The following is a 72,089-nucleotide window of genomic DNA, read 5'->3' on the forward strand; positions in this document are numbered from 1 at the left end:
TAAAAACCTACAGAAGAAAATAATAAACTACGTTAGACTAGATAAATATAAGGTGACAAGAAAAACTTATTATGGGGAATAAAAATTTCATCAGTTACCAATCCCCGACAACGGCGCTAAAAACTTGATCATTTGTAAATGTATATGCTAAGGCAAGCAATTATGTGCAAGTATACACAATCGAATCAAGTAATATAAGGTAAGTGAGTTATCGTCTCTTTAGAGATTGGTCTACGATTTTAACCTTATACACAATCGAATCAAGTAATATAGGGTAAGTGAGTTATCATCTCTTTACGGATTGGTCTACGATTTTAACCTTCACCACAACTAGAACTAGTTGTCACAAGCTAATTACTATTATCTTGTCAATCTAAACTAATATGAAGAAAATAAGAAAATACTATAATGTATGATTTCAGAAAAGTTTGGTCGAGACAAAATAAATATGTAGACTATAAAACAAAACAAAACAAAAACAAATGTTGATTTAAGTATAATTCAAACAACCTCACATATTCAGACTTAGCACAGAGCACTTATGTTAATCTTTTGCATTGACAACAATTATTCTAAGTCTATAATGAATTATTATGACTTGCTTAAGCTGACCGACAGGATTACTAAGTATTCTTAGATGGTTGCTATGGCAATACTACTCAACGTTAACTACAACCCTTGGTTTGCCAGACTGTTGTTGTAGCAATACCTCTCAGCATAAGCTATAGTCGTTGTCTATCCTACTCTAGAATCTATCCTTTTTAGTCGATTAAAATCGACTCCTTATCTCTAAGGTAGACAAGTTAGAACATCACCATCCCAGATCCATTCCATTGTTCAAGTAGATCTATCTTCATTCTCTCGAATCTAAGAATCACTATCTAGACAAAAGGCGACCTCTCGATGCTCTTACATTGCCAAGACATGTTTTACCAAAACCCCAGGTAATCTCTCGATGCTCTTACAGTGTCAAGGTCAAATATTCAAACAATGAACAAAACAGTCATGAGCAAAATCATAATTCATCATTCATAAAGCATAAAATAATTATCTAGGCAAAATAAAGATTAACACCAAGTAAGACAGTCATGGTGCTATCAAAAAGTCATCCAAGTATCATCGTTTAATACAACCCCAAACATATAAAGAATTTAAGAACAAAGGAAGAACGACTCCCAAAACTAGGGGCTCTGTCGTGACAATTCTTATCAGCATTGCACCTACCTTTGTGGTCATTCTCTCTCGAGACCTAACCACCTCTCTGCTATAGTCTAGCTATAGAGGACACCAAGGATGGTCGGGTGGTAAACGGTGGGAAAGTACTGTAGTTGGTCACTCACACCTTCAGCAAAGCTCTTTTCTCTTCTTCCTTGTCTATCTTCTTTGGCGGTTACACTTGAATATTTATAGAGAGGAATCTCCTAGGGTTTCGCATGATTGGAGATTCCTTAAATAAGCGTTATTATTCGTCCAAACTAAAAAAGGAAAGGCAGCTGGCGGCTGTTAAAATATTTAGGGCTTGCTTGCACATGAAGGAGGTCATCCAGCTGGCATGTGACATAGGTGATTTTGTCATATCCACTTCAGACTTTGCAGATAAACCTTGCCTTGGTAAGATGAATATGCTCCTCACGTTCTTCTCTGTTCCATTGGCCCTTGCAATTTACGTTGTCGCTACTGAAATGTTCTTCCTCTGTAAGTTTTCTGCACATACACAATCCACACAAACCCTTTCTCCTCAGCAGCATCAGTTAAACCAAATAAATCTTGTCGAAGCAAAACTTATCCACCACAAGAAAATATAACCTAAATGCAACTAAAATGATGTGCATACTTTGTTTAGACGAGCAATAACTTAAGTGAAAAGACTAAAAATTGAGTCTTTTTATGGAGTTATCACTCTTTATATAAGACCGGGCAACAGTTCGTAGGGTGGTCCAACATTGTGCATATTCCATAAACCCTCACTGCTCCAATTTTTCCTAAAATAATAAAATTAATTATAACAGTTAATTTGTCGATTTTACTTTCAAGAGAAATAGTACTTATCTCGTGAACTCGTCTATTGGGTTCACCAGATAAGCTAAACTGTTGTGAGTTGATAGCCATTGTAGAAATAATTTCTCTTGCCCCATTCAAAGTCATGTTGACGAGAGCTTCTCCACTAGAAGCATCGACCATGTTCATCTATAATGGAAGTAACCCTTCGTAGAAGTACTGGAGAATCATTTGTTTAGTTAACCCGTGTTGCAGACAAGTTGCACAAATCTTTTTAAATTTTTAGCAGTAATCATAAAGCGACTCTCTTCCTCTTTGTCAAATTCCCAAGATGCTTCTTTTTAATTTGCTTGCCTTCGCTACTGGAAAAACCTGTAAAGAAAACTGCAAGTTAAGTCAGCCCATATATTGACAAAATTTAGAGGTAAGTAAAATAATCAATCTTTAGCTAAACTGGACAAAGAAAAATAAAATTCTCTGAATTTAAATTGGTCTTTGAAAACTCTTTGTGGTTTCATTCTTAAGCAAACCATATGCAATTATATAAGATGCTTGTGTGGGATTTCACTATGAAGCTCATAGAAAGTAGGAAGAAGGTGAATAAGCCTCGTTTTAAGCTGGATCAGAGTTTTACCTTGAGGGAAAATGAGACAACTCCCAGATTGTATGATCGTCCATCAATTCTGGAGTGAAATTAGCATTTAAAGTAGTGTTTGGTATCAATTCTTCGTTGGTATTGGCGTTGAATGATGTTTTGGGATCAGGATCTGATTGTTGTTGTTGTTGTCATCTTCTTTTCTCTCAAATTGTTTTTCTGTGAATTCTTCTACCATTGTTTTAATATCAATAAATATTCCTTAATATCAAATAAAAGAAATAAAAATAGCATAGTGTGTTTGGGTTCTGCTTGGTAATAAATAAAAAACAAACTAATCAGTAACTTTTTCTGAATATAAAATAAAAGAAATAAAAATAGCATAGTATATAGAAGAAGGGTCAATATGCATAGACTTTGGAGCTACTGATATGGAAGGCTTTTAATTCTGGTCTAGGCGAAATTATAAGTCAAAAGGGAGGATTTGACTGAAAGAGTAAATCTAGGAAATTTAAGGTAAAAATGTATAAGAAATTCAATTTAAGAAAGCAACCTCAAGCCTCAGTTTTCTTCAATTTTAATTGATTCTTGAATAAGATTTTTACTTAGGATTAATGTCGGTTACAGTCTACAATGACCAAACCTTTTAACTTATTTTTCTCTTCTGTAAACCAATGATCTAAAATCAATCTTTGGATCTCAGTCCTTATGTGCACTAACTATGACTATCGTCACCAGCGCCAACTCAGTTTAAGATTTGGAAAACCCTTACTCGGACTATGTTATCTCAATGAGATCGAATTCTATCTCAATTTCCCTTAGCAGATCGCCGCTAAGTGTGTTCCCAGGAAGTCAAACTTGCTACCAACTGATTCTTCTTACAACTTTAAATTAAAACAACAATCAAGCCAACGAAGCTCTTTTTGAAATGAAATCGTTTTGATTTTAAAGAAGAGGTCGATTACCAATCCAAGTTTGTAGAAAATTGAGAATATAACCCAAAGGTATTAATTAGGTGTTTTTCAATTCTCACAATCGGAATTGATTCTTCGGTTTATCCTTTAGCTTATCGAAAAATTACCTAAGCACAATATAAATCATACTTAGCATATTTTAAAGAAAGAAAATAAACTTAAAAGTAAAAAATGAAATAAAAAAATAAGAAAACTTTTATAAAACTAGAAAGTAAAGAACATAGCTAAAAATCGAGATATGTTTCATGCTTACCACGAGGGGTATTTATAGTTCTCTAAAACCCTAAAATTAAAGAAGAAATGAAAAAAGATAATTCTTGGAAAATATTCAAACTAAACCCTAAAAACAAAAGATAATTCCTAATTCAAATTTAAAATGCAGCTGAGTCATCCGCCTTTCTAGAAATGCTAATTGGATCATCTTCTAGAAGTTGATGATTGGACACCACATTGATGGCATGTCAGACATTTTCAAGCCCCGAGTCATGCCCACTATTCCATACTTGACTCTAGATAAAATAAAACTGTAGATTTTTGCCTTTTTAGTGTTGTTTCTGGAAATCAATGTCCTGCATAGAAAACAAACGAAAATGCCCATATCAACAACATTACTTAATCAATAAGGAGTAATTAGAGATGAAATGATAACTAAATAAATCACTCATCAGGAAAATAGATCATAATGAGAAAAAGTTTTCCAAGGAGGAATAAGAGTTTATAATGAGGAAAAGGTTTGTAAGAAGATAGAAGAGTTTATAATGAGAAAGGTTTTTCAACTTGAATTGGCCTTTATGAAGGAGCAAAGACTTCATAATGAGAAGAATCATTTAAATTCTTCATCAAGGAAGAGACATATCAACTTTTTTTATGATTTCATAATGAGAAGAACTCATCTGAAGAGAGAAACTCATTCGAAGAGATAGAAGAAGTTTATAATTAGAAAAACTTGTTCAATCTCAAAATGTCCTTAATGAAGGAATAAAGAGTTCATATAGAAGACCACATCTAATCTTTTTAGAGATGAGGAAGCAACCAAGAAGGGAGAAAAAAATCATATATGAAAACTTGTTCAACCTAAAAATGGGCTTTATGGAAGAATATAAAGTTAATATAGGAGAGCCCATCAAATATTTCTAGATAAGAGGAATAGATCAAGAAGGGAGATGAGTTCATACAAGATAACTCATTCAAAATTCAAATTGACCTTTATAGAAAGAGGAAAAGCTCATAATGAAAAGAACTTGTATAATCTTTCCAGAGAGGAAGAAGAATAACCTTTTAAATGAAGAATGAAATTTTATAATAAGAACATGTTCCATCTTTTTTAAGAAAGGAAAACCGATCAACATTACGAAGGAGTGAAAAGTTCCTAATGAGAAAATCGTGTAACTCCAAGATTGGATGTTGAATGAAAATTTGTCTTTTTCTTCTTTGTCCTATTCTCGTTACACAACAACGAACACAGAAGGACAATTGTAAATAACTATTTTCGTTCGAGATTGAGCTTCTTTGTTTATTTAATTTTACCTTTTATTAGATTTATTTATTACCAATATTATTATTTTTAATTATTATTATCATCCTTAAGTGGTTCATTATAAATATTATGTTTAATATTTTAATTCTTCTTAATTATTATTATTAAATATATATATATATATATATATATTATAAGAGGAAGGAATAATAGAGTTTTATTAATGAATGTATATAGAGTTTTATTAATGAATGTATATTTTTATTTATAGGACCATAATAAAAATATATTATTCCTATTTTACTCATAGTACTTTCAAAATTTTCAATTTGCTCACTCAACTTTATAGATTGAGTTTTTTTGGTCACTCTATCGTTACATTACTAATTGTTCCTTGATGTGGAATAATTTAATATTTAACATGCCACGTCGGTAGAAACTAATTAATATTTTATAAATCTTATTTTTTTAATACTTTTTACCTTTTCACTCTCGGCTACTTTGATCATCTATCTTTAATCGGCACCTCCACTGTGGTCCTTAAGCTCCAGCTTAGATTCAGGTGTGGTTTTTAATAAAGTTTAAAAGTTTAGTGGCTAAAGTAGAAAGTTGGAAAAGTTTAAAGACCAAAAGGGTAATTTTTAAAAGTTAGGTATTTTGAATCCATAAGTGATTATTTCAACTCCAAGAATGACTTTTTCATGGGAATCAAAGTTTTGATCCAAAATATGTGTAAAAAGCTATAAAGCAGTAAAGTCCAAAAGAAAATCGGATAATCGAATCGAACTGAAATTTTATGAAAATTTGAAGGATGATAGATAAAGGTTGGAAATATTATTTTCAAATTTTATAATAGTGAAGTTTAATCTGGATTAGTGGAATTGAAGCTGATTTTACACATTTAGCTAAAATTGGAAAATTTAGTGACTAAATTGTAGTTTTTGAAAATTTGCAAGGGCAAGTGGAAAGTGGGTTTTTATTTCTTAATATTGGACTTTGGAATATTAAAATGGATTATAATTCAATAGAAAGTTGAAATTATCATATTTCATTAAGGGTAAAATGATAATTTCACATTAAATGAATTTTAAATTCAATTATATTAGATTAAGCCAAGTGTATTAAGTTTTAATTGAAGAAAAATCAGAAATTTTCAGTTTATTCCAGTCCCAAAACATGCACCATCATAGCTACAAGGTAAGAATTTTATTTTTATTTTTTTTAAGCTTATTCGATTGATTTTTGGATTAAGCTATTAGATAGAGAATACCCTTGAAATTCTCTATCATTTACTATAAATATTACATGGAGATCATGCTTATATGATGAGTTTGAAAACTAGGGTTTATATAGGATTTGTCGATTTTAAGGATTTGATGAAAGATTTTTATGTTTTTGATGTTGGAGATTAATTTTAAAGCTTGTATGATGATTAAAACTACTTGAAATTGGGTGAAATTCCATTTGGCCATGACATAGGGTTTTGAGAAAATTGTGATTTGGTTAAATTATATTAGGGCTTTGATTGTAGAAGCCTTGAAATGTTGTTTAGAGGTGGAATACATGCTTGAATCAAGTGAAAATCAAGAACCCTAACCAATATGATATTTGGCCCTAAGGAATTAATTGGGGAATATTTTGAAAACATTCCCTAGGCTTAGAAATGATGTTTGAAAGGTTCAACAAGCTTTAGAAAGTTATTTGGGCCATTTTATAATTTTATGAAAGTTAGGGGAACCTATTTTGGCAATTATGGAAAATTATGGGGTTTATGTGCAAATGCTAGAAAGATGATGTACTATGCTGGAATTCAAAGTTAGAATATTGAATTTTATGTTAGAATGTGAAATTTGACTATTTTGGAAAGTTGGCAAGTTTGAGTACTAAATGGCAAATATTGAGAACGTTAGTGACTTAAGTGGTAATAGTGGAGTTGTTGAGGTATTGAGCTGGAAATTAGATGCTGAAAATTTAATTAAGTTGTTTGAAACTGAAGCTAAAGGAAAATGACTATTTGGAATAAAATAGAAAGTTGATATGAATTCTAAAAGAATTAATAAATGGTAATTAAAATGGAAAGTTGAAAAATGTTATGTGAAGTTTGGGTGAATTTGGATAAAAAGGGATTTATTGGTCAATTTGAAGTATTAAGGTCAATATTGATGATGTGATATGAAATTCGCATCGAATGAGCATTGAAAGGTGTTTAGGAATTTATGTTCAATTGTGTGTCTATGTCAGTAAGATTCTAACATATGGTTTGAAATGTATATGTTATGTAAATGGTGTTCATTTAGATTATGATTGAAATCAAGATCAAACAATGTTAAAGCTAAGGATAAGTTTAAGGATGTAATATGAAGTTCTAGGAAGGTTTACAAGCTAAGGACACAAGGTGAGTTCATCTTTAATTCATATTTGTGTTATCGAGTGAACATTGACTTGCGATGGGCCAGTGACGGAATTATCATGGTAAGAAGTAACTTCTAACTATTATGTGAATTGTGATTCATACATATATGTTCAGTTAATATGCTAATAGAATTAGTGAATAAGTTGAAAATATAAGTTAGTGAAATCTGTCCAGATTTGTGTTATGAATAGTAAGTTTAGAAAATCATCATAAATTATAAGAGGATGATTTTTACACCATTGGATTTGTATGTCAGTATAGTTTTGTTTAAAACAAATGGATACAAATTTCGATTGATATAAAAAAATATAAATTTTTAATTGAGGATAGTTTAGAAAGTAGGGCAGCTGATTCTGCTCAAAATAGCTTATGTAGGTCAACTTCGAAAATTCATTATAAATTGTATAAGATGAACTAAAAAAAGGCCTTATATAGTTAGATTTGTATTTGAGTATAGTTTCTACTGGTATAAACGGAATAATTTTTAAGTGTATAGATTAATACATACTAATATTTCTTTGCAAGTAGTGCATACTACCAACATATAAAACTTGTAATAAATTATGTTTTCATGCTATTCATATGTTATCGATTATTATAAATGCTCGAAATAAGTCAAATTTATTACAATTGGTATGATAGTTATGATATTTATTGCATGATGAATATGATGTTTATATGTTAAAGAAAGATAATTGACGATGATTATGATATATAAATGTTATGTGGAAATGAAATGTTTAGGGTATGAATTGCCCATTATGTTATGATATGAAGAGTTGGATATGTTGATATATTGATATCTTTGATAATTGAATAATATATAGTAATTAATGGAAAAACTTATTGTATGTTGCATTGAGAGTCGTAGGTACATTTGGTATGCTATTAAGTTGAGTACTTTCCAGTTAAGTTATGGTACATTCGTGTATATTATGATCTGCACCGTTGGTGCTCATGTTATTATTGCACTTGGAGTGCATTATATGTTTCAGTTAAGATTGACATTGTGATGTGCCCTGTGCGCACCTTATGCTCTACTCGCGTACCTTGTATTCTCATAAATATGTATTGGGCTATGAATTTAAAAATAAGCTATGAATTTAAAAATAAGCTATGAGTTTGAAAATAAGTTATTAATCTGGAAATAAGTTCTCATTCAGAAAATAAATTTTGAAATGTGAAATTATTTATTATGAACATGGAATATGAAAATGAATATGTGAAAGAATATGAAAGTGAAATATGAAAATAAAATAAGAAAGTTCTGAAAAGTATTTTAATGAAATAGAGTATGACATGATTGTTATGTTTATCATTGATTATCATGCTTTCGACAAAATCATGAGATGACGATTTTCAAGTCTCTGATGAGGAAAGACGGCTTTAATAAATCGGTTTGGATATTTATTGATTTTATTTGAATTTAAGTTTAATGTTTTGAATTGTTATGATATTTTAAGTTAAGTTTTATATAAAGAAAAATAATGTTATGATGTTGTTAAGTTGTTTAATATTTTATGCTACCTTAGTTTGTTTATCATGCCTCACTAAGTGAATATTTAGCGTGTGATGATTTTCACACGTAGATAAAGAAGGGCAAGTGAAGTAAGGAGTCGAGTTGGTATCAATCAACAAAGAACAACTACAAATATCAATAATAGCATCCTACTATTTTAAATTTTCTAGATGACATCTATACGAATACGAAATGTCTAAGATATACTATTAGGGTTATAAATATAAATCAAAGTTTTATATTTTAGATAAAAAAATTATATTTTATGAGAACAAAGAAATATTTTAAAATTAGGCAATTTTTAACAGTATTATGTACTATTGAACTATTAAAAATCTACCTAAAATTAAACTTGATTTATATGATAATTATTATTTTATGATTTTACACAATTAATGTAATAATTATAAAGTTAATAATGAAATGTTTTATAATAGAACAAAATTTATAAATACATTTATAATCAGTGAATATTTATAAAGTTAATGTGATATATTTAACTCGTATTTTGAGACAAATAATGAGAGTGTTACATTATCCTAAGGCACCGGTCACCACGCCTTTAATCTCTCCACCATTAGTTCTCAACGTGAACTAGAAAGCAAGAAAAGAACCCATAAATTTCGTCATCGTCGTCTGAGGGGGAACCCTTTTAATCTCTATGACCATCCATAATCTACAACCGCCGTCTCAAATTTCTAGGGTTATAAAATATAAAATATTAACCCAGAGTCTTATAAACAAACAATTAAATGTAAATCCTTAACATTCAATGAAAACCAATGAAAAATCAATAAAAAGTCAAGAACCTAAAGCAATGGAATTTCACAAGCTTATTAGCATTTGTATGAATCAAATAACATGACAAAAATAAGAAGAAAGAAATAAGGAATATGGGTGTAGTAAATCAAACAAACAAGCCATAGAAATGTTAAACTGGAGGCCATTTTCAGATGTTTTATCCATTCTATTATCTTCTATGAAAAGACATCATCAAATTTGGATAGAAAATAAAAATAGAAAAAGCTTAGAATTTCTCTCTCATTTCGTTTTGTTTCTAGATCATTTCTTTTTCTCTCCTAATTTTCTACGATCGTTTCCATCGCCGCCGTTAGTCTTGGTCGCTTGTTGGAGAAGGAGAGTCGCTGCCAAAGACCCAAAAATATGTCCTTTAGAGGCTACTGAAAGATCAAAAGAATGAAATGATTTTGGTGAAAAAAAATGGCTATCGTTGTCGACCAACATTGGTCGGTGTGGTGGCCGATCATAATGAATAGTGGCCATATTTTAGAAAGAGTGAAAGAATATGAAAGGGAGAAAAAAGAAAGAGATAATGAAAATGAAAAAAAGAAAACATTAAATATGATTTTATGAGTTTTAGAACTAAGAGGATGTTTGTTTACTTCAGAATGATTAAACACTAAATGATTCAGAGGCTCTGTATGAATTAGCTCTGAATGTGACATGTTATTTAATAATGGCTCTAAATCATTTAGAATGTACTTCTGTGCTGAATCAATCAGCACTGTTTTGCTGAATTAGTTAGCACTGAATCATTTAGAGGTGCGAAACAAACGCGTTGTATTCTGAATGGTTCAGCATTCAACGCTAAATGGTTCCATTAAGAGGCAAACAAACAGCCCCTAAGTTATTTTTGATCGTGAAATTAATTTTTTTTAAAACGAAGTCGTTTTGTATATTAATGTCATGTCATAATGTTATTAATTATTTAATGATGCAGTAATTAAATTAAGAGCAATTCTAAAGTTAAATGAATAAATTAAAAATTTTAAAAACACGATAAACAAAATAAGAATCAAATGAAAGTTTAGATATTAAATTTGTAATTTACCCTAAAAATAATCATAACATTACAGTACAACAAGCCCAAGGAAAATAACCCAACAACATGGAGGCGCACGTGCTCAGGTCCAAGAGAACCAAGGTTTGCAATGACCCTTCTATGTTGTCAAATCTCAACCATCAGATCAAGAAGAATTTAACGACGCAGATGCAACCAGACTCCAAACTTTTACCAACTGTCTCGTCTAAAACAGTTCGGGCCAGTTGGCCCGAGCGTCCATATCATGCGCGGACGATTGGATTTCATCACGCGTCGATCAACAACCATCTTGAAAAGATTTGCTTTTTGAGTTTTTGAAAAGAATTCGAAGAATCGATTCTCAGGGATTCAAATCCCTTTTCGATCCATTGTAATGAAAAAGAGATCTGTTGTTCAGGACAGTTAATGAAATTGATTTACCATCGGATTTGGCAAGCAAAGAAAACCAAGAGCCAAAGGAACTGCCCACCAGATATTCTGCGTACCATACTGCAAAAGATGATGCTCTAGTGAACGAATTGACATCTCAAGACCCACTTCTTTAGCCATTGTTAGCAGGGCAATTTCAAGCACAGCTGAACCCTTGTGGATTTCACCCTTTTCAAGATGTTGAGCACAATGACCGAGAAGGTTTTGGACTTGCATATGAAAGGTTAAGCTAATGTTCATGTCAACTCGAATCTGAAGAGCATGTTAATGAATGAAGATTTTTCCTTTAGAACTTTCTCAGATCCAGCGTAGGCACAAGAAAATAGTGTCGTGTCACAATATTTTTTTTGTTTTTCATTAGGATAAACTACATAAATGACCACTAATATTTGAGTAAATTTCTATTTTCTTCATTGAAACTTTAAAACTAACAAATTGATCATTAATATTATTGATTTATAATAAATTAATCACTGGATGTTGACCACCATTAAAATTGGTGATGGAGAGCTTACCTGGTTGTTAACCACTTACCTGGAAATATCAACCGCCACACTGGAAACTCAATCTCGATTGACCTTGACCCGGTCACCTCTAAGTAAAGTGAAAATCTCTAATTCTAAACTCAACTTTGTAAACTTGCCACGGTTATGCCTCCTTCTAAGCACTTCAACATCCATTGAAGCTTCAACGTTACCTTGAACCTCCACTAAGAACCACCTCAGTTACTCCACCTTCATGCAGGAATATCCTCCAACAGCGTACCTATGAAAACATCAATGACATCAACAGGAGTTCATACCTCATCGACTCCAAATTTTTTGGGAAACAAATAATATAATAGGTAAACTATGCTAATAGTCCTCTTTGTTTTCTTCTTCAAAAAAAAACAATACAAGGTTTTTGCATTTGTAAACACAATCACGATGAAGGTGCATGCAAGATATTTAAGAAAATAAAAGAAAATTCATGAAATGCAGGCCTCAAATGTTTATGAGGAACAATAATTTCGATGATTTAAACTTTGAAGTTATGATGTTCAATAAGTATTTCTGTTACAGTATACCTAATTAAAGGGAAAAACTTTATCCAACTAACTAAAAGCAAGGTTCAAACTTTAGTACAAATACATAAATGTTCAACTAAAAGCTCTTCATTTGAATTTTGTAAAAAAACATTAAATTAAAGTGTAGGAAGCCAAAAGAAAAAGCTTTGCACCTTCTTAGCTTGACAAAGTGAACATAATTTAAAGAAACCAAGAATCAAAGTCGGAAAGTTGTGAATTTTCAAGGTTTCATAAACTTCTCGAACAAAAGAACGGGGACAACTATGAACCACCCATGGAGACATCACCATGTCCGCTAAGATTGCAATGGTAAGTTAAATAATAGCCCATGTAAATAAGCGGTCAACAGAAGATCTTTGAACCCTCATCTGCAACGGCCTTCGCAGCTGCTTATAACTGGATTTCCTGACTCTCTCATTGTTGCCCTCATCCTCATTTCAACGTTGTTTGGATTAGCGTTGGCTGGAGCCAGAGGTTCTTTTTCAATGGTCCTGTCAAGTTCTGTTGGATTCTGTTGTCTTTTCTCAGCAACCATATTAACAGAGTCCTGTTGATTAGCCTAAGGTTCTCTATCACTGTTGGTAGGGTGTTCTTCCAAGGCTTGTGAAGACCTGTTGGTTTCAGTAATCTCTCTCACATGCGCGTCGATGCATGTGAATCTTTTTTAAAAAATTTAAGGGTAAAGTATATAAATTCACTAAACTTTCCAGATGTCTTTTCAATGGTCCTGTCAAGTTCTGTTGGATTCAGATGTCTTTTCTCAGCAACCATATTAATAGAGTCCTGTTGATTAGCCTAAGGTTCTCTATCACTGTTGGTAGGCTGTTCTTCCGAGGCCTGTGAAGACCTGTTGGTTTCAGTGATCTCTCTCACATGCGCGTCGATGCATGTGAATCTTTTTTAAAAAATTTAAGGGTAAAGTATATAAATTCACTAAACTTTTCAGATACTTGCATTTAGGTCTCCTAACTTTTAAAAATTTCAATACAGTCACCAAACATTTAGTTCATTTGCAATATGGTCCTGACGTAACAGCTGTTTGACTTCCATTAGGGTAAATTATATAAATGGTTACTGAACTTTTCAGGCGCTTGCATTCAGGTCGCCCAACTTTTAAAACTTGCAACACAGTCATCAATTACATTCTAAACCCTAAATCACAAAATACTTCAATTAAATTGTAAACCTCGAATTCCAAAAATACTTCTATTACATGACCAACCCCAAATTCATAATTCATTCTCAAAATCTACCATAACAAACTAAACTTGAAGCAATAACCCTAAACCCTCAAAACATAACCTTAAATGCTAAATTTCCCCACCAATTAACCCAACATAATCAATAATATTTAGTTCATTTTGGGTCCATAACAATAAGTGATTATGTTGGGTTTAGGATTTAAAAGTTAGATTTAACCAACTATAAGTGAAAAATACTCAATTCGATTCGAAAAAATTTGACTTGAATTAATTCAAAAAATTTGATACAATTGACTTTCAGTTCTAATTTCATAAAAACAACTTAAAAAAATTTTAAGTTAAAATCAAGTTGTAAAATACAAATCGAATATCTCAAATGTTTTAGTAATTAGCGGATTAATTTTTAAGTTTGAGTCAAGTCCCTTAACTATGTATGATATATGTATATCACATATGGAAAAAATACGAAAAAATATATGTATTGTATATGGTTAAAAAAACTATTTAAATTAGAATCAAATAATATTATAGTATTATAAATATTTATAATTAAATTTAAACAGAAACTCGAAAATTCAATTCAATTCGACTTGATTTAAATTTTATAAACTCAAATCGAAAAAAAAATTAGTCAACTATTTTATAAACTGAACTGAATTAGAATCAAATAATATTATAATATGATAAATATTTATAATTAAATTTAAACAGAAACCCAAAAATTCAATTTAATTCGACTTGATTTAAATTTTATAAATTCAAATCGAAAAATTTTCAAGTCAACTATTTTATAAACTGAATTGATTATTTAGGTCCAACATAACCTAAACCCTAAACCCAACATAATCACTTATTATTCACTTATAGTTGGTTAATTTTTTTGAAATGGTTATGTTTTGAGGGTTTAGGGTTACTACTTCAAGTTCATTTTGTTATGGCAGATTTTAAGAATGGATTGTGAATTTGAGTTTGGGTATGTAATTAAAGTATTTTGAATTTGAGGTTTAGAATGTAATTGAAGCATTTTAGATTTTAGGGTTTAGAATGTAATTGATGACTGTGTTGTAAGTTTTAAAAGTTGGGGGACCTAAATTCAAGCGCCTGAAAAGTTCAGTGACCATTTATATAATTTACCCTAACGACATTGAAACGACCGTTATGTCGGGGACCATATTGCAAACGAACTAAATGTTTGGTGATTGTATTGCAAGTTTTAAAAGTTGGGGGACCTAAATGCAAGCATTTAAAAAGTTCAGTGACTATTTATATACTTTGCCCTTTTAATTGCCGAGTCACAAACTAATTGAAGTTCACGGTGGAGAAACGAAACCAGACGGATCGATAACTTTAGGGATCATTTTGCTTGATTTTTAAATTGATGACTAAAGTCGGCAAACTAAAAACAAAGGATTATTTGCATAGTTTACCCTACTATAATCTACCATATAGCCATTAGAAAACTAACCTTGAGAAACCCGGTTAAACAATTCCCAGATATGATCTGAGCGATGCTGATTGAAGTGAATAAACGTGAGGAAACGTGAAGATACAGCGAAAACCGGGATGTGCTGGAGATCGGGATCATGATCCAGGCTGTTGCAGGCAATGTGGTGAGCATTGCGAGTCCATTTCTACCAGGCGGTGTTGATCTCAGTTAAGCAATTCCCAGATATGATCTGGGCGGCCTTGTTGTAGCCACGGCTGGACATTACCTGGTAATGGTCGGAATCGTCGCCGCGCTTTGCATCCAAAGCAAGACCAACAACATGTTTGAATCCTGATGTGCCAACACGCTATGGCATCTCAAAACACCAGTCTCTTGTAATCCTTGGCGACCGCGTGCTCAGTAGCATTGCTCGATACTTTCATCAGTTTCTCAACAACCCTTTGTAACAACACCGAATCCTAACATATTTCCGATCTCTCTTTTCTTCATGTCGATAACACTTCCAGTAGCTTCAGTGACTTCTCATTTATCGAAATGATGGTGTTTGGTTGGGATAAAAGGTTCTTTAGTTCTGGGGTTGTTTAGTGTTGGATTGTTCTTCAGTGACTTTTCCGTTATCGCTCTTTTTAAGCTATTTTGAGCTTGGATTCTTCATCGACCGCTACAGACTCCAGTAATCGAACCACTTGAATTTGTGAATCTGAATTCCCTCTTTGTAAAACCAGAAGAATCGTCGACAAGCAATTTGTTTCCAATAATGGCTTCTTATCAGAAATGTCACTTGACATCAAATCCAAAACCTTAACAACTTTTTCGACTATTTTGATGTCAAAAAACTAGTCAATTCTCACGTGGATTCATGGTTTTCCTCTTATTCTTTTGCGAACTGAAGGATCTTTGTTAACGATGAAAAGCAATTGCTTGTTGTCAAGATGTTTGACCTGATTTTGATAAGGATCTTCTTTAGTGTTGCCATGTAAGCTGTTAACGGCCAGGTAAGTTTTCGTCACCCATTTTAACAAAGGTTAACGTGGCATGATTGATTTTATTATAAATTGATAACTTAGTGAACAATTCGATAGTTTTTAAATTTTAGTGAGATAAATAAAAATTTATTCATACATTAGTGACAATTTATATAGTTTATCTTTTAAATTGAACGTTTTGGATACCTCTGTTGCCTCCTTCGCTTTCCTGTTAAGTGTGAAAGTGTTTACAAACAAGTTAAAGTTTGGGTGGATTTTTTTTACTAATTTAGGGTAAGTAGAAGGTAGTATTTGTTCAAATATAATTTCTTAATCTTTTGGTATTAAAAACTCACATTATTGACATTTATGGTGCTCGAACTCGGATCCTAAAAGAATAACTATAATTCATTTATCACGGAATCCACTTAATTCGTGTATGTTCAAGTAGATCTTTAAGCATGTGTTTAGGGTTTGTTAACAATTATGGAAAGGGTATGTTTAAGTGTGGATTTAGGTTTTGTTAACAATTAAGGAAGGTGGCGGAGTGTTCGAATGAAATGAAAATTAGAAAGTATTTTTTGTGTAAATTAGATATAAAATTATTATTTAAGGACATGTTTAAAATTTAATAGTGATTTAGGGGTAAAACTAAATATTAATATTTTATTAACGCTATCACATCATTAATTTAACAGGGATAACGGTAGAGTGACCATTTTATTACAAACCGATAATGTTAGTGACCAATTTATTACTTTTGAAACATCAATAGGAAAAACAAAAACTTACTTAAAAACATTATTTACCATTTGCATAATTTATTCAATTTTTAATGACATGTAATTAACATAATATCATTAGTTAGAAACTAGGCAATTATATATTAAAAATCCCAAATAAATAATTATTTAAAGAAATAGGGTCCTCCATAAATTATTTGGAAGAATAACCTTCAAATCATACACATCGGACAACCTCGCTGCCTGCAAACCACGTGTTAAATCCTCTCATCCTCCAACACGCGAGATACATCCGACGTAGGCGCACTTTCCAGGTAAGCCAATAAAACAATTTGATAAAATGATATCACGCATTGCGAAACACGAGGTAGCCTTTATGATTCAAAATGTCGCGAGATTTATGGGGGACCTTGCGGCCTACAAAGTGCGAGGACAATAGATTCTCTAACCTCCCTTCAGTGTCCATAGCCTTGTTTGGATACTATTTTCAAGTGGGAAACTGGTTTTTTTTTAATTTTAATTATAAGCACGTAGTGTTGCAATTTATATTTAAGGTGACTATATTATCAACATATATAAGACATTTTAAGCAGGGTAAAATGACGTTGAAAATGGTTAGAAATCATGGTTTTGTGAAGGAAAAAGAAAAAAAAATGGTTTGATAGACATATTGGAGTGTTATTTCTTGCTTGTAAATATGAGTAATATGTGTTGCTAATTAAAAAATAATGCAAAAAAACTCATTTAATTGATACATGTGCCTGAGCGATTGGGACATTTGTTCTTTGTGTGTCCGAGATTCCTACATATAGAGCATAATTTTTGTTGTTCGGTTCCTTTTTTGTAACACCCATAGCCCATATATAAATCGATAAACAAGCCACATATGTCACATTAATATGACTAACATTTACTAAGCATAAAGACTTAAAGGCTCGTTTTAAGTTTAAACCTTCTCTACTTCAATTTAAAAACATTAACCTTATTCGTATAAAATCGTAAAATAAATTTAATAATTGAAAACAAGTCCAATTTCAATTAGTAGGTAGGCAGTTCAGAACTGATCATAACTATATATATATATCACTGCCTAAATACTCCTTAATTTAAAAAACCATTTAAAACCAGTCATAATAATATTCATTCATAAATACTTTATAACTAAAATTAACCAAAAATCAAAACAATTTTAAATTATTATTACATATTCCTTTTTAAAATAAATCTGATAAAGCAACCCAATGAATATAATATACATATTTCTGCCTCACTTCACGTCCTCTACTTTATTTGAACTTACGCATGAAAATCATCAAATGCTAAGTAAAACTTAGTGAGGCAAAAATATAACTAAAACATAAAATCCATAAAATATAAGCAATAAACTATCATTTAAATAAAAGCATTAAAACTTCAAACCGAGCTTTCCAAGCCGTATTTTTCCTCATCAGAAACCCGAAAATTAAGCTCTCATAATTTTATCAAAATCATAATAATCAACATCAACAATAGTATACTTTGCATATGCGACACATTTATGAACTTTCATATTTTTCATTTTTATATTTTTTTCCTTTCAGTCACTTTCCTTATTTTATTTTCATAGCCCCATGTATATTTATGAGAATGGAAGATACATGAGTAAGATGAGTGAGCACAATAATCACTTTAGTGCTATCATCATAATCAGAATATATAAGCACACACAGTGCTATCATATCAGAATCGTAATGTGCACACAAAGTGCAATCAGATCAGAATTTATTTATATATATATATATATATATACTAGTGCACCCATTGGTACACCACAGTATATCAGAATCAGAACATATAAGCACGCACACGGCTATTATATCAAAATCGTAATGTGCACACAAAATGCAATCACATCATAATATTTATACTAGTGTACCTTCAGGTAACACCACAGTATATCAGAATCACTCTACCTCATGTACCCACGACTCTCAATGCAACATACAATGGGCTTTACTTTGATTCATAACCATTTAATAAATATCATGCCAACCCAGAATTATTTTCAAATCATAACCGTTGAATATAACATAAGCTTTGACTTATCGAAACTCGTATTCAATTAAAATAATTAAATAATTAAATTTCAATCAAATTAATACTTTATATAAAAAATCAAAACATAAACCTCATCAAACTTTAAGCTTAATTTCTTGCTTCCAATTCACTTCTTCACGAATTTATCACAATTTCATATTTCGATAGTTTACGCTATCTTCAAAGAAATATTATTATACATTAATATACATATTTAAAAAATATTCTATTTATACCAATGAAAACTAGACTCGAATAAAAATATAACCATATAAACCACTTTTTCTATTTCAATTCGTACGAGTTATAGCAAATTTTCAAAGTTGACTGACAGAAGTTGTCTTGGACAGAATCTGATGTCCTATTTTTTGACCTATCACTTATTAAAAATTATTATCTTTTTGTGTACTTCTTGAAATTAGTTTTCGTTTGTTCTAAATGAAACTAACCTGATATACAAATACAATGGTATAATATTCATCTCCCAATCATTTTTTTAGAATTTTTGATGATTTTCTAAATTTACTGTTTAGAATAAAATTTCTAAGCAGATTTCACCAACTAGTGTCCTTAACTTATTCACTAATTCTATTAGCTTACTAAATGAACATATATGCTTAAATTAACTTCATATAACACTAGGAGTCACTTCTTAACATAACTCCAACATTGCTCATCGCAAGCCAATATTTATTCGAAACAAAAATAGGAATTAAATGCACTCAACTGGTGTCCTTAGTTTGTAAACCTTCCTTAGAAATTCACATTCCATCCTTAAGCTTCTCCTTAGCTTTAATATTGTTTGATCTTGATTCCAACACACAGTCTAAATGAACATCATTACCAAATATATACAAATGCAAACCACATGTTAGAATCTTACTAACATAGGCAGACATAGAAAATAGACTCCCCAAAAGTCTTTCAATGCTCATTCGATAATAATTCCATGTCACAACATAAATGTTGACCTTAACACTTCCAATTGACCATTCAAAATCTATTTAATCCAAATTTAAAAAACATTTTCACTGAAGCTTCCAACTTTTCCATTTTTGTGATTTTATCCTCAACTTTTACAAACTTTCCAAAATAATCAAATTTCACACTCTAACATCAAATTCAACACTCAAACATTAATTTCCATCATATTACATCAACTATTTTATAATTACATATCAACCTATAACTTTTATATAATAGTCGAATAGGTCCCCCAACTTTTCAAAAATTACCAAATGGTCACCAAATTTTTACAAGGCTTGTGGAATACTTCTTACATCATTCCCGCCCCTACATAATTTTTCTTCCTTGTTCAATCTTAGGTTGAATACTTTAAAAGTTCAAGACTAGGGTTTTCATGATTTTACTCGATTTTGATTCGATTCAAGCATAAATTCAACATCGATTCAACCTTATACAATCTCTACAATCAAAGCCCTAACTTAATCTCATCAAAATATATTTTTCCCCTAAAGCTAGGGTTTGGCCTAAACTGTATATGTTCATATAACCATGTACAAGTGATTTTAATCATCAATCATGTTTGGAAATGATTCTACAATCTCAAAAACATCAAAATCCTTCATCAATTACGTAAAACATAATGTGAACATAAACCCTAGAGTTTGGGATATTTTAACACAAACCAAATTAGCAAGCAATGATGGTACCAAATCCAAATCCAAATTAGCGTTTTTCGAATAGAACAATTTTCTATTTCATGGCATGATCCAAATCCAAAGGAAATTGCTCAAAAATTAAAAATAAAAATTTATCTTACCTTGGTATGAAGGAGCACGAAATTTTGGCTGAAAATGGCTTGGTTGCATGAAATTTTGGTTAATTTCATGTTAATTTAGCCTTTATTTAAGCTTAAATGAATAAAATATTCATTTAATAAGAAATATCCATTTTACCCTTAATGAAACTTGATATTTACCTTAATACCAATAAAAATAAACCTTATCATAAATAAAAATTCAAAAATACACCAATTAGCTTACCCTTTCCAATTTTGCCCATGCCATTTTCCAAAAATTTTAATCTTGTCATTTTCATCCAACAGTCCAAATTGAACATGCAAATTAATTCTCAAATCCAATGGATCATATTATTTTACATCATTTTAACATGTGTAAATAATATTTATAAGCTTAATTTAATGTCCTTTAAATTTTCGTGAAATTTTTATTCGATCCGATTTATCAAATTTTTACCAAACTTTAACACTTTTAAATTTTTAACACAAATTTTGGATATAGAATATAATTTCAATAAAACCCCACTCTCAGGAGTAAACTATCTATTTATGGAATAAAAATTTCTTTTTGGTAAAATTACCACTTAGGTCCTTGAATTTTTCCAACATTACACTTTGGCCACTAAACTTTCAAAATTTACGTTTTGGCCACTAACCAAAATTTTGGGGTATTACATTCTTGATGTTCGACCAAATCCTTATAAAAAAAAATCCAGCTTGACCGTGGGCGATTGGTTTTTTTCGTCATAGTGCATAATATGGTTGTATTATAAACTCATCATCAGCTTCATCTGGATCCCATTCATTTCTGATAGGACATAACTCATATTCATAACCTTGAATATAGTTTCAAGTAAGTAAACTCGATCAATGAATCTCATGTAGGGTATCCAAACAGAAGAAGAAGCATCAATAGTGTGCGTACACGGGTATTTGAAAGTTTGGAAGAATCCACACTTGCATATTTTTTCTCGTAAATTAATTACATATGCATCGTGTTGTATGTCTTCCAATGGCCTTGCAAATTCTGAAACACAGAATAATGACATTTTGCGAGAGAAGCATATGGCACTCATCGCGTTAGAATGTTGCTAGAATATTTGCTATTTTCTCAGGAGGTCTGGGTGGATTTGGTGGCCACCTACCATCCAGTCAACTGCTTGCCTTCCCAAGGTTACGAAAAGAGCTGCCAGTCGATAATATGTTGCTTTGACAACGGACGTGATAGGCAAATGGTGCACTCCCTTTAGTTATGAATTTATTGTCTCAGCCAAGTTCGTTGTCATGTGACCATACCGTCTACCCCAATCAAATGATCGAAGTAATTTATTCTTTGGGATTCTAGAAAGGTAATTGAAGCCCTCAGAATTCATGTGCCTTAGTTCCTGAACCAAGTTCTCAAACTTACGTACCCATTCGGAGCACCATTAGACACTCATCTTGACTCTTGAATTCCTGCAAATAGTTTTCAAAAATATGCCAGAAACAGTACCGGTGATAAATATTGAGGGGTTGGCAAGACGGGCCCATACACTGGAGTGCGTATTTGATACCAGCGCCTCTATCAGAAATAAGACAAATCCCATCATCTCTATCCTGCATCACATGTGATAGAACATATATTTGTAAGTTCATAAGGAAGTATTCCCAAGAGTCGATATCTTCCTTTTCGACAATTACGAAGGCGATGGGAATAGTTTTTCTATTGTCGTCCTGTGCAATTGTTAATAAAATTATTTGAGTGTATCGACCATATAACCAAGTATCGTCGATTTGAAAAATCAGCTTGCAGTGTCAGAATGCATTAATGCATTACGGAAAAGTCCAGAAGATATAGTAGAATTAGCAGACACCTTGTACAACACGATCATTTTCGTACGCCGGGACTATTTCCAATTTCACAAATATTCCCAGAATGTGTTTCTGCATCAGTTTAAGCCATGGTCGTAATTCATTGTATTATTCCTCCCATTGGCAGAATAATTTTTTTTTGGGCTCGATACCTTGCATACCATGCTTTGTGGTAGTCAATTGTGTACTCGTGTAGCGATGTAACTGAAGCAATACAGATCATAATTGTAACACGTGGATTTGATTTGAGCGGCGAAATGAAGGCTTCAGATAGCACGTGCACATCCAAGTTACGGTGATCTTGATTTAGGATGTTGGTGGTGCATGTATGTGGTTGGACGTATTTTGTGAGTTTCTAAATGTTGTTCATCGTCCTCAACCGTGATACACAAACTGAAGCAATATAGGTAATAACTTGTTCTTTCGTTCTAAAACTCATTCGTAAAAATAGTAAATAAAATTGCCAACTTACCAATAAAAAAATCAAAATAAATAATGAAAAATTAAAACATTATATTAACCTGAAAACCATTCCAACATAGAGATCACCATCACTATGTTGATTGTATTGCTCAATGTGTGAGAATTAGGAAACTTTTGAGCATTGAATGCTTCCATATCAATTGTTGTAAAGTGTGATGGTGGCTGGTAATGAGAAATAGGCATTGCAGCATGTGGAACCATTGTAGTCGCCCGTTAGTCTTCATTGTCTTTTGCTTATGGTGGCATGTTATGGTCTTCTGGTTCTTCATAGAAGGGGCCTAACTCATCACCATCTTGGTTGGACTCCTTTCTTGGTTCTTCATCAGAATGATCCCCTTCAAAGCAGAATAGTTTAGCCTCATTTAAATAAAAGTTAGTCGCTGCTCCAGTTGTTTGCTGATCACGAGACCGCTCACAAACAGGTTCCCCAAGATCAACGTCACGCACACCAGTAAAAGAATGTCTCCCCATATGTGTTGAGACTTTATCTGCATAAGAGATATACGTTGAATATGGTCCATACGAGAAATCATCAATCGAGTTAAACATGGATTGTTGCATTGGTGGCATAGTCAAGTCAAACTCGAATCTAGCAACGCAAGAATGCCTTGGCATTGAAGACGATGATACACCCAAATCGTTATGTATACCGTGTCTGCTTAACAAATTGAATTTATTTCTCAAATTTGTCGTCGGACTGTCAACAGTTGGATCAAAGTCAAACTCCAATCATCTCTAACTTGGCACACTAGTACCATCATCAGCATCAGAAAGCAATGCATATAACTCCATCGACCCTCCAAATGAATATTGCAAGTGAGCATATGCACATCATCATTGTCCTCAATGGTGTATATTGTGTACGTTAATGGTTCTAACGATGTCGGTAGTCGATGCTTCAAGGGTAACAATTTTGTACCATGAGCATGTGAAACATTTTTCTTCACTTCCTTCATTAACTTGTTATACGTTAACTTCATTGGTAGCGTTATTGTCACAGTGTGTGCGGACTAAAACACGACACCGAGAGATGCATCACCAATCATTTCACCATCGTAATATACCAAAGCAGTAAGGCTTTCTCTCCTCGACATTTTAGTTGAGTTGTTGCCCAATAATACTGAATTAAAATTGTTTTATTGGCGCAAGAACCTCGCGGGTTACAAGACGCGATTTCCAAATAATGTGGGTTGTAGGGTGCGAGATCCTGGTATCTCATGTTTTACAAGATGTGTGGTTCTACTAATGTACTATAGATATCGCGTGATGTAGGGTGCGATTTTCACTGAAACTTATTTATTAATTTATTAGAAAATAACTCCCAAGATGAATTGACTAATGGAAAATAGTTCGTATAACTAAAATTTGTTAGATAAACTTCAATTGCTCAATTAACTCAAAATAAAATAATTTAGTACAAAATAATAAAATAGTTTGCATAATAGAAAAATATTTTGATCGACTTAAAATAAAATAGTTTAGTACAAATATTTCAGTTTTGAAGAAAGAAATAAATAACAACTAATAATGCATATGTCTACCAGTTTTGCATCGTGGTAGACGACGAGTCCTACACGGATGTAATTGTGATTCCTCTTCCTTTTCAGCAATATCATCATCATCAGGACCGGAAGCTGTATATGGAATGGATCAATCACTGGCACTGGAACTGGGACCGGTATAGAATATGTTATGTCGCGGCGTCTGCTCAACAATATCGGATCCAAAGTTAGCTATCAATTGTGTCAGTGGTGAATTGAACTGATTAAAGAAGTGAGTAAGGAAACCTTCTGAGAACTGCCCTGTTTACTGAAATGTTGATTGAGTCGAGTGGGTGAAGATAGGTCATGGTGTGTCAGCGGTGTCTGAGGAGGTCCCTGTGTTGTTGACGATGAGGAGGATGCACTTTGTTGTCTTCTTCTTCTCTTCCTTGACTCCCCCTACGTTGCCTCTCTGTCCGTGGGAAACTCTGTGGAGGAACATATAATTCTCACGCTCGCTTCTCATCGGTAAATATATGTAGCATCCCATATTCTTGGTACCACCACATATAATCGTATGTCGCGCTGTGGTCGAAGATAAGTTGAGTCATGGGCGTCCTCTCGAATCTTTGGACCCACTCGTTTAGATCCTCCGTATTATGATCCGCCCAATTAATTTCCTTCTTCCCTTGACCACTCAATCGATGCAACTGATCCAAGCAAGGTGGATATGGTGGAATCGATTGGACATAGTTAAATTGTCGAATGATACGCTCGGTAGGATGCCACGATGTACACGGGCGCATTAGTCACCCAAATCTCATGTTGTATATAGTCAGCAATAGCAGCGTCACAATAAGGCATCCATAATAACTATAAAATTAAAATTACATAACTTTGTTAGCTAAAAACCTCAAATAAATTAAATTATTATAAAGTTATAAGATAAAAGTTGAAGGAAAATATTTTATTAACTGATGTCCAAACTTATCAATCAAGAGTCTGAAGTCTCGTTGATGTGTTGGTAAGTGGGCGTGAGAGGTTTCATTAGTCCACTTATCATTAATACAATAGAATTGTATTATTTGTTAATAATATTATAAAAAAATAGATAAAAATTATTTTTTTACCTCTTAAGTAACGTAAATTCATATGGGACAAGTGTTTTAAGGACCGGGCATAAAATTGGCATTCGGATCTAGGCCCATGACTACAACAACAATAAACACCTCCCATGACATTTTTCATCGGATCTACGGCCCTACAAAGTTGTCGGAACAAAAATGGCAAAATTGTCGACCCCCAACTTATATTTCTTGAATCACTCAAATTTTGCAAATGATTCAACCACATCGGATGCACCTTATTTCAGGATTTGTCTGGCATTAAAATCCCCCCAATAACTCGTAGTATATGCGCACAAGCAAACCGCTTCAAAAAATTAATAAAATAATATAACTACTTAATTTCTAAAACAATAAAAAAATAAATTGAAATATTAATAAATATTCATAGATAAAAACATTTATATTTACCTCATTCACTTCATGTTTCGCATTCTGAGATAGGTTCATAAAATTTTCATCCAAATATTTAATTTTTATTTTTCCATCATCAGGTGGATTAATTCTGAGCAATACCTCACATACGTTTCTAAGGGCAGCGACAACACCAGTAATAGCTACTCCATCAATAGGCAGTCCCAGATGAAATGCAACATCTTGCAGGGTAATAGTTGCCTCCCCACACGGTAAATGAAACGTGTGCGTCTTCGATCTCCATCTTTCCACCAACACATTTATAAGTGGATGATGCAACTTCACACTGTCACCAGTTATACTACTAATATATATGAAATCGGCTAAATATAAATAGTCAATAATATCTGCATCTGGCGGTGCCACACGATTTATATGACACTCTAATACACGTTCATACCCTACAAAATATAAATATTAAAAAATTATTTCAATATAAAAAAACTAAATCAATAAATAAATAGTAAAAATACAAAATAATATTAATTAGTTTACCTCATCATTTCGCCTTCAATAATCTTATACGTGACTTCGATCATGTCTTAATAAATTTTTCGCCATGATTTGAAATCTTTGAATTTTTGAATATATGAAAGGGATGTGTTTGGTGATGAATAGGAGTGGATGACCCTATTTATAGCCTTTCTCGCACCCGGGGAAGCGCAGTTTTAAATGCAACTCGCGTCCTGCAACAAGCAAGTTACGTTGTAAACACTCGAAATTTATTTCGTTCCCAGTACCTCACGGTTTTTAAGACACGAGATTACTTTATCTTTTAAAATTTAAAATATATTATAATTTTAATATTATTAATTATTTATTATATTTAATATTTTACACATATAATTTTCATTATTTCAAAATTTACAAAATATATTATAATTATTTTTTTATAAAATATCTATTTTAATTACTATATTTATATATTATATTTTAATTATTTATTATATTTAATAATTAATATTAATTATTATTATTATTATTATTATATTTATTTAATTTCTACATTTCAAGTTAGGATGTTATACGGAATTCGAAAGAACCTCGCGCTTTGTAGGCTGCGAGGTCCCCCATAAATCTCGTGATATTTTGGATAAAGGTTACCTCGTGCTTTGCGATGCGCGAGGTCATTTTATCCAATTATTTTATTGGCTTACCAAGAAAATACGCCCACTTCGGATATATCTCGCGTGTTGAAGGATGCGAGGATTTAACACGTGATTTGCAAGTTGCGAGTAGGGATGGGCATGGGCATGGGTCGGGTTTTTGGTCCACCCGACCCGACCCGATTGGACCCGAGAATAAGGAATCTTCCACCCGAGACCCGATCCGACCAAAACAATATTTCACCCGACCCGACCCCGACCCGATATATAACTTAAAAATCCGGCCCGAAATAATAAAAAATTATTTTTATTCAATAAAAATAGTGACTTAATTGAAAAAAAAACAATATATAGAGGAGTATTATTGTAATTATTCCTAAATATAAGGTAAAATTATTTTTTTCGGTCCGGGTCGGGTTGGGTACTTTTCACCCTAAACCCGACCCGAACATCACATTTAAAAAACTCGACCCGACCCGATTTTTTTTAAAAAAAGTCTGACCCTATCGGGTCGGGTTCAGATCTCATGCCCATCCCTAGCTGCGAGGTCGTCTGATGTGGATGATTTAGGTGTTATTCTTCCAACTAATTTTTGGGGGCCCTATTTCTTTAAATAATTATTTATCTAGGTTTTTAATATAAAATTGCCTAGAAACTAACTAATGTGATGAAAGAGATTCGCCTACTAAATTCTTATTTAGATGTTATAATTTTGATAATAAATTGATTCAATTTATTAGATTTTAGTAATTTAATTAACATATTAAATTATTTATATTTAAAAGTTGAATTATATGAATTAAGTTATCTCAATGGTTGAAGAGATGATTGTTATTTTTAAATAGTAGTCTTGGGTTGAAACGCCAACTATTATCATAAAAGATCGAGAGTGTTTAGAATAAATATTATCACTTGTAATCCACGGATAATTAATAAAAAAAATTGAAGCGACTCAATGGAGTAAATATATCTCAAGATCATAAAACGTGGGAATGCCCCTCGATTTCGGGATTTCCAACTTCGGAAAATTACCGGACTCTCAGAGTTTCAATGTTTGTCCTGTTTTTTTTGGAATTTCTAATAAAAGCATAGGCTCTCTTTGTCGTTTCAAAAAAGTATATATATATATAAGGATGAGCAAGAGCAACACTCGTATGAATCAGCGAAAGAAATGGCAAAAACTCAACCACAACCCAAGCACAACAGTTGCACAAAATTTGTATTCATGATCACCTTTGCCTGTGTTGTGGGATTGGCTTGCATCATAAATCTCGCGTCTTCTTTTTCTTTATACTCTACTTATCTTAGCATCACATCCAATTGGGTGTCTCATAAACCTCCTTTCGTTATCGTTCCAAAAATCAGAGAAGACCCCGAAATTTCTAACAAGGTTTTTTTTTCTTCAATAGACTTCTTTCCCTCCAATATAGTATGAATTTAACTGTTTACCAAATCTATTTGTAGATAGGGGATGTAGTTCTGAAAAAAAAGAAGGGACATACTTCTGATTCTAAGAGACACTTATCAGCAACATTTGCGGATTTACCAGCACCAGATTTGGCATGGGAACAAATGCCATCAGCACCAGTGCCACGACTTGATGGATCATCAATCCAGATTAACAATCTTTTTTATGTTATTTCAGGATATGGCACCCTCGACTATGTATGTAACCATATTTCTACAATTTTTCAATCTTTTTTGATTGTTTGGTTTATGATCTTGAATCATTCCTGCACCTGCAGGTGCATTCTCATGTTGATGTGTTCAACTTCACTGATAATACATGGTGTGCGAGGATCGATGCACCGAAATACATGGCAAATTCGCATCTAGGAGTGGCCAGTGATGGGAGGTTCATATATGTGGTCTCAGGTCAGTATGGCCCCCAATGTAGGAGCCCCACTTTTGTCACTTATGTTCTAGATACTCACACAAGGCAATGGCTCGACTTTCCTCCTTTACCAGCCCCCAGGCAAGTCACTCCCATCCCTATTTACTTGAACGTGATTTTTCATAAAACTGCACTTTGTTTGAGCATTCGGATTTCAGGTATGCTCCTGCAACTCAGTTGTGGAGAGGTAGACTCCATGTGATGGGGGGCAGCAAAGAAAACCGCCACACCCCTGGACTGGAGCATTGGAGTATAGCAGTAAAACATGGCAAGGCACTGGAGAAAAATTGGCGGCATGAGATCCCGATTCCTCGTGGAGGACCGCATAGGTTTTCCGACTTTTCTTTCGAATATATATATTCCTAGCTTTTCTAACACGATCTAATAATTATGGATGCAACTGAACTTTTTAGCAGAGCTTGTGTTGTGGTCGATGATCGTTTGTTTGTAATCGGTGGTCAAGAGGGAGATTTTATGGCAAAACCTGGATCACCCATCTTCAAATGTTCACGCAGGAACGAGGTATATCATACAGGATACAGCTTCATGTCATGGTGATCATTAATCAGACAATTGAGGATAACTATTCCATCTGCTGGTTCCTCAACCTAATATTCTTTCTTCTTCTTCACTGGTTTAGGTGGTGTATGAAGATGTTTACATGCTAGAAGGTGACATGAAGGAATGGAAAGTCTTAGCTCCGATACCAAAACCGAACTCCCATATAGAATGTTCATGGGTGATTGTCAACAATTCAATCATAATTACAGGGGGTACTACAGAAAAGCACCCAGTGAACAACAGAATGATACTTGTTGGGGAGGTTTTCCAGTTCCATTTAGATTCACTGGTACATGTTTTCTCCCTATTTCAACATCCAACAATACCATCATGCTTAAACAGTGTTGATCTTGCTAATTGCAGACTTGGTCAGTGATTGGAAAGCTTCCTTACAGGGTCAAGACTACCCTGGCTGCTTTCTGGGATGGATATTTGTATTTTACATCGGGACAACGAGACAGAGGACCAGACAATCCACAGCCAATGAAGGTCGTCGGTGAGATGTGGAGAGCCAAAATCAATGTCTAATTACATCCTTTTCATCATTCCAATTTTGATAGTAATTAGGCAATTCATTTTCAGAAAACTTGTTAGCATCATTTGTTCATATGTAAATTATATAAAAGAGTGAAGACTACTCTTCTTTACTCAATATTGTAGCTAGCCACTTGAAGGAAGAAGACAGTGTCGAGCATCGAATATACGGACTAGAAGAACAAGCATGATATCCCTCTCTTACACCTCTATTAGATCCAGCAACAAACTTATTGTATTCCATATAGCTCCTACATAATTTCTGACTCGCAAATCTACCTGCGAGAATTAGAAGAACAAAGATACTATGTAGAGCATGAAGTCAGAAAATCTGTAAATGTCTAAGCAATGCTAAATAAAGTATTTGGCCAATGGCTATTGCAAAGAGACTATTCTTGTTTCTCTAAAATCAAGATGCTTCTATTCTTTAATTTTTAATCCATTCCAAGAAAGTTTAAAACTTCTCAAAATATCCCCAGGTTTCTGAACATTATATTTTGGTTACTTATAGTCACCTTGTAGTTGCTAAGGATTTATGAGGGCTGGTAGAATCATGAAATGCTGATTTTCCATAAGGTAATTGCAGTTTCCTTTGACTGACCTGAAAAACACTTCACCCATTGATATGGATACCATCAAAGTACGGCAAAGAACTTCCACCGTTCTGCCTAGTTAAAACCGAGCACAGCATTACTGCACATCGATACTCAAAATTAACATGAAAATGAGTAACAAAATCGACTTGACGGTGCAAATAGAAGAGAGGAGACAAGGCAGGGTGTAGAAAATACCTTTCAATTCAACAGGGGTGCATATGGTGCAGGGCATGGAGACACAGTATGATCAGGTAACTGGTCTATTAGATCGATTGTTGCCAGCAAACATGCATGGAGAATTTTCTTTTCCAACCTAACAAGCTGAGTGGCAACTCGTTTCTTGGCATTCAAGTTTGGATCTAACAACTAATGTAACAAAAATGTTGGTTAAAATTCATTTTGCCATAAGTTGAGATCTAATCATCAACATGGTCAAAAAAAAATCATCAACATGGTCAAGAGAACCAATAATACCAATGACTCGTCTTCATTAAGTGTAGTAGGGTAGCCAGCCAGGCGTCTATTGAAATAATCAGCAAGCTGCTCAAGTACCGCTTGTTCCATACATGGGCTCACCTATCATGAAAAGTATATTTAAGCAGAATTTATAATATATATATATACATAAAAAGGAGAAGAGAGAGTTTTGCCTTGTTTAACTAAAATGAATTTGGAATTTTAATTGCCTATCGAAGGCACAGCTAGAGTCAAAGTTTACAAAGGAAGAAAAGGTTGAGGCTAAAAATTGCATTATACAGTCTGAATCACATTGTGGTCATCAAAGTGAATTGGTTTGGACTTCAATTTGTGTAGAACTCTCACAAATATTACATTGCAATTAGGATTTAATTCATGCAGTAAACAAATTGAGAAACTAAACATTTGCGGTATATGAACTCACTGGGCAGACTGGACCTTGAGAAGAAAGGACAGATTGCATCTCAGAAGGATCTGAAACATAGCCCAATCGCAAATATGGAAGCATATCCGAGACAGCTTCTTTTTCCTTCCCCGCAAAAACCTGAAGCACGTATAAAATATATACCAGGAGAATTCATACAAATAACTTGTCCTGATAGTTCAGATTCATACATTAAAAGCTTGTACTGATAGTTTGTCATTTCTTTGAACAACCAGTCTCTTGTCCTGATATTGAGGGTCCTCAGTATTCAAAGCTGCCTGAACATAAAGTAAATAAAGCTATTAACATGGTTGACAAACAAACACAAAATCCTGCACGTTGCTTTAATAAATCCTTTCTCAACATATTTATGACATTTAAGCATTCAAGATATTTATTCATTTAGTAACCATATAAAATGGATGACAAAACCATAGTTTAGAAGCAGTTTTCAATTATAAGAGTAAGAAAATTCAGATTTTACCTGAACAACCAGGCGATCATGAGTATTATCATCATCAACAAAACCATAGTTTATAAGCAGTTTCGAATTAGGCTGTGGTCCACACCTAAGAAGAGATGAAATGTGTCAATGTCAAATTTGATATATGCAAATGGATCAATAGTTAAAAAGAAAAGGTTTCGATACTTAAGCATAACTGAAAGAGAAATCAACATTATGGACAATAAATAAGAGATTCTATTTATACCAGACAACAATAGGTTCCCCTGCCTTATATGAGCGATCAACCACAAGTTCAATGGCACCAGAAACAGCACTTAACATTGCCTTGCAATTGCTCCTGTAAGCTAGCAATGGGGGTCCTAGAGGAACTAATGCAAATCTCCGAGCCAAAGGTACTTTCTGTGTATGAACAAATTTCACACAGTGTTTCAAAATTTCCAAGAAATCAGAGAAGGGAGTGATTCAGTATATGCAATGCTATCAACAAGGTTTAGCAAACAAGTTTACTAAATTATATAAAACATGAACAATAAGGGATGTTGCAATCTGGTAAGTCACTAATGTCCTCAAGGGCTAACAACGTATTTTTTTGGAAGTTAGGAAAAACTGGAAAAGCTATCAGAAAAAAGAGAAATTACCTGTAAATGCACCACACAAGACTGAACAGCAACAAAGGCTTGTTTGAAAATCTCAAATGGAAAGGCCTCGGTAGGTATATCATAGGGATATTGCTGCAACGCAAAGATATAAAAAATATTTATGTTCAGACTCTAAACTCTACGCTTCAGAAAGGAAAATGAAAAAGGATAAAAGATATTACCTGAAAGAGAGACCCAGCCATAAACCAGACTGTATCAAGCTCATTATACTCTCTTTTTATTCCTTCAGCTCTTTCAAGAACTTCAGCCTAATTCGTGAGCAACAGAATTCAATCATGAAACTTAATGAATTATAGCCATTAAAAAGTTAAGTGGTAAAAAGACATTGTATCGTAGCAGCTACCTTAGTGGGGCTACCCGTCAGGTAAGCCAATTCATCTTCCGACCAAAGAAGTGGAGATTCGACAGCCAGCTGGCCCCTTCCTCGTTGACGATCAAGCTCTCTAATATATGGATACCAAAATGATTTCTTTCCTTGCTTCTTCTCATACATTAAGTACAAAGCTAAGCACGCCAATTCCGACAACTTGTTTGTTGTCAAAAGTTCCGCTGTATAGAAGGCCAGGCTAATTACAAAGGTAAATCAAGTGCAAGAAAAAATATAACTGAGATCTGACATAGATGCTCCACGAGTGCTGCAAAAATATGTAATCCTGATCTACATTGCTTATCTCCTCCACTAATCTCTCACCATTTAGCACAATGCTATTAACAATGGACAAACAGAACTCTTCACCTTCTAGTTTTGCTAGCTACAAACGAAAGGACTGGGGGAAAAATATACAGAAACAGTTGTAACGACTGTCTAAATTGCAATTCAAGTTCAGAATCACCTTTCCGAATTCGAAGAAAAAAATTACCAATACATTTCATCTATATAATGCACCTTACCAACAGTCTCGTTTCCCAGGACTCTTTCAAGCGTTACAACCAGTGAATTCGGCACCGAAAAAGCCACATCACCCGCCTAAAAAAACAATAACAAAAAACCAAAAATGAATGAAAAAAAAACGCCAACTTTGACATAATCGCAGAAAAGAAAACGCAGATCTAAACAAATCTCATTACAAAAAAAACCACCAAAAAGAAGGGAATCTATCTACCCGAAGATCCTCACTGGCAGCAACATAATGTATAGGCCTATGCTTCTCATCATGAGAAGGCCTCTCTTTGAGTACAACTTTACAAGGAGGCAAGCCATTTTTGTGCATCCAAGATTTCAAGTCCCCAAAGTCATCATCTTTCTTACTGATAACTTCCTTATTTGAACCAGACACAATGGTATCAGAAACTGAAGCCACACAAAGATTGTTCCTTTTTCTAAAACTGATTCTGGGGTTAGGGTTCGTGTGGAATAGAAGTGAAGGGAGAGGTAATGGATGTAAATTGAATTTGTTATGCAAACAAGTGAGTTCCATGTAGGAAGTTGCTTCAAGGAAAATTGAGAAGTGAAGATATTATTCTTGGGGGCTAGGGAAGGCAAGGGATAAGAGAAGAAGCGTGGGGTCTGGTGTCTGGGATTGGGTTGTTGGCTGAGAGGGAAACAAAATCGGTTTTTTTCTTACTAATTTTTTTAATGAAGAAACTATGTGGTTGTTGATCTCGATTTCTTAATGTAGGTAGTATCTTCCTTTATTTGGTTATGGGGTTTTGTTATTATTTTAAATAATAAAATTAGTAAAAAATGATCGAAAATATCATTTTTAATCGTTTTAATTATATAATTTTAAAATAATGATCGAAAATAATTAAAACGATTAAAAATGATATTTTCGATCATTTTTTTTATTAATTTTATTATTTAAAATAATAACAAAATCGATATCGTCTTATTTTATCCGTATACTAAGGCGTCGTATGAGCGTTTCCTTTTTACTTGGCACTTAAACTTTTTCTTATTTGATAATAAAAAAGTTTTTTTCTTAGAAAATTATAGTTGTGTGGTATTTTTGCTTCATGATCTTGTTGTACTCCATTTATTCCAAGTAGCATACAATTGGTTATTCACAAGCATTTTATGTTGATGAAACCTTTTTATCATAGATCACTTGTAACACCCTAACCCGTACTTGACTCGAATACGAGTTCGAGATGTCACATTGACTTTTTAAAACAATATTCTTACAAAATAACAAAACATTTGGATTTACATTAAGAAAAATAATATATACTATTAAAATTATGTTTCATTATAAAAATTTAAGTAAAAAAAGTCCTTATGGATAGCACTATACGGTATGAACAGTATCGTAAATAGTATCGAATGCTAAAATTTTCCAGAATACTACAGGTGTATCAATACCCTGCTGCAGTGTATCGATACCCTTGCTACAGTAATTTCGGTCAACATGTATAAAACTCATAAAAATTTAACATTTGATCACTATAAAGTTATCATTTACATATATACGTTTAAAACATTACAAAACTCAATCATATGAGTTTACAAAACCAATTGGAACATATCGAATTCAAACCTTTATTTACATGCCAACCATATTCAATATTACAACATACATACTATTCCATTCTTTTTTGATTTGATCTTTGAAAAGTAGGAACTGACCTGTCTTGCATAACTTTTATCAATCTTCCTCTTCTCGAAACCTACGTGTGAAACAATCACACGCTAAGTCGTTGACTTAGTGAGGCATATAAAACATAATAATAATGCATTTCCTATAAATATGAACATATAATCAAATCATTCAATCATGTCACATGTACTTCATTGTAAAGAGTAATAACATGATAACATATAACAATGACAATACTTTTATTACATGTTATAAGCCCATTTATCATATGATCTTATACTTACCATTTCTATGTATTATATAACACATATATAATTTCACAAAGAAACACATATAACATCAAATAATTCATGTGAAACATTTCATATCACCAAAAGCATATACATAACATATAGTGTATTTGTTATTATCTCATTATTAGCCATGTACATTATTGAGAACTCAAGGTATGTGAGTACACTGAGGTTGTACACACATATGATGTAACCACAACTTTTATAATAATCTGTCCATATGTCCTGAAGAACATAGGTAAATTGTCCATATGTCCCGAAGAACATAGGTAATATTATCTATATGTCCCGAAAGACATAGGTAATACTATCGATATGTCCTGAAAAACATAGGTAATATTGTCCATATGTCCCGAAAGACATAGGTAATACTGTCCATATGTCCCGAAAGACATAGGTAACCCTCAACTCTTGGTATACCAACTATACCCCTAGCTCTTATATCACATAACATGGGCATTATCATTATGATTCATATCATTACTCTTATGATCACATATTTCTTTTCTTCTGTCACATACCACATGTATGTATAACCATCTATCTCATATCATATAACATGTATCATATATTGCATATTTATGTAGATCATGTCATATATAATAACATATTCCCGTTTTCATATATTCATGCACATATAAGAATCACATAGTCACGTAGTTCAATTACAAATAGATCATTTATATATAATTCACATGCCACATGTACCTTTTCTCATATATCTCATATAACCATATATATCTTATTTCATACATATATCATATATGCATACCTTCACTTATCTCATATCATATAATTTATGTTCTGTCCTCTTATGTTCACATGACATATAATGCATACAAATCATATTCACACATGCCTTTACTCATGAATTCATACATCATATAAATCATATCATTCACATGATCATATTTATGACTTCATGTACTATAATTATAGGAACTAAACTTATCGCAAGTCCAATTTCCATATAATTCTATATCAAAATAAAATGCACTCACCTTAGCCTTGCTTGCTTTGATTCGATCTTACTTGTCACTTGTTCCGGAACTCGTTTAGGCTCAATATCTACATAAGCATAATTTCCAAGACGATTATCAGAAGCCTAAACCATATAACTTGATGTTAATAACTTAAGGTAATTTAATGAACCAAAATTCCATTTTTTTCCTTTAGGGGGTATCGATACCCACCCTAAGGTATCGGTACCCTTATTTCATTCTGGAAATTTTCGTTCAAGAGGGTATCGGTACACATACATAGGGTACCGATACACTCTGCTCAAAACAGTTTTTTTTACCAGAAAAATTCATTAGTTCTTCACTGAATTTCCTCATACAAAGCTCCTTTCATATCACCAAACTCAACTACAACCATTTTAACTAACTTCTATCATTCACACACCTTATTATCTGTCATACTTCATTCAAATTCTTAAAGCTAAAAATCATACCAAATTTTTCACATGTTTTAAATCCAATTATAACACTCCATATTCCTTAATTAGGTTGATGACGAGTCAAATTTAGTTTCGAATTCAACTTATCAACTCTTTTCCAGAAATTCATTTAAAGACACATTCACTTTAATCTTTCATAACTTATTCATCTTTTGATTTTAAGACATATTAAGATTTCCTTAAGCTTAATTATCATCTCAGGATCAAAACTCAACCTTTAATTAAACAAATAATCAACTAATTAAGAAACTCACATTTGCTTGTATGCTTCACGTTGGAGAAGAGAAGATGGAGGAGATAAGTTTAGGAACTTATCTCCTCAACACATGCTCCACATGGATATTATAGTACCCACTAATTATTATTTAATTATTTTCCTTGTTCAATGACCTATTTGCCCTTTGACTCTTTCAATAATTACTAATAACTCTTCAGAAATTATTTTTAAATAAGTCATTGAACTATTTAACTTTTTTCACTTTAATCACCAAATTCTAAAATTTTACAATTTAGTCACTAACCCTTAGTTTGTGATGTTACATCACTAAATTTTAAGTAATTTTTTATTTTCATAATAAATTTTAAAAAAAAATATTTTAATCGTTAAAGTTGTTAATAAATTACAAAAGAAAAATCATTCTATGTTGATTCTCTTATTAATTGATGTGATATAATTAAAAAATAATTAATATCCAATTTGAATTAATAAATTTAGTCCTCAACTAACCCAAAATCAACATCAACAATCATCACTACTCAACTAACATAAATTCCCAGAGGTATATCTCCTTTCTGGTTCTTTACTGCCAATTGTGTATGTATATTTGTTAATATGATCCACCTAACTTTCTTTTGCAATTACATTTGGATTTCTGTAAGCTGATTTGAACCTGCAAATGGGATGCCTTGTATATCAGAATTAATAATCTTAAGTGAAAAAGAATCCACTATTGCCTGTTGGACATGATAAATTATTGTTTCCTGTTTCTCAGGTTTTGCCAACATTTTTTGCTTTGTTTTCACTTGGATCTGTGCCTCAAGGTAAGGAACTGCCCGGCGGTAACTTCTGAGTTCTCACCAAATTTTTTGTTGTTAACAGATTTGATCCAGATTGTTCTCGTCACTATGATCCAAAATAACCACATGAACCAAACGACTTCACTAACTGAAGAGATGTTTATTATCTCTATAGGTTTTAGGTTTAATCATGAATTTTGTAGGGATGTTTGAACGTTTATTGTCAAAACATTGAGAGTCTTTCGAATAAATATTAACTTATAATCACTCAGACTAGTAAAAAGAACATTATAGTACCTCATGGTATTGAAAGATTTAGAAATTCAAAAATGAGTTCCAAAATTTTAATTCCTTTTTAAGAATGATATATAAATTCATTAATTTTCCACATAATACACTAAACTAAATTTAACACCCTATAAGAGCTTGATACGTGTCATGTACCAGTAACCAGAAAAGAAAATATAGAAATAGAAAAGGAGAATAGGCAGTAGATTAAGAAGTTTTTAAAATATTCAGGATTATAGATCCTTTTAACGTTTCACATGCTCTCTTATTTATAATTTTAATCCTTAGAACCGGACAAAATCGGTTAAGGCTTGGAGCGTCCTTTTTTCTCTCAAGCTTCTACGCAATATTCGGTTGTCCTTGGTGGTCGTTTCTTGGTTGCCAACTCCCTCTGTGGTAACATTCTCATTCCCCGTATCTGCTAACTCCACCCTTTCCTTGACATTACCCCCTCCTAAAAGAAGGACCTTGTCCTCAAGGTTCGCAGCAGGTGTAGATGGGAGAAACTCATCCATCATCAACGGCAAAGGAGTAATTTTTTGAAGAGGGTGACCCTTGCATGGCTTGAGTTGAGACACATGAAAAACTGGATGGATTCGCGTGGAATCTGGTAATTTTAGCTTATAAGCCACTGGACCTATACGTTGCAGAATGCGATAAGGGCCAAAGAAACGTGGTCCAAGCTTTTGATGTCTCCTTAGACGTAGTGATAGTTGTCAGTAAGGTTGTAAACGCACAAAAACCCAACTACCCTCCTCGAGTTCTACTTCGTGTCGATGTTTGTTGGCCTGGTTTTTCATACGGACATGCGCTTGCACTAAATTGCTTTTTAATACTCGCAACAATGCGTCACGTTCCTACAAATCATGATCTACTTGAGCATTGCAAGAACTACCCTCTAAGTAGTTGAAAATGGTGGGTGGATCACGCCCATACAAAGCTCGGAAAGGAGTCATTCCTGCTGATGTCTGATATGATGTATGTAACATCCCAAACTATGGGTTAGTGACTAAATGGTAAAGTTTCAGAATTTGGTGATTAAAGTAGAAGAATGGATTAGTTCAATGATTTATCTGGAAATAAATCCTAAAAGTTGTTAGTAATTATCAAATGAAGTAGAGGACAAAATGGTCATTTAACCAATAAATGAATTAAAAATAAATATGATAAGGATATATATGTTAGAGGGGATAAGGATGAAGAGATATTCTCTTCATCTTCTTTTTCTTCTTTATGTACGAGAGAAAGAAAGAGCCAAGCTTGCAAAGGTAAGATTCCTTGTTAGCTGATTATTTGTTAATATTAAGAGTGGGTTTTGATCATTAGGTAATACTTAAGCTTATGGAAAGCTTAAGTTGTCCTAAAATCAAAAGATAAAGAAGTTATGAAAGATTAAAGAAAATGAGTTTCTTAAGGAAATTCTGGAAAAGAGTTAGTAAGTGAATTTTGAGAAGGAATTTGACTTGTCATCAATCTAATTAAGGGATATGGAGTGTTAGAATTAGATTTAAAACATGTTAAAAATCTGGTATGATTCTTGAAGTTAATAAAGAGGATAGGATATTAAGGTTAAAGACGAGATAATTGATTATAAATGAGTTTAAACATGTATATGAAAGTTAGGAATATGAAAGGGGATGAAATATGAAGCATTTGAGTGAAGAGTTGATGATTTTCGGGTTCAAAAAGAGGTTCTGGGCAGAGTGCATCGATGCACATTCATAGTGCATCGATGCATCAAGGTTAAAACCAAGAAATTTGTTTGAAGGTGTATCGATGCACAGGTAGTGCATCGATGCACTCTTTTAAAATAGAAACATCGAATGCAATTAGTGCATCGATGCATAAGGCATGCATCGATGCATCCCCATGATAATACAACATCGAATGCATTTTATGCACCGATGCATCAGTAGTGCATCGATGCATACTTTCATTGAAAGATGAAATTGGCATTTTTCTTAATCTAAAGAGTGAACCATTAGAGTATATTAGTTATAATACTAATATAGATCTATGTATGATTATGTAGATATAGAACGTGATCCCGTTCTGAATCAATTGAAGGATTAGAATCGAATCAAAGCAAAGCTAAGGTGAGTGCACATTATTTAGTATATGATGTTAAATGGAAAATAAGACTTATGATAAGTCTATTTCCAATAGTAAAATGCATGAATTCATAGAGGTATGTGTTTGTTATGATTTATATGTGTGCATGAGTATATGTGTTATTGATATGATTCTATGATCATAGGATGTAAACTATGTGATAAGTGATAAGTGACTATATGAAATTATATGAGAACAAGAGATGACAATGATTTACATGTCATATGAAAACCAGAGAAGTGTTATAAGCAAAGTGGCATATATGTGATAAATGAATGATATGAAAAGTGAGATAAACAAAGTATGGTTGATATAGGGTAATATAAGAATAGTTCATAGGTGATATGATAAAGATGGAACCATATAGGAACATTAATTGAGTACTTGTTAATAAGTTATATGAAATTATCTACGTGAATACATGCACTTGTGATATATGTGATATGATATGAGATATATGGTTACACATACATGTGGTATGTGACAGAAGAGAAATAACAAGTGATATGAAATGTTATAAATGATAATGCCCATGTTATGTGATATGAGAGCTAGGGGTATAGTTGGCATGCCAAGAGTCGAGGGTATACCTATGTTCTACGGAACATATGGACAGAATTAACCTATATTTTTCGAGACATATGGACAGTATACCTATGTTCTACGGAACATATGGACAGAATTACCTATGTCTTTCGAGACATATGGACAGTATACCTATGTTCTAAGGAACATATGGACAGTTTACCTAGGTTCATCATAACCTATAGACAGTTACCGAGGATCTTTATGACCTCTGGATAGGTCCTTCGGGACATTTATATGAGCTGTGGTGACAACATATGTGTGCACAACTTCAATGTACTCACATACCTTAAGTTCTCACTAGTGTACATGGGCTAATAAAGAGATTAAACAAACATACTGAATGTGATATGTATACTATGGGTTTATAAATGGTTATCAAAAGTAAGTGGTTTGAAATGTGTTACATGAACCATATGATGTTATATGTGTTTCTTAATGATGATATATGTTCATGTATGCTTTATGTTATATGAAATATTATATGTTTTATATGCCTCACTAAGTCATCGACTTAGCGTGTGATTGTTTCACACGTAGGTTTGGAAAGCGAAAAGAGAAGTAAAGAGGAACAAGACAGGTCAGTTCTCCTTACCGAATGTCAGATCAGAAGAGAGGTGAATAATATATATTTTTGTATATAAAGTTCTAGTTGGCATGTAATCAAAAGAATATATTGTATAAGCTCTGAATAGTTTTGTAAATGTTTTGAATAAGTTAAATATTACAAAAGTTTTTAAAATTACTCACTATTTTATACGAATAAATGTTTGAAAAGTCAATGTGACACTTCGGACTCGTATCCGGATTGGATACGGGTTAGGGGTGTTACAATGTATTATACTAATATTCTGCCCATGCTAAGTATTTCTCCCACTTGCTCGGATCATCTGCTGCCATACAACGAAGATACATCTCGAGACATCGATTCAAAGCTTCAGTTTGCCCATCAGTCTGTGGATGGTAGGCTGAACTGAAACATAATTCAGTCCCTTGTAGTTTGGCTATCTTAGTCCACAGTTCACTAACAAAAATCCGATCTCTATCACTACAATAGTTCTTGGTATCCCATGAAGTTTTACAATCCCTTGGACCATAATCTTGGCTATATATTTACTGTCAAAATGCTTCGGAAGTGCAAAAAAATGATCGTACTTTGTGAGACGATCGACCACAACCAATATTGTCTCTTTCCCATTAGATTTCGGTAAGCCTCCAATAAAATCTAACGAGATGTCTTCAAATACCTTATTAGGAATCGAAAGTGGTTGAAGAAGTCCTGCCGGGGCCAAGCTAACACTTTTCATTCGTTGGCAAACCTCTCATTCAATGACAAATTGTCGAACATCTTTTCACATACCTTTCCAATAAAAATTCACAGCTAATCGTTGAAAAGTGCGTGTAATACCAGCATGTCCTCCCATCAATGAGCTATGAAATTCTCGTAACAATAGTGATTTTAGTGCAGCTTCTTGAGGTACCACAATTTTCCCTCGCCTTAACAGTAATCCATCTTGCTCTTCATACCCATCAAAATTAGTTTGTCCCTGCTGAATACTTGCGCGAATATGTTGAATCTCAACATCCGTTCTACTTGCTACCCGAATATCATCAAAAATACCAAACAATGGTCGAGAAAAAGCCATGAAAGTAACTGTCGATTCTCTGGATAGCGCATCAACAACATTGTTGAGTTTTCCAGCTCGTTAATGGATCTCGAAATCATACCCAATCAATTTTGATAACCATCGTTGTTGTTCCGGGGTTTGAATAGTTTGTTGATTTAATTCACGCAGAGAGCGCTGATCAGTGATAATGATAAATTTACGACCCACCAAATATTGACGCCAGTTCCCCACTGCTTGAGTAATGGCGAACATTTCTCGATTGTAAGTAGAAGCACTTTGCATCCGTGGACTAAGCTTTTGACTAAAATAGGCTAACGGTTTACCCTCCTGAATTAGAATCGCTCCTATACCTATCCCTGAAGCATCAGTTTCGACCTGGAATTCTTTGTCAAAATCCGGCAGCCCAAGTATTGGAGCAGAACAAAGACGTGATTTTAAATGGTTCATAGCGCTTTGAGCCGCTTCAGTCCATTCAAATGATTGGCCTTTACGAAGCAAATCTGAGATGGGGGCTGCTATAGTAGCAAATCCCTTAATAAATTTACGATAGTAAGATGCAATTCCGAGAAATGCCTGCACTTCCTTGACCGTGGTAGGTACAGGCCAACCTCGTATTGCCTCAACCTTAGCGGGATCCACTGCCAATCCTTCCCTTGAAACTATATGCCCTAAATATTCAACAGTAGTTTGTCTTAATGTACACTTACTACGCTTTGCGACAAAACCATTTTCTTGCAACCTTTGTAGCACCTGTCGAACATGGTCCAAGTGTTCCTGCCAATTTCGACTGTACACAAGAATGTCATCCAAAAAAATTAAAACAAATTTGCGTAGAAATGGTCGAAAGAGATCGGTCATTGTTGCCTGAAAAGTGGATGGCGCGTTGGTTAAACCAAACGGTATGACGAGAAACTCATAATATCCTTCATGAGTCTGAAAAGCTATTTTCGGAACATCTTCTGCTTTAACTCTAATTTGATGATAGCTGGCAAGTAAATCCAGCTTTGAAAAGAATTGTGAATCACCCAACTCATCAAAGAGTTCATCGACAGTGGGAATCGGAAATTTATCTTTAATGGTGATTGCGTTTAAAGCACGGTAGTCAACACAGAACCGCCACGTACCATCTTTCTTCTTTACCAACAACACTGGAGAAGAAAATGGGCTATTGTTCTTACGAATCAACTGGTGCTCAAGCATGTCTAGGACTTGTCGTTCGACTTCATCTTTCTGAAAATAGGGATACCGGTAGGGTCGCACATTCACTGGTTTGCTCATAGGTTGTAAATGTATAACATGGTAATTTTCTCGAATAGGGGGTAGACCGTGAGGAGCCAAAAAACCATATCAAATTCAGCCAATAGTTTTGTCATGTCCTCTGGTTCAACTTTGCTTTCCATCGTTAGTTTCATATCCATTTGCAAACAATAATAGGAAGCCACGCCTTTAGTATCCTTCAAACGACGTAAGGATTGTAATTGGATAAGTTGGGGAACCAACTCTGTTTCCCCTTGCCAATAATGTTCCTTGTTCCCTTGGTGGAATTGAAACCGAAGTGTAGAAAAATCCATAGTTACCGGTCCAAGAGTAGCCATCCAAGCAACTCCTAACACCATTTCAGTACCTTCTAACGGTAACACATAAAAATCAATAATCAATTCAGTACCTTGAACTCGCAATTTAAGATCATGCACACAACCTTCGTTTTGTAATTTTTCACCATTTCCCACAAGGACCCTGAAGTTTGGTGCTGCTGTCACCTTCAAACCCAAATGCTTTGCAACACGAGACTGGACAAAGTTGTGTGTACTGCCACCATCAATCAAAATCCGAACCGGTCGGCCTCTAATCTCCCCCGTCACACGTATAGTATTAGGAGTGAAACAACCTGCAAGAGCGTTAAAGGAAACTAAAGATTGTTCACGTACAACATCGTCGGAGTCGTCTAATTCATCGCCCTTATTCGCTCGTATACCTCTTACCGTTTCTTGGTGTTCATCCTCAAGTTCATCATCCAGAAAAAATAACTGAGGATCCTTGCATTTGTGACCCAAAACAAATTTAGCATCACAATAATAACACAACCCTTTCTCGCGTCGAGCTTGAGCTTCAGCCGTCGAAATTCTGCGAGGTTGCATAAGATTATGAGAGGTCGTGTGATTGTCTGATTGAGGTAATCAACCAAGATGTGCTTTAGACCCAGACAGAAATAAGGTGGGTGTCGGTAGTAAGGGCGGTAATTTTGGACCAGGTACGCGACCCAATGATTTTCGTGTCTCAAGAATTTTGGCTTCATGAAATCAGGCCAGTGCAATTACTTCACTCATAGAAGTGGATCAATAACCCAACACCTCATGCTTAATATCTGAACGGAGCCCAGACACAAAACATTGTGTCAGAAATTCATCAGAAAGGTTATTTGTACGTAAGGTCTTCAAATCGGGTTTGATATTCATCCACCGTCGTTGTTTGGAAAAGCTTAGAAAGTTGCCCTTCCGGTGATTCGATTTCCATCACCATGAACCTTCGTCGAATCGCTCCAACCAAATGTTGCCAACCTGCCAGTTGTCATTGTCGTTGCATCCAACGAAACCATTTTTTTTCTATGCCTTCCATTCTGAAAGATGCCATGGTTACGCGATGGTGGTCCTCAGTGCCATAAAACTCGAAGAAATCATTTGCCGATGCAAGCCACTCCTCTAGGTCCTTACCATTGAATATAGGTAACTCCACCTGAACTGGTTTGGGTGAGAAAGGAAATACATCATCGGATTCCACTTTCATTTTTGCTTTGCCTCTGGGAACCATGATTTCTCTTGAACCCTCATCATCGCAAGAAGTGGTTGTCGGAGCTCCCAATTGTGTAGAAAGCACTATTAACTGGCGAACCAAATCCTGGAGGGTTTGTTGTGTGGTCACATTCCATTTCTTCTGATCCTTCGCCTGAGATTGGAGAGAAACCAAAAGTTGGTCGTGACGAGCACTCGCTTCCTGCAAAGTTTTGATAGCGTCCGTGTTACTCACCATATTGTTCAAGCTCAACGAAAGCACCAAAATGTCATGTACCAGTAACTAGAAAAGAAAATATAGAAATAGAAAAGGAGAATAGGCAGTAGATTAAGAAGTTTTTAAAATATTCAGGATTATAGATCCTTTTAACGTTTCACATGCTCTCTTATTTATAATTTTAATCCTTAGAACCGGACAAAATCGGTTAAGGCTTGGGGCGTCCTTTTTTCTCTCAAGCTTCTGCGCAATATTCGGTTGTCCTTGGTGGTCGTTTCTTGGTTGCCAACTCCCTTTGTGGTAACATTCTCATTCCCCGTATCTGCTAACTCCACCCTTTCCTTGACAATACTTTTGCCCCTGTCCCATGAATGAGCATGATGGGCAAGAAACCACACGATTTTCTTTCACATGGACCTTGTGCTAATCAAGATTAACGGTGGTTAAAATATTGAGGGTTGATGATGGGTTAGTTGAATAAGATGATATTTTTTAGTTAAAGAAATTTGTTAAGAATCAAATTGATGTTTTAACGATATGCTGATACAAATTAGATAATTAGATATTAGCCATTTGCTAACGTGTGATTTTACCAACATAATGAAGTCAACAACGACAGAGCGGTCATTCAATGATTTATCGATAACTTTAGTGACTAAAATATACTTTTAAAACTTTGGTGATCAAAATAAAAACTTACTGAAACTTAGAAACCATGGATGCAGTTTACCCTTTGTTTAACACTAAACAAAGCCTACCCTTTGTAAAAGTGATTTCCAGTATTCAACTTGTTTTGTATGTCAATCTCTTCTGTTTTCCCCTATATGAAATTTGCAATGCAAGAATTGCACTTACTATGAAATGGCTTCGGCTTCGGCCTCGGCCAATAGGAAGGCTGTTCAAACTGTTCTATTACTCCACAAAACTGTGTAAATCAGTTTCAACTTCAATGGGAAGAAAAAAATGAGAGAAAACAGAAGAGGTAGCTCCTTGGAAATCAACTCAATCTATTCAGGTAATGTGCAAAAGCTAGTCTTCCGTCACATTGTTCAATAATCTCTCTTGTAAGAGCAAAACACATCCCTTAAATTAGGTGAACGAAACTACTTAAGAAAATAAGAAAATTTGCCACCGCCTTGAAAAACTCTGAGACAATTGCGAACATATTTGTATGTCCGGCATCTTTGTAGTGTCATTCACCGCTCATATATTAAACCTCTGAGGAACACTGTCAAAGTCATCGAAGTCGAACCTCTGTCGCTCTCTCCCAGCCTGGACACAGAAAGGTATTGTCTAGTTACTAATCAATGGTGCTTAGAGAGTAGTATTAGCCAAAACAATTTGATGAATGGAAATGGCAGTGGCTCACTTTTCCTAGATACATCGGATCACATGACATGAGTTCATCCAAAACAGTCAGCTTCTTTGAGAGGGTCATTAACCTGTAATGGAATGCAGGGAAAAAAAAAACATTTGATAATGCTTTGTTTATAATTAAAAGTGCCCGACAAATAATCACCAGTGTCCCGCTAAATATCTCTATGATCAATAACATTGTGTGTTGGAACTCCTTTTAAAGAACTAATGCAATTAACAACACTAGAATTTGCTCACCCTCTGAATATTTTGTTCTAGTTAGAACTTTGGGTTTTGTATTAATTCCCTGAGTAGGGATCTGAATCCAGACACCAAACTCGATCGGAATTTTGTATAACAGATTGTGTCATAAATTACAATAAACTCCTATCTCAAGAAAGTAGCACGTGTGACAAGTATTCATAAGCATTACAAAATTATCTATCAAAGCAAAATATGATAGTGGTGTTCATTCTAAAAAGTGTACCTCTGGATTGATGAATCAATATGCTCTATCATTTCACAGGTCTTATATTGTTCAGGATCCTCTAGGAATGTAACCATCCCATCCTTCTGGTTGATCGTAGCATATATCTCACCATCTTGGATCTAAAGTTTGAAGAATGTGCATTTGAAGAGCATTTGAAGAACAATGAAAATATGCAACATATGATATGAAACTTCAATCTAAATTAACTAAAACAGAAAATACAACATTACCATTTGAAGAACATGCATTTCTGCTTCCTTGGGGCTATTCAGTTGCACAGTGTTAGCTATGTCCTGAAGTGAGAGCGTTAAATATGTCTGGGTCAACCTCTGGATATTTCGCTTGTATATGGATGATACAACCTGCTTCACCAAACCTAGATTGTTGTCCTGGTAAAAGTACAAAGCTTCTTTCAGAGCATCAAACAAATGGAGCAGGAGAGCACGCATAAATTATTTGATATAGCACTCACACTTCCAAATTTCTCCATGTGTGCTTGTACATGTGTCTCTAAGTCTGCGATTTTCCCATTGCTATAAATATTCGCTAGTTCGATATATGGCTACAAAAGAAGTAATAAATAAAGTCAACAAAAGAGACTGTGATGTAAATGGATAATTCTTTTCATGTTAATGGCTTTCAACATCATTAGTTCTAGAATTGAAATGCACCAGACACAAATTCTTCAAGGTTCTCTGAGCAACAGTGGGAGCATACTTCAGAAGACTGGTAGAAAGCTGTAACCAAGAAATTGGAAAAACCATAGATGGTGAGCAAAAGACAAACTAGCAAATGAAAACGTTGTCTAAATGATGAAATAATTCACTTCCTCAAACCACTGCCTCCAAATCAAGAACCAATCTGTCAAAATATTCTTTTTCTTCTTTTAATCGATTTGTCCATAGATTCTCAATAAATAAATAAAAAATGTAAAATATATGTCAATTGCAGAACATACCAGTCCATGGGGAATAACAGAGACTAATATATATTTTTTGTAAGCTTCAACAGCTATAGCGTTGATGGTAGACATAGGAGCAGTCACAACCTAGACAATTATCATGAAGCACATAAAAATAGGCTAATTTGTTTTATTAGTTGACAAGCAGTAAACGGCAAAGCTGTTAAGAAACAGCATACATTGTGTAGAAGTTCCAATGCTTTCCGAAAACACTTTTTTCCAATGCATATCATTCCCCTGTCGTGAAGTCAAACCGGAAACCTATCAGTGACTCCCCTCAATGATGATAGGCCAGTGAAACAGTCAAATCAAGGAGAATGATGTGAACTTAAGATTGGACAAATCAGTTATTTAAAGGATATATCTTTCACTTCAGTAGGTAACAATATTTACTGTTTGATTCTTTAGAAAAAAAGAAATGCACCTTCATAATGAAAAAGGAAAATCTTAGATGAAACATGTGCCAAAAGAAGGAAGCTATTTTTCTTGGGGAGGAAAACAGAAGAGCTTCTAAGAACTAAACATCCGATAACACAAAGATTCACTGCAAAATCTGAGATGCTATTGAATAGTTTTAGAAGCAATGAATCTATAATAGACACAGATTAAATGTCAAAGTTCGGACACAAATCGAATAGTTTGAGAAGCAAACCAACCCATAATAGCAATAGAGATAAAGATCCCTTGGCTGATCAACCTCGAAAATATCTTCCTCTAAGATGGAAAGACCAGTTTTATAGCACTTTGCCAACAAACAGAGCAACAGAAACTCTGGATGTAAAGAAGTCAAATTTTCAGTCGAAGGCTGAAGCTTCCGAATAGCAGTCAGCATCGGAGCCACTGCACGCAAGGGCTCCGCAAGCAACAGAACTTGATCCTTGAGCCTCTTACAAACAGATATAACTGCCAATCACATTAAAATCACATTAATAACATCAACTATAAAAAACTAACTCGAAAAAACTTTTCCAATGTCACTAATAATCCGAACTAAAGTTCGAGTAATACACTTATCAGGCGCCAAGCGTATTTGCTCAGCATCACATGAACTGATAAACCTGGCAATGATTAGCACAAATGACCTAGCTGATTCTGTTGTAACTGGACCAGCAGTGCATGCCTCTCTGTTGAATCGTTAATAAAATTCATAGCGTTTAATTTTACTTCTCATTAAAAAAACCCATGAGAAATCACAAAGTTTTAGCAAGTTAATGAAAAACCCAGATTCTACATTTAACAAAGTTCCAGAAATCAAAAGAGAAACCCAAGATTCATTGTTGAACTAAACATCAAATTCTAGACAATACACAGAACAATTTTCTTTCCTTTTAAGGAAAAAAAAGAACGGAAAAATTCGACATAGGAAAATCAATTATTCTGAAGACCCAAGCTGAAAAAGAACTCACAAGAAATAGAGGTAACCGAGAGAATGCTTGGAAGGGTCGAGTTGATCGAGAAAAGGCAACAATCGAATGGACTCGGCATGGAGCGAGTCGTCAGCTTGTTTAAGAACATTTTGGAGCGATAAAACATCAGAGGCGGTGCTTGATAGCCCCTGGATTTGGGTCACTAAACCTTCCACTGAGTTCATCCCTTCTCCCGCAACTGAAATTACTGATCAAATCAAACACTCAACACTTTGTTATCGGGCTGCCGGTCTAGTGTATATAATAGGTTAAGCACACGGTTAGTTATTAAATTTTAGATTTTCTATCTATTTTAATACTAAAATTTTAGTATAAACTATGATTACTTTAATTATATTTTATTCATTCAACTATTATATTTTTTTAAATCATATTTAAATTTATATTTTACCTGATATTAAAAAAATTAATGTAGATGATGACATATCACAATATAATGTTACGTTATCATTGAAAAAATTTAAAAATTATCATGTCAACAGTTTTATTTATTTTTTAACGATTGATGACCAAAACGAAATCAAAATATAAAGTTAGAAATGACTTTTAAAAAATAATTGAGATAATTAAAATTAAACTAAAATGATTGTTGGGTGACTAAATAAATAATTTATCCAAAATTTTAATATAATTTTAATATAAGTATCAAATTTAGTTTTGAATTTAATAAAATATTGAACCATTAAATTTGAAATAGTTATGACATGATAATTTTGATACTTATATTGATATGAATTTTGATGTGATGTTACCGGATCATATGTGATGTTTGCCCGATCGTAATTCTAGTAAGTGATTGAACTTAAACAACTTGAATTATGAAAATGAAATTTGTAAGATGATAAAGGAAAGATAGACATGTAAATGGTGAATAATGGAATGATAATAAGATGATCGTTGTGACTAGGATTAAATTTGAAATAGTTATGACATGATAGTTTTGATACATATATTGATATCAATTTCGATGTGATATTACCGAATCATATGTGATGTTTGCCCGATCGTAATTCTAGTAAGTGATTGAACTTAAACAACTTGAATTATGAAAAATGAAATTTGTAACATGATAAAGGAAAAATAGACATGTAAATGGTGATTAATGGAATGATAATAAGATGATCGTTGTGATTGGGATTAAATTTGAAATAGTTATGACATGATAGTTTTGATACATATATTGATATCAATTTCGATGTGATGTTACCGAATCATATGTGATGTTTGCCCGATCGTGATTCTAGTAAGTGATTGAACTTAAACAACTTGAATTATGAAAATGAAATTTGTAAGATGATAAAGGAAAGATATACATGTAAATGGTGAATAATGGAATGATAATAAGATGATCGCTGTGATTAGGATTAAATTTGAAATAGTTATGACATGATAGTTTTGATGCCTATATGATATCAATTTTGATGTGATGTTACCGAATCATATGTGATGTTTGCCCGATCGTGATTCTTGTAAGTGATTGAACTTAAACAACTTGAATTCTGAAAATGAAACTTGTAAGATGATAAAGGAAAGATAGATATATAAATGGTGAATAATGGAATGATAATAAGATGATCGTTGTGATTAGGATGAAGTATGAAAAGGCGATGGAACTGTAGTTTTTATCATAAGGAAGAATGATGAAGGAATATGTTGTATTGGCGTGGGATGTGTAGGAATAGAAGAGTATGGATTGTGACCCACCATTTATATGGAATTAGGAACCAACAATATAAAAAAATGGATTGAAGTGGTAGGGATGGATTGTGACCCTTCAGCTATAAGGAACTAGGAACCAACGATATAAAACAATGAAATGGATTGAATAGCCACAAGAACAAACTTGAAGTCGATAAAGTTCTCAAAGAACTATAAAAGAAAGCACTCATAAAGGATTTTGTATATATATCAAAGATTTGTTTTTACAATGGAGATATGTTGCCTATTTATAATGTTCATAGGCTGAAAATGAAGAGTCACTAAAGATGAATGAATTCTTTATCTTAACGATGATGAACACTCATAAAGGACTTGTCTCTTCTTTTCTTCCTTAGTAATCGAATAGTCCATGAAGCCTAGAATGAATGTGAACATTTTCTAAGCTGAATTTGGACTCTTATGCGTCCAAGGGGAAAACACTTGCACTTTCATGGCTTGCTTTCTTATGAAGGAGTGGAGGATGAATGTTGACCATTTTGAATGTATGTAGACATATTATGCATCCAATGGAGAGTGACCCTTGATATTTCATGCCAATCTTCATGTCATTTATCTTTCTTTAATGACTTAATAGTATGAATAAAGAAGGCCTTCAATGTGTGTCTGCTTGTAGAATTTGAATAGTCTCTCTTTGATTCAAGTACTTCCTTACATGTATTTCTTGTAATGAAATTCCAACCTGCATTGTCTTTAGTAAAATGATAATATATCAAGCTCTTGATATCGGATTGATGTGGAAGGCGTTGACAAGCTAATAGATAGAGGAATAATATCCCCAAACTTTAACCTCTGTATAACTACCAGTTTAGTCACTAAACTTTTGAAAGATTAATAATTGAACCCTAATTATTGTTTAAGGCTAATAATGGATTACTATTACTTCTTATGTTTATGAATATCATTTTTGTTTTAAGATCATATTTTGATTAATTCAAATTAAGTCCCTAAGTCTTTGAAAGTTATCAATTTCATCCTTTAAAAAGATAACGCTTTGAAATGATTCAATCTGATAGTAATGATTAAAATATGGTTGTGTATTGATTTTGTGGCAATGTCTGTATAAGTGAACAATTCTCATAGTTTTAAAATTTGTGGTTAAGTCCTTAGATTTTTGTAAGTTTTGAATATAGCCTCTACGTATGAATCCAAGTTATAAATTGTTAATGATTGCCTATGAGATGATATTGTCAATCGTGTGATTGGATTGGTGAATATTTGAATCAATTTTTAATGATTTCAAGTTAATATTATATTCGCTCCATGTTATTTCATTTTGTTTGAGTTATTTTAACATCGTTTATCTGGTTTCCAGCAGACCGGGTAGAGGACGTTACATCGATGGCTTGCGTCGAAGGGAGAGTGACACTTGATATTACATGCCAATCCTCATGTCCTTTATCTTTCTTGAATTCCTTAATGGTTGAATAAAGAAGGAATTCAGTGTGTGTCTCCTTGTAGAATTCAAACGGTTTCTCCTTGGTTCAAGCACTTCTTTGCATGCATTTCCCGTAATGAAATTCCAGCCCGCACTATCTTCATAAAAAAGATCATATCTCAAGCTCCTGATATCGAATTCGTGTGATTCAAAAGGCGTTGTAAAGATAAGAGATAAAGGATTAATATCCAATTAATTTTAGGGCCCAAACATTTTGTATCGCATCCAGAAATGGAAGACAAATTGGTTGATATTCTTGCATTTGATGTGACTGTTCATCTCCCTTCATGCACCTAGACACAATAGCAAAAAAATGTTTATGCTTGAATAAAATTGTCATGTAAAATTTAAAGGAGCTAGTTTAATTAATGAACCAGTTTAAATGAATGAACTTGTTTAATTAATGTACTAGCTTTATGAATGATCCAAGATACTTGAATGAAATAACTTGCTTAAATGAACTAAATGCTAAATGAAGTGCATGCTTTGAATGATGTAGCATGCTTATTTATTCATGCAAATTTATGATATGAAAACTATTAATAATCATGAAAATTCATGCACAAGTAAAAGATGGTAATTCTCTCTCAAACTTGGTGTTTTAGTCTTCAAATCCAGGCCTTGGCAAAACAAACTTTGCATGGCTTCTTGGAATTTCCTTGCCCTAGCACGTGTCATAAGTCCACTAGGGAATTCTTCTGGGCCCTTTTCGGATGAGATCACAAAAGATATAGAAAGAAAAAATATTTTTATTCCATATTGTATTCTTATTCGTTAAAATTAAGTTATTTTTCATGTATTTTTAGCAGCTTTCGAGAACCTCTGTTCTCCGACGTCTTGTATAAGCGGCATTAAATGTTAATAAACTCATCCCATGAACTCATCTCACAGTTTGAGGGCTTTCTTAGATTTACATAATTTGAACTTTGAAGTGCTTGTTAAAAAAATCAAATGGTGAGAAGTATTTTTTTTCAAGAAGAATAACAATATACCTCAAAAACTAACCTTGTGTCATGGTTTTCAAGACTGTCAGAGGAGATTTGATTATGGTTATATATATAACTTTTAGATGGATTTTTATTAGTTTTTCAATGAATTTCGTGAAAAATCAACCCAAATAAAAAAAGAAGAGTGAAATGTGAATATTTTAGTATTAAACTTGTCGTGAACGATGATTAATGATGGGCAATAATTGATTAACAATAGTGGTTAAAAAATTGATGATTTTTTTTCATTTAAAATGAAATAGACATGATCATGTCATTGAAAATGATTTAATGTTATAGTGTTTTAATTAAACTCAAAATTAAAAAAACTCGCGCTTACTTTGAAATATTTTAAAATTCAATAGTAAAACTCATACAAAACCTAGAATTTAATAAATAATGGTATAATTTACCCCATATAATAAAATTTGTTACTTGTATTTGGTTAATGAAAATTTAATTTTGTTATCGTCTTCGTGACTTAAATCTTTGGATTTGTATCTCATGTAGGGGATTTATTTTTGTTGTATCTCATCCACAAATTACACATGCATTGTTGTCACTCCTTCGCATGAGAGGTTTTAAAGTTTTTGAATTTTTTTAAGATATCCTAGAATTAATGCGGAGATATTCCTTACACTTAGCTACAATCACATAATCATTATCAATCTCATCATCAATTAAATCTACTATCATCTGATAATCAGATCAACATTCATTTATCAACTTGTCAATCAGTCACTCTACTACCTAGTGTCAGGACATATATACTCATACAAGCAAGGCTAGTTTAAGATCTTCAACTTCACACCTGTTGTTCTTTATCTTCTCCAATCCTTTCTCTCGTTTCTCCATACCACCATTAATTGAAGCTCTCTGCCTAATCCAAAGAGGGTGAACCACCTAAGACCACCACCTTCATACTTAAATCATCAATAATTGGTTTGGTGAATGTATATCACTTTTGATCTAAAGCAACCAATCACGATAAATTCTGAAGAACCATCCTATAACAACCAACATAACTTTCCATTATGTTAAAATCCATCCGATAAACCATGTTTCTCTAGCTATAGCAACAAAAAAAACGTATACAATTCATTGTATTATAGATCTTACCAAACCTATTACAATACCAATCACAAATCTAACCATCTTTCTCAATCACAGTACCAACAAAAAAAACATATCCCTATGTTAGAATATTAATTAGTTAATATTTGTTATTTTGTTATTAGGTAGTTGCACTTTGGTTAGTTTGTTAGCAAGGTTTAATGGGCTATATAAACCTCCTATTGTAACGGGCTAAAAGGGTATCTCTTGTAATTTATTTTTTGACACTTAGTAAAAATCTAATGCCATTTACTTGTTATAATCGTAAACTTGTGTTTCTCTTCTCCATTCAATGTTTTCGTTCAGTGGTGCCTGGTTAGTGTGCCGAAGCATTAATGACACGTGTCATTTTACTGTCAAATGAATTCCTTAATCTCAAAAGAAAGAAATAAAAGAGTAGAGAAGAAGGGTCGATCCACAAGGAATTTAGAGTTGCTGATGTAGAAGGCCTTTGATTTTGGTGTTAGGAAAAAAATTCAGAAAGAATGGGGGATTTGTTTGAAAGATTGAAAAGAAAATAAAGATTTTAGTATAAGAAAATTAAAGAAAGTGAATGGATATGAAAATTCCATATAGTAAAAAATAGCCTCGGGCTTTTGCTTTGCCTCAATTCTCGCCAATCATTGAATAAGATTCTTACTTCGGATTAATGCCGGTTATAGTCTATAGGGATGAACTCCTATAACTTTTTTCCTACAGTAAACCGAAAATCCAAAAATCAATCTTTGAACTTCAATCCTTATGTGGACTAACTACGATTATCGTCGTCAGCACCAACATAGTTTAAAGATCTAGAAAAATCTGACGCGGATTATGATACCTCATCAAGAATTGAATCCGATCTTAATTTCCGTTAGCGGACTGTTGCTAAGTATGTTTACACAAATTCGAATGTGCTACAAGTCGATCTTTCCTCCTGAATTTAGATCAAAACAATGTTCAAGTCAGCGTGCACTTTTTGAAATGAAAGCATTTTGATTTTAAAGGAAAGTCCAATTGCCAATCCAATTTTGCAGAAAATTGAAAATGTAACTCGAAGGTATTAGGTTCTTTTCAGTTCTCATGATCAAAATTGAGTCATCGCTTCAACCTTTGTCTTATTGAAAAATTAGCTAAGCATGATAGAAATCATACATAGCATTAGTAAAAAAAAAATAAAGAAAACTTAGAAAATGAAATGAAAGAAAGCTTTTTATATAAAAGTAGAAAGTAAAGAACAAAGCTAAGAATGAGATATGTTTCAAGCTTACTCGATGGGGTATTTATAATCTCCTAAAACTCTAAAAACAACATAGAAATGACAAAAGATAATTCTTGGAAAATACTCAAATTAAATCCTAAAAACAAAAGATAATTCCTAATTCGAATTTAAAATGCATTTGAGTCGTTCGCCCTTCTAGAAATACTGACTGGATCGTCTTCTAGAAGCTAATGACTAGACGCCACGTTGATGCCATGTCAAACATTGTCAAACCTCGAGTCATTCCCACTAATCTAGCCTTGACTCTAGAAAAATAAAATTGCATAAATTCACCTTTTTAGTGTTGTTTCTAGATGTTAACGTCATGCAAAGAAAATAAGTGAAAATGCCCAACAACAACATAAACAAATTTAAAAGGAGTAATTAATGATAAAATAACAAGTAAATAAACTACTTATTAAACTCTCCTCACTTATTCAATGCTTGTCCTCTAGCATTTCTCAATAACACATCAAAACCACAAGTTCCCATCCTCCATTTCACAAAATTTCCAAAATATCCAAATGAACTAAGTCTATAGTAATTGTTGAAATCAAGGTACAATTAAGCAAAAAGGCATAACTAAATCAAGTTAAAGCATATCATGACATTCCACGAATTTATTCAAAGGAAACATGTGTAAAGATAACTAAAATTTATTCACCATTTTTCTTTTTCTCCTTTTTTATGAAACTTTTCTTTTCTTTTCTTTTTCTATTCGAATAATTCTATTCGAACCAGATTTTCCCCCAAAAGTTCTCTTATTCGTTCTTTTTTTTTTCGCGGAATAATTCATCATTATCCTGAAAAGGATAACAAAAGAGGTAAAATAAAAATAGCTCGAGTTAAAAATGAGGTAAGACAATGGTTCAAAATTGGTTATCTAAGGAAAAATAAAGGGTAGGCAATTTATTTGGGAAGAAAAATGGCTAAATCCTAAGTGCTCGTATCACACGAAAGCATCATATTTAAGCATGTAGCGTTGACAAGTACTACACTACAAGTTCTAGAATGTTAAGAACTAATTCGACACACTCAAAGAAACAATGAGCTAGAATGAAAGCATATGCTTGTTTGGCTCAAAACTCACATGAAAAAGTTGAAATATGTACTAAGTCATGCAACAAATCAATTAACAAATGCAAGGAATGTCAAATAAAAAATTTAAAGAAAATCAATAGCCATGCCAATTAACTATTATTCATTCTAAATTCCAATAAAAACAAGGTTACCATTCATAAGTAAATCAAAGAAATAAAGTAAAATACAATATGAAAAATAAGAAATTTCAACATATTAATATAAAAAAAATACTCAAATTCAACCAATTGAATAAGAAAGAGAATATTTGATTCAATTTCTACCCCTCACTTAAATCATATTGTCCCAACATTTTAATGAAAGCATAAGAGAGGGAACAGAAATACTCCCCGTTCTATTGACGGTCGCGGCTGCAACCGTGTCGAGATGTGCCTGGGTAAGGTAAGAGGGGATCTCGGCAAGGTTGGTTTCGATGTAATTGAGTCAATCACGTACTTCATAAATTTAAGTGTGTACATCCGACTACGGGTCCTCTTCTAGTTCCAATTGTGGTGATGTCCTCCGAAGAAAAAAACGTACATTATGAGGTGTAATTGTTCTAGGAGGAACAATGTGTGGTGCATCGGGAGTACCGGTGAAGAGTCACATCATATCCAAGCTTCTCACATCTAAAGCATCAATAAAAAAAGTGCAACTACACTGTTCTATATCAAATGTAAATGGAAACAAGTGAGATTAGCAATATAGGGGTCGAGAATAAAAGGGTGATTAGATCGTACGACATGCTCGGAAGAACGAGCGAACCAAAAATCAAGTTTACCTTGGTACTGATATGCATACACCACAAGAAAAACAACTTAACCTTACTTAAACAAGAAGTAGTGTCATTGCGTCTGAAATAGTTGTATGCAAGGAATCAGAGTATATATCGAAGCATCGGGTCAAGAATATGCCAACCCTTTGCTGTTTTGGCATCGTATGTTTGCCCTGCCAGAGTGCCTCGTAGGCAATATCGACATTAAAATCCTACGGGATCTCAAGCAAAGCGGTTAGATAATTAGGATCTATGACATCCGTCACGAATCCCATAGAATAATTAAAATAAAAAAAGACATCCAAAAGTGTTGACCCATCAACCGAAAAGAAATAATAGCAGGTGAATCGATAGTAACAATGCGGTTAGGCAAGAAAGTAAATGTGGTGTAAAATACTTGTACTAATTGGTAAAATATACCACATTTTATTTCAGGGTAAAGGGTGTTGGAACCGTTGGCGCATCCTTTGGCATAGCAGAAACAAACTTGATGATCTCACTAGTGATCCATGTACGATAAAACTTAAAATAGGAGGAAAGAGATACTATTACTTACATTGGATTCCTTGAAAAATAGCAAGATTGCAGCAACGGTAATAATGATCATGAACGTTTCGAATCGCAAGCCTCCATGAAAATGTCTCGGCCTCTACATAGTTCACCCGATTGAAAAAAAATATTCACTTTTTCTCCAAAACAATTTTTGAGAAAATCATTTAAAAGATCAAGAGTGGTTGCTAGACCCTTGCTTATCTTTATATACAGGAGTTACCCTAACCTTTAGGGTTTGTAATTTCGAATTAATTAAAATTTTATTTAATTATTCTGAAATAAAATCTTATTTAATTATTCTGAATTAAATATTCATTAAAAGAGTTGTAATCAAAATTACATTTTTTACTGTCCACTTATTTTATCCGTGACAATTAAATTATATGTATATCAAATATACATATATTAACTCTAATTATATTGTACAATAAAATCTATTTAATATTTGCTCATTTCAACTTTAGGGTGTGATCGTGTAGGTTCTTGTAACATTAGTAGTAATTATTAAAACCATTCTAATATTACAAACAATGAGTGACATCTAGCAATATATCATTATCACCTAAGTTACAAGAAATCATGATTCGATGTATCCTCTTCCTGATTGACTCTTTTATGTATTACATCATTTTGGCCTTTATATCTAGAATAGGCATACATCTTGGAATAGTCACACTTGTATGAACCATCTATTATTTCTTGATATCTAGAGTAGACTATAATTAACCAATAATTTGTGATATCTTATATCAACTTATTCGAGCATGACCATGCATTTCTAGTCTCACTCAATCAAGTGACTTGTTATATATTTCCTATTATGTAGGAAGGACAAATTTTATCTTAATCATTCACATTCCACTAAATATATCGAGATATGTTCAATATCAATTTTTATAGTGCAACCAGTTACGGAGCATGTTTAACTGTATCAAAACATATAACAATATATGTTGAGATAGTAATGATCTCAAATCTAAGGATCATACATATAGCATCACCATGAGCAATGTTGTGACCATCACATAATAATCCAAGACATATGCTCATAGTGGGTTAATCCAATATGTCGTTCTCTAACAACATATTCATGCATCACTTCTGACATCTCTATGTCAATGACAATTCATTGTCATCAATCAATAACACGTTAGTCTTAAACATATTATTATTGTCCATACCCATAAAAATATTCGACTAAAGATATTTAATAATAATCATATTATTATATGGAATTTATTATCTTTTATTTTATGTTAGACACATATATATAACTGAAAATAATAGTGTCAATGCCTTTATTCAATAAAATCGGTTAATAAAATGTGTTCATACAATCATCATATAATTGGTCTTTGGGCATACTCTAACAAAGGGTACACCCAATAGCATCAAAATATTGCATAACCGAATCGCGCAAGTGTAAGATATTAAATGTTCGAACAATAATATACTTGCAAACCTGAAATTTTTGTGACATGTACTATTGAAGCATAGGGCTTCATCATCATCGAATTATAAGTAACCTTGCAATTCTTCCTCAATCGGAACTGCGTAAGTACGACCATGACGATGGCACTCGACATTCTTGACGTGATCGGATGCACCACCTTCGTGCACAAAAGATTTGCCCGAGCTTACCACAAACGAAGGGGATGATGTGTGCTGCCCGAAATGTCGGCATGAAGGAGATGCATGCGCTGCCGGCTGTGGTGGTGGCACGTCGGGTGGAAATCCATGCTCAAAGTCATATGAAAAACCATACACGGGATGGTACATTAATAAAGGCTTAATATTAATGGGTTCAGAGTTTACCTATCTAGTGCATCAGAAATGACGGAGCGACGTCTGACATCGAATAAGAGTACGAACCCAATGGCATAGAGTAGAACGTAGGGGATGCCATCAATGAAGGGCAGCTATGTCACAATCTAGATGGACTGGAAGAACTATACAGGTAGATAACATAATCGGTCGAAGATGACGCAATAGAGGAAGGACTAGAAGACACGTGAATTGGCTCCGTCTCTTGAAAAAGTAGAGCGAGTGGTACTGGTTACTGAGCGCGTCGGCTACCGTGACGAGGAGGAGCAGGTGCTTGTAGTAATGAATCAGAGTCGCTCAAAAGTTGAATGAACACCAGTGCTGCGGAGCGGTGACGTCCGCTCTTGAGAGTGACTGGCGGTTGAGATGAGGCGTTGCTTTGGTTTCGGGTACGCACCATTCTTGCATGGAGAAGAGAGAGATAGATTGCAAGCGGTGATGGGTTGATAAATCTTAAAGAGCAGCAGTAGAATAGATTATCGACAACACTGGTGAGCAAGGAGGAGCAGCGAGCTGATGGGGTGAATTATTGGCCGATTTTTTTTGTGAGTTTTCATGCGGCTAGGGTAGCAAGATAAAAAGAAGAAAAGTTTTTTTTCTTCTTTGGGCACGTGGGGTTTAGTAAAATAGGAAAAAAGTTTTTCCTGTAGAGGAATTTGAAACAAATTAGGAAGTGGGGTTAGTTTAAAGTTTGAATTTAAGATAGGATGAAGGATAAAGGAGTCCCACATAAGTTATAATTGGTGGAAAAGGGCAGCTGAAAAGAGAATGTTGGGTTTTATGGGGGAGGGGAAATAGGGCGGTGTCAGCAGAAGTGAAACAAAATAGGAAGAAGGGTTTTGCTATCTTGCGTTGGCCTTGTATGGGAAAGGCTAACATACATCGTTTAATGAAACGGTGTGCATAAATGAAGGGGTGGTTCTTTTCATGGTCCGCGCGACTCTTCCCTATCTAGGGAACGAATTTTGCTTTGTTCGACCAACGTACTGCTCTTAACTTCATTCAAATTTGATTAGGATCAGTGGGTACTTACAAAATTAAAAATAAAAATAAGTAAAACGTTAAACGAAAATAACGAATAAAAATAAAAAATAAATTATACAAATTGAATTAAAAATGGGTTACCTCCCATAAAACGCTATTTTTAACGTCGTTAGCTCGACGATCTGATTTCAAATTACAGGTTCCTCTAGTTCAATTTCTTCGATTAAACCAACCATACCATTTTCATAATACGACTTCAACCTTTGACCGTTAACTTTAAATCCAACTCCTGATTTGTCTTCAATTTCAATTGTGCCATGAGAGAATACTTGAATTACAATGAAAGGTCTGAGCCTCTTCGATCTAAGCTTCCCTGCAAAAAGTTTAAACTTAGAGTTGGATTGCAAAACCTTTTTTCCGACAGAAAATGATTTAAAAAAATTCTACGATCGTGAAATTCTTTATTTTTTCTTTAAATATCTAAACACTGTCGTTAGTGTTTCTATAGATTTCTTCATGCTCCTGAATGTACAACTTTCGTACTTCGCCGATTGCGTCCATCTCTATGTCACATTACTTAACTACCCAATACGCTCGATGCTCCAATTCTATCAAAAAATGGGACAGTTTACTGAAGACAAGGCGATACAGAGACATTCCAATGGGGGCTTTATAAGCAGTTCGATATGCCCACAATACATCGTCTAATTTGAGACTCCAATCCTTACGGTCTGGTTTGACGATCTTATCAAGAATTGACTTAATTTCACGATTTAACACTTCTGTTTGCCCATTTTTTTATGGATGGTAAGCCGTGCCAATTCTTTGAGTCACATCAAATTTTTTCATAAGTGCTTTAATTATCCAGTTAATGAAGTGAGTTCCTTGATTGCTTATTATCGCCTGCGGTATGCCAAACCTGGAAAAATTACAATTTTTTTAAAAAAATTAATTGTGGTTCTAGCATCATTATTTCATGTGGCTTTAAACGCTACCAATTTAGAAACATAATCGACTACAAGGATAATTTAAGTATTTCCAAATGAAGAAATAAAAGGACCCATATAGTCGATTCCCTAAACTTTGAAAATTTCAAAAATATGAATCGGATTGAGAGACATTTTGTCCTTTGAATAAGATTGCCTATACATTGACATCTTTTATAAGTTTTGCAAAATAAATAAGAGTCACAAAAGATGGTAGGCCAAAAGAAACCACACTCAAGAATCTTATGGGTAGTTCGCTTTAGTCTGAAATGATCACCACAAGAGTAAGAATCACTACAAGAAAAATATACCTTTAATGACACACGAACGATGACACACGCTAGTTTATGACTTGCAAAAAATGTGTGTCATAAAAAATGTCATGTTTTTTAAAATCTGAACGATTTATGACTTACAATAATGTGTGTCATATTTAATAGTCATAATCTAAAAAAATTTGCAAAAACATGGAGTACAGTTTTAATTGTGTGTCATCTGTAAAAGTCGTATTTTAAATTCCCCCCATTATTTTCATCCTTTCCCCGCTTCTTCTCCCTCGATAACAAAATTCACGCCGCATGCTTCCCCCATTTTTCTCTTCCACTTCTTGTTCCAGGAATCGGGTATATCAAAGGTTCCCATTCTTAATCCCAATATCCTCTCTTTTTTCCATTTTCTTTGGGAACAGAGGGTATGGCTTCCCTACTGTTGCTTTTGGTTACTTCTTTGTTGCTTCTCGCCACGGTTCACCAAAAGGTATTTCTGATTTTTCTTTCGTTTGCGTTCGATTTTTCTTTCGTTTTTCTGGGTTATATATGTGTGTGTGTAGATTTGATACTATTTTTGACTTCAATAAATGGTAACGATAAATAAGAATATACCAGATCGGTTTTCAGTATTTTAGATTGAAACTCTTAAATCGGTGACTTTTTTAAGATGATAGTGGTGAAAAGCCGATTGTTCCTTTTATTAGTTAACCATGTGTTCGATGAAAGGATATAAACTAGTTCAGTATAAACTGAAAACAAAAATGGTTTTCTTTGGGAGAATTCAGGGGAGCTTATTTGCTGCTGGTAGTTTTGCTTTTTTATGTATGTTTGCCAATTGTGGCTTTGTTGGCTGATCAACTATTTGATTAGATTATCATTCAGTCCCCAAAGCTGGAATTTGGACTTAGTTGATATTGTATTGTCAGTAGGTGATTGGTGTGGAGCAACTTTCAAAAGTCAAGCTTAACTCTCGGATCTTTCAGGTATTAACTCAAATTGAAGCGTTGAAGGAGGGAAAAATAATTGTTGCCCTATTTGTTTTAAAATAAACTGTAATTGTATCCCCCTTTTCTTTGGTAATTTTTGCTCTCTGTTTTTTTTGTTGAATGTTGCTTCCTGCGTTTTTTCCCGTTTTGTTTTCAATTATGATGTGGTTGTATTAAAAGGAAAATGCCGATAAATGGGTTTTCCTTTTGAGATGAATTGTTAATGAGCTTGTATATGCAAATATGGGTTTTGGATTCTACTTTACTTATGAGCTAAAATATTTAGGAAAAGAAAAAGAAAATTTAAGTTGGGATATTTAATTTCAACCTTTACAAGCTTCCGTATTTGATGCTAAAAATGGGATTTTTAAATTCCATTTTTGTTGCCTATGTTTTTGTAGTAATCAAAAATTATTAGGTTAGATAAGTTGGTTCTGTTTGTTTCATTGGCTAGTGTGTAAATTTCGTTTTTACTCTCATGTTCAATGACCCTTTTCAATCTTATACAATATGAAGCTTTTTTAGGCAGTATGCTTTGTTCTCATCTAACCACTGTCCAAGAAGACGTATAGAGAGATCAACCGCGTGGTGGAAGAGTTGTTGTGGCTAGAACTCGTTCGGCTTGTTGATTGGTGGGCGGGTGTTAAGGTGTTAACCAACTCTTTTATTTCATTGTTTAATTCTGAAATCTTGTTTGAAGATATTACTCCTTTTGGGCATTTTTGAAGATATCATAGTTTAATTCTGAAATCCTTTCTGCATTGTATTGTTTTAATCCTGAAATCTGAGACAACATTTATGATGACCAAATGCTTAAATTGTTTTATATTTCCATTTCCATCTAGACTTCAAAAAGTAGGTCTCCAAAATAATTTTTGCATGCTAAGTACCAAGATGCAGAATCGAGTTAAAGATTCTCTCTGCTTCGTTTGGGATTCTGAGTGTGGCAAACTTTGTTGGGTAAGTTATATTTAGGTGAAGAATGTTTGGCCAACTCATATTTTTGATGTTCAGAGGCATAAAGATCGGTGTATTGTCAATTCATCTAGATTTTAGGCAAATAATGATTTGAACAGTTGTTGTGAAGTTTCCTATCTTCTCTAAGGGTTGATAGGTGTTATGTGAATAAGTTGTTAATTATTGACTTTTATTGAGCCAACCAGGATTTAATGTGGAAAAAGAATCGGTACCATGAATGCCATTTCTTTAGCTGTCTCTTGAAAATTAACTTTAAATCTTTGATACATTTTATTTGCAGATTGAAGTTTTTGCAGACCATGAAAGCTTCAATTTTATGGGTGACGTCAATTTCCTCTACTAAGAAACTTAGGTGTTGGGCTTAGAGTTACATGGATAATGGCTATTGTTCTATCCTAAATCTTTTGAATCATTTACTTGCCATCTGATATTGTTGATTTTTTCAGGTAAGGAACATGCCCTTGTCTTATCCAGTCACATAAGTGATATCGATTGGTTAGTTGGATGGGTTTTGGCTCAGGTCTGTAATTAATGTATTCCAACTCAGAAAATTTTACATACTGTTGAAACATCCATTCTAAAACATATTTGGCTGTGCTCGGAAATTTTCTACTTGGCATTTTAACTTTGTTTTTTTCTCTTAAAATTCTTTCTGGGCTAAGATACAATTACATTTTCTCTTGACAGCGATCAGGTTGTCTTAGAAGTACATTAGCTGTTATGAAGAAATCATCAAAATTCCTTCCGGTATGTGTTGGTGTTATTCGTTTGAAGTTACAAATTTCTATCATGAGATTGTGTTTGTCACCATTTCTTTTAGTTTCATATGATATTCATATTTTGTTTAACTGGTAATAGCTAATAACAATGGCATGTGTATGGTATTTTCATACACAGTTGTCTGTGCTTGAGCTACATGTTAATGTGTATAAAGTGTGAGATGTAATTATTGCAATAGGTAGCTAATGAGATAAAAAAGAATATTAAGTTGACTAGTTTGACATTCTGGTCAATCTTCCTCAATTTTATCCTATGTAATATTAGCTTATGCTTTTAAAATTGGAATATGATTGTTCACTTGAAAATCTAGTATTCTTAGTCATAGTAAGAACTTTGGTTTGCTTATCATGTGTTAAGTGAGTTTGTCTGGAGTATGGAGGGATGACCTTAAAATTTTCATGAATATGGTCATATAATTTTAAGAAATTTACCTGGGTGATGAATAAACAAGCTTCCTGTCGAAGCAGCAGTTTATTCCTTTTCTTATCTGCTTTTGTTTAACTGACTCAAATTCTGATTGTTAACATTTTCGTCTTCCTTTATTTTTACCTAAATCAAAATTATGAAACAAATGCTATTATGAGTTTCTATAGTTAATTTTGTTCTTTATAGTGACAATTAGTGCTGGTCTTTTGAAGATAGGCCATGCAGTGAAGTAATTGAAGTCTAGATTTTCTTTTACTTTATTTGCCATCTGTGAATCTCACTGTATAAAGAAGCAAGTTTAATTTAGTTGTTCTTAGTTATGAAGAATATAACCATGTCTGATTGTGCAGGTCATCGGTTGGTCAATGTGTTTTTAGTCAACTAGTTTGCTCATTTCTTTTTGTAGGACATTCTAGAAGTGAAAATTTATGCTTCATGTAGCAGTTTTATTTGGATTTATTTGTAAAACCACATTAGTACTGAGAAATTGGATGGATGTGGGACCTGAGATCAATTCTTATATTTGAATATGAAAAATTTGCAATTCTTTTGAATGATTTGAGAATCTGCTGCTTATTTTTATAAAGACATTTACTAGATCTGTGTGTCTTATTTCTAGGTGATTATTCTTGCATATACATGGTGTATTTGTATCAGATTATTGCTTCTTGGGATATATGATTCTTAATCCCTTTGTTCTTATCTTTTCAACCAAGGCTGATTATTTTCCATTTTTTATTGCATATATATGATTCTCTACTGGAATATCTAAACACTGTCTCTCTTGCCTCAAAAAAGGATTATCAAACAAACATGTGTCCTTAATCGTATCCCTGCAACTAGGGGAAGTTAATGTCTGCAAGCATTAAGAAAGCAACTTGGAACCTTCAGCTTTTTCTTTTCTAAATAACTTCACGTTGTATTCCAGATTGATTCCTAGAGTTCTTTAGTTAACTGTTAACTCAAACTTGATGGTTGATGAAACACAACTAGAATCAGGAAGCCTCAATTCCATTGGAATTGAGAATACAAAGTTGCTGAAAAATCTGATAGAGTTTCAAAAAGTAAGCTGTCACTTGGTTTGTTGAAACATGAGTGCATGTTTGTGCATAAATATACTGGACCATGGAAGGTGTTTTCAGAAGTTTAATATGCATATTAGGAATGTGTTTGTTCTATATATTGCAACTAGTTTTAACTGTTACAATTATTTTCAATTATTTCTTGTGTACACTCCCGAATGATGATGGCATATTAGTAAAACTTTATTATGCCGTGATATTTTGTATCGACATATGATTACAATATTTTTTATAACTTAATGTGAATATATTGTATGCAAATGGATTTCTTATATATAATATGATATATATATATATATATATAGTATTATGAGGCATTAAATGTGATTTAGTTTGATTATTTGTCAATCTACAATATATATATATATATATATATATATATATATATATATATATTTACGAAATACAATCACGATACACGAATGTGTGTCATCTTTTTTAATGACGTGTGCTTCAATGACACGTAATGTAAGTCATACATGCGTGTCATATATTTATGACACACAAATGTGTGTCATCTTAATTTATGATGGGGGCTTCAATGACGCTCAATGAACGTCATAAATGCGCGTCATAAAGGTGTGTCATAAATGTGTGTCATAAATGAGCGTCATAAATTTATGACGCACAGTTGCGCGTCATCTTAAATTCATGTTGGTGGCTTCAACGACAGGCAAATGTGTGTCATCCGCACCAATAGATGACGCACAATGCGCGTCATTAAAGGGGTTTTTTCTACTAGTGAATGGAAGAAATTTAATATTAAATTTACCTCATCTTCAGTGGCACATCACCAAATTACATGATTCAAACAGTGCTTCCAAAGTTAAGGATCATCCCAATTGTAAAATCGAGATTCTCTCTTTATCTGTTTGATTTCAACCATCGACAAATCAAATGGCAATTTATCTGTGGCCAAATAATTGACTATATCCACAAACCAATGGGTAACTTTCTGCGCCACCATTAGATTTTCTTCGAGGAATTCTTCTCAAATTGGTGGTTCAAATATGGAGAGGAGAATACGACTCAAGTGATCAGCTACCAGATTTTCAAACTCTTTTTTATCTTGAATTCACAAATTGAATTCGTATAGGAGCAAGATCCATTGGATAAGTCTTAGGTTCACCTCATATTTGCTCATCAAATATCGCAAGGTTGCATGGTTAGAAACAATAATTTTAGTGCCAAGCAAATAAGATCTGAATTTTCTAAAGCAAAAATTATAGCAAACAATTCTTTTTTCGGTCGTAGAATAATTTCTCTGAGCCGAATCCAAAGTTCGTGATGCGTAGGTTATGACATGGAGTTCTTTACCAATTTTCTGACTAATAATGGCTCCAACACTTGTATCCGATATGTCATACATAAGCTCAAAAGGGTAGTCCCAATTTGATAGTTTTACAATCGGAGCTAATACAAGTTTTTCATTCAAAATGTTGAATGATTCCTTGCACTCGAATTGAAATCAAAAGCTTGATCTTTCTGCAGTAAATTGCACAACGGTTGTACCAGTTTTGAGAAGTCTTTAATGAACCTGCGGTAGAATCCTACATGACCAAGAAATGAACGAACTTCCCTTACGCATTAAGGGGTAAAGGAGTGAGCGTATGATATCAGTCTCCATTCGAAGAAACGATGTGGTCTAGAATTAACCCCTTATCAATCATAAAATGGTATTTTTGTAATTCAATACGAGGTTAAATTCTAGGCATTGTTTAAACATATTATTTAAATTTAAAAGGCACTCTTTAAAAGAGTTATTGTACACACTGAAATCATCCATGAAGACTTCGATGCCTTTCTCGATGTAGTCCCTAAAAATGCTAAGCATGCATCTCTAGAACGTGGCGGGTGCATTGCAAAGTCCGAAAGGCATGCAGTGGTAAGCAAATGTGCCAGAGAGACAAGTGAAAGTCGTCTTTCCCTAATCTTTTGGCACCACTGGGATTTGGAAGAAACCTGAAAACCATCAAGACAACAATAATAAGTTTTACCAGCTAATCTCTCTATCTTTTGATCTATAAAGGGAAGAGGAAAAATGATTTTTTGAGTTAACGAGTTCAACTTCCTGTAGTCGATGAAAACTCTCCATCTATTATGTACTTATGTTGGAGCTAACTCACATTCCAAATTCTCAATTACCGTGACTTCGGTTTTCTTTGGAACCACATGGATCGGACTTACCCAATTACTATATGAAATTGGGTAAAATGATATCTATATCAAGAAGTTATAGGTGGATTTAACTGGCGTTGTCCCTCTCATGACGACTTTGCTCTTTTGATCTTGATTTTATACATAGAGTTGAGGGACTAAGTCCTTTAATATCAGCGATAGTCCACCCAATGGCTTCCAAATGCGCACGCAATATCGTCACCAGATCTTCATCCTCTTCTTTTGACAACTTGTTTGAAATAATCACTAGTAAAGTTTGTTTTTCTCCAAAAAGTACATACTTTAAGTGTTTCGACAACTACTTCAAATCGATTTGAGGAGCCTATAAAATAAAAGGTAAAATTTTAAAGTTTGAGGGAATAAGTCATGAATCAAAATAAACCATTTTTTTCTCAAACTCCCTGATTTCTTCATCAAAGTCCCTCAATTCCCTACATAAATTATCAACAAAGTTAGATTCTATAAAATCATCAATGAGAGGCTCAATAACATCAATATAATTTAAACTAGAAACATTATCAGGATATTGCATTGCTTTATATGAATAAAATATTACGACCTCATCGTCAAACTCCATTATAAGAATTCCATTTCTTACATCGATTTTCGTATGCGTCGTACTAAAGAAGGGACAAACAAGAAGAATTTCTAAAGAAGTATTTGTCTGGACATTTTCCATGTCAACGACATAGAAATTTGCTAGAAATATAAGCTCGTTTACCTTAACTAAGACATTTTCCAGGAGTCATTCGGGATAAATTATCGATCGATCCGCTAGTTATATAGTCATTCTCGTATCCTTAAAGGGCACAGTAGAAAGTGAGTTGTATACATATAAAGGTATTACATTTATAGAAGCTCCTAAATCAAACATTGCACGTTTTATTCCAACCTTATCGATCTTACAAGGGATAGAAAACATAACTTGGTTCTTCAACTTTGGTGGAAGTCGTAGCAGAAAAATTACGGAAACATGCTCTCCCAGATTTACTTTTTTGTTCCGGTAAATCTTACTTTTATTGTGTAGAGATCTTTAAGAAATTGAGCATACCTCGAAACCTTTCGAATAACTTCAATGAGAGATATGTTGATTTCAAATTTTTGAAAAACTTCCAAAATTTCATTCTCCTTAGCTTGTTTATCTCTTTTTACTAACCTCGAGGGGAAATGAGGTGGAACGACATAGAGAGATGGTGCCAGATCGGATTGTGAGTCATTTTTCTTCATTTTCTATGATCATGTGACAACTATTTCTTCTTCCCTTTGGGATTTTGGCTCTTTTTCTTTCTTCTGGAATCTTGCTACTACCTCATCTGAGATTGATTATGTGACAACTATACCCTTCTAGAGGGTGATGGCGCTTACATTCTCTCATGGGTTCGTCTCAGTTTGAAATGGAAGTTTACATTATGATTCTAAGCGCCCCACAGTCTGATCCAATTGACTAATCTACTTATCCATCTCTTGTAAATGCGCTTCAGGACGATTCTAGAACTTTTCCTGGGAAATAGCTAATTGCTCGATGATTGATTCAAGTGATGACTTCTGCGGTTGATAAGGTTGTAGTGGAGGTGGCCTTGGTTTATAGGCTTGATTAGGCCTCAGTTTCTGCACATAACTAAAATTTGGATGATATCTTTATCGTGGGTTGTATATATTTCCATGAGGGTTGTAAGGCCTTTGGGGAGGTCGTCCCGAAAAAATTCCCACCACATTTTATTGTGCGTCAGCTTCTTCCTGTAGCATTAGGTAACATAATTTTGGATGGTCTGGCATTGTGCATACTCTCGTTGCTCTGATATTTCCTACAACAAGTGAATTAACTACGTCAGTTAATTTATCAATCTTACTTTCAAGGGAAATATAACTTATCTCATAAACCCATCGATTAGGTTCATTTGTAAAGCCAAACTGTTGATAGTTGGTTGTCATTGTGAAAATTAATTCCCTTGTTGCATTCAGGGTCATATTGATGAGAGCTCCTCCACTAGCAGTATCGACCATCTTCATCTCTAAGGGAATCAACCCTTTATAAAAGTACTAGAGAAGTAATTTTTTTGTTAATCCGTATTGTGTACAACTCGCACAAAGCTTTTTGAATCACTCTCAATAATCATAAAGTGATTCTCCATCTTTTTGTCTAATTCCCAGGATGCTTATTCTCAATTCGCTCGCCTTTGCTACTGGGAAAAACATGTCAAGAAAAATTTAAGTTAAGTTAGTCTAAGTATTAACAGAGTTGGGAATAACCACTCTTTAGCTAAACTAGATAAAGAAAAAGGGAAAACTCGTAATTCAATTTGGTTTTCGGATACTCCCTGTGGTTTCATGCTTGAACAAACCATATGAAACTCTGTGAGATGTTTGTGCGAATTATCACTTGGAAGTTCGTGGAAGATAAAAAGAAGATGAGTAAGCCCCATATTAAGCTAAAACAAAGTTTCACCTTAAGGGAAAACGATGCAAAGAGGTTATTTAACGACAAGTGTCATGACCAAATCTCGAATGGTACGATCATCCATCAACTTTGGTACTTCTTGCGTGAAATCGTCCATCTGTTCTGGTACTTCTTGCATGAAATCGTCAATCTAATCGTTGATAGTCCTAGCATTGATACCTCCACTGCAGTCCTTTGAACACTATAATTCTTACTACTACCAAGATTTAAAGCCTGTTTTTTGTTTATGTGACCGACCGAAATCAAGTGGATCTTGAAGATTTGTTTCATGGTTCTCCATCGTCAGATTCATCACCAAAGAATTGTCGTTACCTTCATTGTCTTTTCTTGGTGGTTATTTTTTACCTTTTTCTGCTCTGTTTTGATTACTTTTAGAGTCATTGCTTTTTTCTCCATCGATGTTTCATTCGTCAGTAATCTTTCTATTCATATGATTTGATGTGAGTCGCTGGTTAGAGTATTTCTACTCAGTTTATTGAACAAACTAGATGGTTGCATTT

At 33.5% G+C, this 72,089-nt stretch overlaps 4 protein-coding genes and 1 long non-coding RNA gene across 7 annotated transcripts; 2 read left to right on the plus strand and 3 right to left on the minus strand.

The window, feature by feature from the left end:
• The first annotated feature begins 28,139 nt into the window (after window positions 1–28,139).
• LOC120187711 (kelch repeat-containing protein At3g27220-like) lies at window positions 28,140–30,007 on the plus strand. The gene is made up of 7 exons (XM_039191363.1): window positions 28,140–28,358; window positions 28,433–28,633; window positions 28,714–28,943; window positions 29,021–29,191; window positions 29,279–29,384; window positions 29,503–29,712; window positions 29,787–30,007. The coding sequence occupies exons 1-7, from the start codon at window positions 28,140–28,142 to the stop codon at window positions 29,949–29,951; spliced, it is 1,302 nt and encodes a 433-aa protein (XP_039047294.1). The 3' UTR covers window positions 29,952–30,007.
• A 77-nt stretch (window positions 30,008–30,084) lies between these two features.
• Window positions 30,085–34,116, minus strand: LOC120187772 (actin-histidine N-methyltransferase-like). Of its 3 annotated transcripts, XR_005522332.1 has the most exons (13): window positions 33,683–34,116; window positions 33,471–33,546; window positions 32,923–33,128; window positions 32,741–32,827; window positions 32,559–32,651; window positions 32,165–32,319; window positions 31,939–32,023; window positions 31,646–31,732; window positions 31,455–31,574; window positions 31,028–31,129; window positions 30,749–30,919; window positions 30,559–30,657; window positions 30,085–30,236 (listed from the first exon to the last, which is right to left on the minus strand). XR_005522332.1 is itself a non-coding variant. In XM_039191402.1 (12 exons), exons 1-11 carry the CDS (start codon window positions 33,995–33,997, stop codon window positions 30,752–30,754), a joined length of 1,494 nt encoding a protein of 497 aa, XP_039047333.1. In that variant the 5' UTR covers window positions 33,998–34,116; the 3' UTR covers window positions 30,398–30,650; window positions 30,749–30,751. The 3 variants fall into 3 exon arrangements, 2 of the variants coding, with proteins under 2 accessions (XP_039047333.1, XP_039047332.1); XM_039191402.1 differs by lacking the exon at window positions 30,085–30,236 and having other exon boundaries at window positions 30,398–30,650; XM_039191401.1 differs by lacking the exon at window positions 30,085–30,236 and having other exon boundaries at window positions 30,398–30,657.
• An 8,460-nt stretch (window positions 34,117–42,576) lies between these two features.
• LOC120187712 lies at window positions 42,577–45,525 on the minus strand. The gene is made up of 3 exons (XM_039191364.1): window positions 45,108–45,525; window positions 43,842–44,662; window positions 42,577–43,728 (listed from the first exon to the last, which is right to left on the minus strand). Exons 1-3 carry the CDS (start codon window positions 45,523–45,525, stop codon window positions 42,577–42,579), a joined length of 2,391 nt encoding a protein of 796 aa, XP_039047295.1.
• A 969-nt stretch (window positions 45,526–46,494) lies between these two features.
• LOC120187486 (COP9 signalosome complex subunit 3-like) lies at window positions 46,495–49,929 on the minus strand. The gene is made up of 11 exons (XM_039191194.1): window positions 49,718–49,929; window positions 49,320–49,435; window positions 48,968–49,214; window positions 48,491–48,548; window positions 48,309–48,398; window positions 48,022–48,087; window positions 47,823–47,912; window positions 47,581–47,739; window positions 47,348–47,469; window positions 46,874–46,946; window positions 46,495–46,776 (listed from the first exon to the last, which is right to left on the minus strand). The coding sequence occupies exons 1-11, from the start codon at window positions 49,900–49,902 to the stop codon at window positions 46,708–46,710; spliced, it is 1,275 nt and encodes a 424-aa protein (XP_039047125.1). The 5' UTR covers window positions 49,903–49,929; the 3' UTR covers window positions 46,495–46,707.
• Window positions 49,930–65,140: 15,211 nt separating this feature from the next.
• Window positions 65,141–66,246, plus strand: LOC120187750. The gene is made up of 3 exons (XR_005522328.1): window positions 65,141–65,185; window positions 65,353–65,412; window positions 66,222–66,246. It is a non-coding gene; the product is annotated as an uncharacterized LOC120187750 (long non-coding RNA).
• The last annotated feature ends 5,843 nt before the right edge of the window (window positions 66,247–72,089 follow it).

The sequence above is a fragment of the Hibiscus syriacus genome, unplaced genomic scaffold (assembly GCF_006381635.1).
Source record: "Hibiscus syriacus cultivar Baekdansim isolate YM2019G1 unplaced genomic scaffold, ASM638163v2 tig00113725_pilon, whole genome shotgun sequence".
NCBI lineage: Eukaryota > Viridiplantae > Streptophyta > Magnoliopsida > Malvales > Malvaceae > Hibiscus > Hibiscus syriacus.

What these genes read in the sequence shown, in the direction of transcription:
- LOC120187711 (XM_039191363.1), top strand. Translation starts at nt 28,140, where the DNA reads ATGGCAAAAACTCAACCACAACCCAAGCACAACAGTTGCACAAAATTT. An exon ending in ACCCCGAAATTTCTAACAAG is followed by an intron (nt 28,359 to 28,432) that starts GTTTTTTTTTCT and finishes ATCTATTTGTAG; the next exon opens with ATAGGGGATGTAGTTCTGAA. An exon ending in AGTTCCATTTAGATTCACTG is followed by an intron (nt 29,713 to 29,786) that starts GTACATGTTTTC and finishes TGCTAATTGCAG; the next exon opens with ACTTGGTCAGTGATTGGAAA.
- LOC120187486 (XM_039191194.1), bottom strand. Translation starts at nt 49,902, where the DNA reads ATGAACTCAGTGGAAGGTTTAGTGACCCAAATCCAGGGGCTATCAAGC. An exon ending in CCTTGAAGAATTTGTGTCTG is followed by an intron (nt 47,913 to 48,021) that starts GTGCATTTCAAT and finishes CTTCTTTTGTAG; the next exon opens with CCATATATCGAACTAGCGAA. An exon ending in ATTGATTCATCAATCCAGAG is followed by an intron (nt 46,947 to 47,347) that starts GTACACTTTTTA and finishes ATTCCATTACAG; the next exon opens with GTTAATGACCCTCTCAAAGA.
- LOC120187712 (XM_039191364.1), bottom strand. Translation starts at nt 45,525, where the DNA reads ATGGTGAGTAACACGGACGCTATCAAAACTTTGCAGGAAGCGAGTGCT. An exon ending in GGCATCTTTCAGAATGGAAG is followed by an intron (nt 44,663 to 45,107) that starts GCATAGAAAAAA and finishes TACCTCAATCAG; the next exon opens with ACAATCACACGACCTCTCAT. An exon ending in TATTGGCTGAATTTGATATG is followed by an intron (nt 43,729 to 43,841) that starts GTTTTTTGGCTC and finishes CCCTATTTTCAG; the next exon opens with AAAGATGAAGTCGAACGACA.
- LOC120187772 (XM_039191402.1), bottom strand. Translation starts at nt 33,997, where the DNA reads ATGGAACTCACTTGTTTGCATAACAAATTCAATTTACATCCATTACCT. An exon ending in GGGGAACCTATTGTTGTCTG is followed by an intron (nt 32,024 to 32,164) that starts GTATAAATAGAA and finishes ATCTCTTCTTAG; the next exon opens with GTGTGGACCACAGCCTAATT. An exon ending in TTAATGAAGACGAGTCATTG is followed by an intron (nt 30,920 to 31,027) that starts GTATTATTGGTT and finishes TTGTTACATTAG; the next exon opens with TTGTTAGATCCAAACTTGAA.